The 59,245-nt window shown below is 37.3% G+C and overlaps 6 protein-coding genes across 13 annotated transcripts; 1 reads left to right on the forward strand and 5 right to left on the reverse strand.

The window, feature by feature from the left end:
- Window positions 1-9,080: 9,080 nt before the first annotated feature.
- On the reverse strand, window positions 9,081-12,027 carry LOC103966635 (tetraspanin-6). 3 transcript variants are annotated; one of them, XM_009379818.3, is made up of 3 exons: window positions 11,107-12,027; window positions 10,157-10,491; window positions 9,081-9,403 (listed from the first exon to the last, which is right to left on the reverse strand). In XM_009379818.3, the coding sequence occupies exons 1-2, from the start codon at window positions 11,596-11,598 to the stop codon at window positions 10,171-10,173; spliced, it is 813 nt and encodes a 270-aa protein (XP_009378093.1). In that variant the 5' UTR covers window positions 11,599-12,027; the 3' UTR covers window positions 9,081-9,403; window positions 10,157-10,170. The 3 variants fall into 3 exon arrangements, with proteins under 3 accessions (XP_009378093.1, XP_009378092.1, XP_009378091.1); XM_009379817.3 differs by having other exon boundaries at window positions 10,146-10,491; XM_009379816.3 differs by having other exon boundaries at window positions 10,175-10,491; window positions 11,107-12,025.
- Window positions 12,028-14,545: 2,518 nt separating this feature from the next.
- Window positions 14,546-19,772, reverse strand: LOC103966636 (serine carboxypeptidase-like 27). The gene is made up of 9 exons (XM_009379819.3): window positions 18,707-19,772; window positions 18,523-18,618; window positions 18,257-18,349; window positions 18,081-18,166; window positions 16,988-17,248; window positions 16,600-16,727; window positions 16,424-16,519; window positions 15,850-15,955; window positions 14,546-15,107 (listed from the first exon to the last, which is right to left on the reverse strand). The coding sequence occupies exons 1-9, from the start codon at window positions 19,065-19,067 to the stop codon at window positions 14,967-14,969; spliced, it is 1,368 nt and encodes a 455-aa protein (XP_009378094.2). The 5' UTR covers window positions 19,068-19,772; the 3' UTR covers window positions 14,546-14,966.
- Window positions 19,773-31,144: 11,372 nt separating this feature from the next.
- Window positions 31,145-38,656, forward strand: LOC103966637. 4 transcript variants are annotated; one of them, XM_048590510.1, is made up of 5 exons: window positions 31,145-31,612; window positions 32,072-32,932; window positions 33,487-34,629; window positions 35,411-36,925; window positions 37,010-38,656. In XM_048590510.1, the coding sequence occupies exons 1-5, from the start codon at window positions 31,450-31,452 to the stop codon at window positions 38,329-38,331; spliced, it is 5,004 nt and encodes a 1,667-aa protein (XP_048446467.1). In that variant the 5' UTR covers window positions 31,145-31,449; the 3' UTR covers window positions 38,332-38,656. The 4 variants fall into 4 exon arrangements, with proteins under 4 accessions (XP_048446467.1, XP_048446468.1, XP_048446465.1 ...); XM_048590511.1 differs by having other exon boundaries at window positions 35,411-36,688; window positions 36,788-38,656; XM_048590508.1 differs by having other exon boundaries at window positions 35,411-38,656.
- Window positions 38,657-39,031: 375 nt separating this feature from the next.
- On the reverse strand, window positions 39,032-41,499 carry LOC103966639. The gene is made up of 4 exons (XM_009379825.3): window positions 41,234-41,499; window positions 40,363-40,525; window positions 39,964-40,257; window positions 39,032-39,828 (listed from the first exon to the last, which is right to left on the reverse strand). The coding sequence occupies exons 1-4, from the start codon at window positions 41,482-41,484 to the stop codon at window positions 39,199-39,201; spliced, it is 1,338 nt and encodes a 445-aa protein (XP_009378100.2). The 5' UTR covers window positions 41,485-41,499; the 3' UTR covers window positions 39,032-39,198.
- A 1,540-nt stretch (window positions 41,500-43,039) lies between these two features.
- On the reverse strand, window positions 43,040-44,968 carry LOC103966673 (general transcription factor IIF subunit 2-like). Its single transcript, XM_018652237.2, has 5 exons — window positions 44,851-44,968; window positions 44,194-44,321; window positions 44,011-44,088; window positions 43,695-43,841; window positions 43,040-43,236 (listed from the first exon to the last, which is right to left on the reverse strand). The coding sequence occupies exons 1-5, from the start codon at window positions 44,951-44,953 to the stop codon at window positions 43,117-43,119; spliced, it is 576 nt and encodes a 191-aa protein (XP_018507753.2). The 5' UTR covers window positions 44,954-44,968; the 3' UTR covers window positions 43,040-43,116.
- A 1,582-nt stretch (window positions 44,969-46,550) lies between these two features.
- Window positions 46,551-54,616, reverse strand: LOC103966640 (beta-taxilin). Of its 3 annotated transcripts, none has more exons than XM_009379828.3 (12): window positions 54,463-54,616; window positions 53,528-53,986; window positions 53,310-53,395; window positions 53,018-53,126; window positions 52,487-52,554; window positions 51,678-51,755; window positions 48,753-48,817; window positions 48,328-48,394; window positions 48,034-48,216; window positions 47,324-47,380; window positions 47,097-47,192; window positions 46,551-46,961 (listed from the first exon to the last, which is right to left on the reverse strand). In XM_009379828.3, exons 2-12 carry the CDS (start codon window positions 53,979-53,981, stop codon window positions 46,827-46,829), a joined length of 1,398 nt encoding a protein of 465 aa, XP_009378103.2. In that variant the 5' UTR covers window positions 53,982-53,986; window positions 54,463-54,616; the 3' UTR covers window positions 46,551-46,826. The 3 variants fall into 3 exon arrangements, with proteins under 3 accessions (XP_009378103.2, XP_009378102.2, XP_009378101.2); XM_009379827.3 differs by having other exon boundaries at window positions 53,310-53,398; XM_009379826.3 differs by having other exon boundaries at window positions 53,310-53,398; window positions 54,458-54,604.
- Window positions 54,617-59,245: the final 4,629 nt, after the last annotated feature.

The raw sequence follows: 59,245 nt of genomic DNA on the forward strand, positions 1-59,245 counted from the left end.
TGTACTCAGAATGGGGAAATTTTTTCTGCAGAAGAGCCTTGCGCAAGGACAAAAAGTTCAAGATTTATTCAAAGACTTTGATTGTAGCATTAGGCAGTCTCTGTCATTGTAGAACTTGTCCAAACAACATAAATATAAATCAGCAAACTTTAACTTGGGGATACTTGGCATGCAAATTGGAGTTATATTTGCCGACATAATGGACTTGGTACAAATTATGATTGATTTGACATGACATGTCTTTGACTAATACGACTGATTTTGTATCAATAAAAATGTTTACGTATGTTTTGTTATGAGTATATCATCTATCAATATTAGCAACTACTTATTAACGATATATTGACAATATGATATTTTTCAGAAAATTTGTTATTTTAAATGCATAATATGTCCATATCTTTGGAATTAAAAATTGACCAAATCCCAAACATTCTGGTCAAATGGCTATTAATTGTTCATCATATATTTTATTGTACTTTTCAAATGCGCGGGTTAATCACAAAGAAGATGGACATGTGGTGGGAGAGAGCTTAAGATTATTCCTCTTACAAGTCAAAAAAGTAAGAAGAAGACTGATTGAAACTTGAAAGACTGACTATTAGCCGAACAAAATTCAAGGGATTGTTAACAGTTTTTTTTTTTTTTTTTAACGATGATTTCTAGAAGAACATGACTAATGTTATTTCAGACAAAATTAATCTTGAGGACCAAAAGGGTACCTAGATTGCAGTCAATTGGACTGCAGAAAAAAAATAGAGAAATGTAGAGAATTAAGCGTGGTTCTCATTTTAGCAAGCCGAGCGATATGGATCTTAATTGGATTAATAATCTAATGTACTCAGAATGGGGAAAATGTAAAGAGGCATGGGCCATTTGGTGTGACTGCTCATAATTAATTTTTGAAGAAAATATATGAATATCATGCCCAGAACCTTCGATGTCCTTGAATTTGGCCGTTGGGGTTTGTGGTTGGCTTTGAAGAAAACTAACTTTATGCATGTCGATCAATGTTAAACATATGCATGTATACAAGAAAACCCTAGCAGTAATTGTAGAAAAAGGTATGTAGGCTAAAAAATATATTTGTTATTGATACGTGAATGTGGAAAAAAATGGAAGAGAATGCAAATGGAAGAGAATGCTTTTTTTCTCATTATCTTTCTCTACAAGATTACAAGGATATATATACATGATACAAGTGTGTATGTAGGACAAGGTAGCCGTCCTAGTGTGTAGGTAGGACAAGGTAGGACGGCTGTAGGACGACTTGACGGCTGTAGGACGGCTAGTGTGTAGGTAGGACAAGGTAGGACGGCTGTAGGACAGCTTGACGGCTGTAGGACGGCAAGTGAATAATATTATATACAATTACACAAGGACTCTAACCATATTCCTTATTTGTCTAACACTCCCCCTCAAGTTGGAGAGTGGATGTCAAGAACTCCCAACTTGCGTAACATACCCGAAAACTTTTCTTTCCCAAGAGGTTTGGTAAACAAGTCTGCCAACTGTTGTGCCGTACCCACATGCTTGGTCTCTATTGTGCCATCTACAATCTTATCTCGTATAAAGTGACAATCCATCTCAATGTGACGAGTTCGTTCATGAAAAACAGGATTGGCAGCTATATGTAACGCTGCTTGATTATCACAAAATAAAATGGAAGGACCATCCAAAGGAATGTTCAAATCCTTCAACAAAAAACGAAGCCAAACTATCTCGCAACAAGCACCTGCCATGGCCCTATATTCCGCCTCTGCTGAAGAGAGCGAAACGGTTTTCTGTCGTTTCGTCCGCCAAGAAATCAAAGAACCGCCCAAGAATACACAATACCCAGTAGTCGAAAGGCGAGTGATAGGGCAACCTGCCCAATCAGAATCACAAAACGCAGTTAACTTGGTCTGGTTGTCAGAACGAAATAATAAACCTTGACCTGGAGTAGCCTTCAAATAACGAACAATACGAAGCGCAACATCCATATGAGATATCCTTGGCTCGTGCATAAAACGGCTTAGAACATGCACAGAATAGGTGATATCCGGCCGAGTGATAGTGAGATATATTAACCGACCTACTAATCGTCGATACTTTTCAGGATCCTTGAGAAGTTCTCCTTTATCAGATAATTTTGTGTCATCCATAGGAAAAGCAATGGGTCGTGCTCCCAAAAAACCATAGTCCTTGAGAATCTCTAATGCATACTTGCGTTGAGAAATATAAATCCCTTGTTTGGAACTCAATACCCAAAAAATATTTTAAATCACCAAGGTCTTTTATCCAAAAATGATCACGGAGAAAAGACTTCAAAGAATTAATGGCACTAGCATCATTGCCTGTAATCACAATATCATCCACATAAATGAGCAAAGCTGTGAAAGAAATACCATATTTTTTAGTGAACAATGAATAGTCAGCTTTGGATTGTTGAAAACCGGCAGAAATGATGGCACTAGTGAATTTGGCAAACCATTAGCGAGAAGCCTGCTTAAGACCATAAAGTGACTTGTGAAGGCGACACACAAGATTCTCCCCCTGTCGCCGAAGACCAGGAGGAGGAGACATATAGATTTCTTCATGTAAGTCACCATGTAAGAAAGCATTATTAACATCAAGCTGATGAAGAGACCAAGACTGATTAGCAGCAAGAGCAAGAAGACAACGCACCGTAATCATCTTAGTAGTAGGAGAAAAAGTGTCATGATAATCAATACCTTCAGCCTGAGTGAAGCCTTTAGCAACCAAACGAGCTTTGTAGCGATCAATAGAGCCGTCGGAATTGTGCTTGAGTTTGTACACCCACTTATAACCAATGGGAATTTTGCCAGGGGGCAAGGAAGTTAAAGTCCAAGTACCATTAGCATGTAAAGCTTGAAGCTCCTCAGTCATAGCACGTTTCCAATTGGGGTCAGTGGCAGCCTCGGCAAAGGAGGAAGGCTCCACAGTCCGACTGATAGAGTTAATGTAAGAAAAATGCCTGGGAGAGTAACGGTGATAAGAGAGAAAATTACAAAGTGGATATCGCGTACCTTGTGTAGAACCGGGTTGCGAAGTCGAAGATGGGTGGGATGGCAGAATCACCTGCGAGCAAACGTAGTCTTTTAAATAGGATGGAGGTTTATGGGCACGGGAAGAGGTGCGGGGAAGGGGAGGATTGGTAGGTAGTGGGGGGTAGGTGAAGGAAGATTTGTGAAAAACAAGTTCATTTGAGCAACATCAACAACATGCAATTAACAAGTAAAAGGCGGAATCATGTTTATATGCACTCAAAAACAAAACTTAACCCATGAACTTCAAAGCCTAGTAGATAGGTGAACCAAGACTCAACTCAAAACAAAGTGAGTTGAGAAATCAATACCTTTGTAGATTCCTCTTTGCATAAGCAAAGGCTAATCACCCAAAGAGAGGGCCTTCATTCCTTGCATCTTAGATCCATGGATTTGGATGGATGAAAAGGTTTCTCCAAGTTCCCAAAATTGAGAACCTCTAAGTCTCCACACCAAGGCATTTTGTAGAAGAAATGAGTGACCTTGAGGAAGTAAGATTGCTAGATGTTTTCCTCAAGGGTGGCCGGCCTCTTTGAGAGCAAAGGGAGGTTTGTGTTCTCATCTTTACTCCTAAGAAAACCCTTAGGATGAAATGGCTATAAAGATGTCTTTATACCACCTCACAATGGAGTGGCAAACTTGCAATTAAGCCAAGTTCACTACCCTCCTCTAAATGGCGGGCCATATGGGATTTATTGGGCTATTTGGGCCTTTGTGAATCATTATTCATTAAGTTGTCATACAACTTAAGTCAATGGACTTGACGTTCGAAGCCCATTGGGCCTTAAGGTCCAAAACTATCCCGAGGTCTTTTAACGAACTTATTCATTTGATTAATAATCATATTAATTAATCTTTGCCATAAATAATTAAACCATTTAATTATTCTTACTCATCTCCGTTGAATCTTCAATCTCTACCTTACACGGTGTACGATCCATTAGGTTCCTTTTAGCGAGGCAGTAGGCGATTCAAACTCTTTCAAATCAATTGTGAATTGAAACTTACTTTCAATTCTCCCGTTAGTGATAATACACTTTTAGGGCTTCCACAAACCATGGTTGACGCCTAGCAGCATGTCATGGTTACCCAAGCTAATCAGAAGAGGTGGAGAACCTATTCAGTTTTAGGATTACAAATGCAATACGGTCTTTCTCTAATACAATACTGTTGACCACATTGTTTGGTTTGATAGTTTATTCATGTCTACTATCCAATGTGAGTCTTGTGCTTATATGATTACCTTGAATGTGATTTGGAACACATTCCTAAATCTCATTCATACTTTGGCCAAAGATTCTTAATCATATCATAGAGTATTCTCCCTCAAACAGTTTGAAGGTTAGAGATCCCTTGTTGCGCATTCACTTGCCTCCATGGCTAAGTGGCTTAACCCCAACGATGCCGTGGACACCCTCCTGATGGAGTGACTTTGACATAATCAAAGATTAAGGACCTAACCACAAGACAACTGTGATGCCTCAGGTCAAAAGACTAATTTGCATTATCCCAACCATTAATTCTCATGTGACATGAATATGAGAACTCTTCGTTGATCGTGTTCAGTGAACTCATTCTCTATTGAGCACCTACGTACTTGTCTTGATGTCACACACACCAATGACTCGAGACTAGTCACTCTCCCTGAGAGAAGACATAGCACGTACTGATCTTAACGGACTGTCAATGCCCAATTGACAATCCTATGATCAGGAACGTTTAGGATGTGTCAACGAAAGAATGGTCTCATGAATCTAACTTCTTTAGATCGCATTCTTCCAATCACATATTCCTTGGACTTATCGTTTAAGCATATAACATTTATATGAGACGGCTCAAACAATAATCTTTGCCCTTTACATTTAAACTACATTAGTTTGAAATGTCCGTAAAGTATCATCATATGATTGGTTTTAGGGCACATTTCCAACAGTAGGGATGTCCGTGGGTAAAGGGGCATGGGGAGGAACGGGTAATGGGGCAGCAAGGGAATCTGTGGGAGGCGTGGAAGGGGAGGAAGGTGGAGGAGGGTGAGGCGTCGGGGCAGGAAGGGGTGGGTTATATGTAAAGTCCAGAGGGGGTGGGATAGGTAGGGTAGGCGAAGAGGATGGGATAGGAGGGTGAGAAACGGCATAAGGGAAAGTAGTTTCGTGAAAGATGACGTCTCGACTAGTGAAAATGCGGTGATTGTCGAGATCATAAAGGGTATAGGCCTTTTGTCCACGAGGATAACCGAGAAAAATGCAACGATGAGCCCGAGGGGAAAATTTGGTGGTGGGAGTGACAGAGGTGGCATATGCCAGACAACCAAAGACGCGGAAGTGGTCATAAGATGGGGTTTGCGAAAAGAGAACCTCAAATGGGGATTTATGATGGAGAAGACGGGTAGGGAGACGATTGATGAGATAAGTAGCGGTAAAAACACATTCCCCCCCAAAACTTGATAGGAATATGGGATTGAAAACGAAGGGCACGAGCGGTTTCAAGAAAATGACAATGTTTTCTTTCAACAACGCCATTTTGTTGGGGGGATAAACACAAGAAGTTTGTAAAAGCACCCCATGATCAGAGAAAAAACTACGAAGAGATAAAAATTCACCACCATTGTCAGTACGAATGCATTGGATGGTAGTGCGGAATTGGGTAGTGACATAAGCAAAAAAATCTTTAATTAATTGTTGAGTGTCGGATTTATGTTTCATGAGGAAGACCCACGTAAAGCGAGAAAAATCATCCACAATGGTTAAGAAATAATGAGCACCAGAAAGAGAAGATTGACGATTCGGGCCCCAAATATCACAATGAATTAAAGCAAAAGGGAAAGTTGATGAAATTGAACTCAAAAGAAAAGGTTGACGAGTTTGTTTTGCCAACGGACAAACATCACAAATATGACTAGAATCAAAAGGACAATTAAGAGAGCTAGATGCTAAAGCTTACAAACGAGTGGATGAGGGGTGACCAAGACGCCTATGCCAGAGGGAGGAGGGGATGGTAATGATGTTGCAGAGAGGTTGACGGGTGGGGAGAGAAGAGGTAAGGGCCACAAGGTAATACAGATCGCCACGTCGCTTACCCACACCAATCATCGCCTTCGAAACCAAGTCCTGCAAAACACACCAAGAAGGAAAGAAGGTTATGGAACACGATAATCCATCTGTAAGTTTACCAACCGATAAAAGGTCCACTCGAAAATTAGGGACACATAAAACATCCTTCAAAGTAACTGATGAATTTAAAGGAAGAGTGCCGGTAAAAGTAATGGGAGCGGAAGCACCACTAGGCAAAGAAACAGGCGGCAAATGTGAAGGAGAACGATTAACCAAACATGAGGCGGAAGAAGTAATATGATCCGTAGCACCACTGTCAAGAATTCATTGACCATGACGAGAGGTGACAGGTAACAAACCTTGGGCAAAATCAGTAGTGAGCACGGCATTGGCCTGAGGAGGGGTGGTGGTGTCACGTAGAGCGGCTAGAACACGGGAGTGCTGCTCGGCAGAGAGGTCAGGCATGGCAAGCTGCAAGTCATGCAAAGTGGGCTGGGCCCCGTGCACTTGGTGGGTCGCTGGAGTAGAAAAGGAGGCGGGGGCCTGGGTGCCTTGCAAGTGATGGGCCTGGGTGAAATTATGGGGCCGGGAAGTAGAAAACCGTGGCTGCCGGGGAGGACTGGAATGTGCATGGCTGCGGGAAGAACTGGAAGCAGTGGGGACGGGACGGGCCACGAACAGCCATGGCAGCAGGTTGATCGACAGAGCGGAGGACACCCAGGGAGCGTTGTTTTTCAGCTTGAGACACCGAGGAACAAGCCTGACGAACAGTGGGGAGGGGATTCATTAAAAGAATCTGGTCACGAACAGCAGCAAAGGATTCGTTGAGGCCCATTAAAAATTGCATGAGTTGTTGACGGTCATGCTTGGCGTTGCAAGAGCACGTGCAGCCATCATTATAAGAAGCAAGCTCATCCCAGAGAGCTTTCAGACGAGTAAAATAGGCGGAGATAGAAGAAGAACCTTGAGAAATTGTAGCAAGTTTCCGGTTGAGTTGGAAGATGCGTGGAGCATTACTCTGAGAGAAGCGTTCGCGAAGATCATCCTATACAGCTTGGACAGAGGTGGAAAAAAGCACAGATTCTTGAAGGTCAGGTTCCAAGGAATGCAGAAGCCAAGAGAGAATCATGTCATTGCAACGACGCCAAGCCGCGTGAGCATCAGGGTCGTCGGAGGAAGAAGGTTCTTGGATATCGCCAGTGATGAAACCAAGTTTATTCTTGGCACTCAAGGAAAGCTGCATGCCACGGGCCCAGGATGTGTAGTTATCACCATTCAACTTCTTGGATACAAGGACAAGATTCGGGTGGTCGGAATGATGAAGGGAAAAAACACCATCAGAAGAAGAAGAGTCAGCCATGGGAACGGTAGAGAAAGCTGCCGAAAAAAAATTAGGGCTAGGGTTATAAACCTGCTCTGTATACCATGTAGAAAAAGGTATGTAGACTAAAAAATATATTTGTTATTGATACGTGAATGTGGAAAAAAATGGAAAAGAATGCTTTTTTTCTCATTATCTTCCTCTACAAGATTACAAGGATATATATACATGATACAAGTGTGTAGGTAGGACAAGGTAGGACCGCTGTAGGACAACTTGACGGCTGTAGGACGGCTAGTGTGTAGGTAGGACAAGGTAGGACGGCTGTAGGACGGCTTGACGGTTGTAGGACGGCTAGTGAATAATATTATATACAATTACACAAGGACTCTAACCATATTCCTTATTTGTCTAACAGTAATGCATGGCATGGACCACTAGAGGTGATCACGATCCAGTTCGGCCCGGTTCCACCCTCAAAATGAAACCGAAATCGAAAAATTTCAACGGTTCGGTTCGGTGCAGTTCCACTTAAATTTATTACTAAAACCGTGTGGTTCTGTTCATGACGGTTCCAATTTGGTTCATGCCGGTTTACAGTTCTAACCAAAATTATATATATGTTTTTTCTAATTTTTTAGAGTTTCCACTACTAGATCTACAAGATTTGTGACCAGATGATAGAAAATGTGCATATAAATATAAATCAAAAGATAGAAAGACTCATATCAAGACCAAAGTGTAGATCTTAAACTAAAACTAAAATGTACATAATGCATAATATACTAGAAAAGAATGGAGAAAAATAATGTAATGGGAGAAAAGTGATAAAACAACTAAGGATGGGAAGAGAAGTGAAGAAAAATATTGGGCTTATGCACATGGTCTTCTTGGAAAAATGTCTTATTTATATAAAAATGATAATAAAACAATAATTTATATTAAAAACGCCGGTTCCTCCGATTCTTAATATTTCCAAACCGGTACTAGAACCGTTTGAAATGGTTCGATTCGATTTTTGTTCCGGTTTTGACTTTTTTGGTCAACGCAATTTTTTACGTTTTTTTTTTTTTGTCAAGGTTTGATGCGATTTTCCGGTTTAGCGGTTTTTATGCCCACTCCTATGGACCACCACCTCCTAATGGTTCATACTTATCAGCAAACCTATCACATATGTTATTGCATGAAAATATAAAAATTCCATGGTTGAGTTAACAATTGAGAAGCTATCTATTTGGGAATTCTTGTCCAATATAATTTATATGGATGTTATCTTATTTGGACGTTAATGTCTAGTTTTTCATCTTAATCGTCAAAGTTTTGATATTTTTCCTTTTGTTCGGCCAATTAGCATTCACTTCCTGCATAGATTTTAGAGCTTAACTCTCGGGCTTTAGGTTTTATTTTTCATCATTTCAACCCTGGAAACAATCGGTTACCTAGACCGAACCCATGTTCCTAGTTTCTTCTATATTCTTTTGCAAACTTGTCGCTCCAACATTGAGCTTATGCTCAATAAGCAAGTTGTCCGTTGCATATACCTCAACCCGCTTTAGTAGTTTTTTGGTTTTTTTTTTTTTTTATTTGAAAACTTAGTAGTTTTATGTTTCTGTATAATATAAAAATACTACACCACCATCAAACGGCAGTGAGGAAGGAAAATAAAGGAAATGATATACATTAGCAATGGCATGATATTTTACAAAATAAAGTAGGGAAAGAAAGGCAGAGATAAGAAAAAAGTAAAATCCATCTTTTTACAACAAAAAAAAAAACAAAAACAAAAAAAAAACTAAATTAAAAAAGTCTGTACAAAAACAAAAGAAAATTTGATCAGAGCTCTCCAATTTCGAATGCACTGGAAAAACCACTGAATTGTCCCATCTTTAAGCACACCTAACAATAAGATTTACAATAACCAGTAGAAGATAAGAGTTTCTTTCAACTAATAAAGCTGCTCTCTTCTGTGATGCCAGTTTCTCCACCTGCAAAAGAAAATAAGTAAATTACCAAAAAGCATTGCTTAGCAAGTTAGATCGAAAAAGAGGTAGGATTTGGATCCTCTCCTGAGCTAATAGAGATGATCCTCCTGACCAATTATTATGGACCGTTGGATTTTTATCCAACGGCTACAATCATTATAATTTTAAATGGACCCTTGTTTGTAGCCGTTGGCTAAAAATCCAACGACCCACGATGATTGGTCATGAAGATCCTCTCCATTAGCCTAGGAGAGAATCCAAATCTGAAAGCCTTAAGTGGGTCTGCATATTTAAAGCTAGAAGGGATCTGGAGAGAATCCTCTTCCATCGTGAATCCGAAGAGAATCCCTTTTAATTTTGCAAACACTTACCAAACTCTTACCATGTTTCAGTTACCAAAAACAAAAAACAAAAAAAACAAAAAAAAAAAAAAAAAAAAAACCTCTTACCATGTTTCAGGATTTCACATCTTTTTTACGGTTATTTTTTTGTTTTTATTAGCAACTAAAGTTCCTTTTGGAAAATTTTGATTTTTGCATAATTTTCACATTAATATTTGTAATCTTCAAAAGCATAAAGAAATGCCCAATTGTATGAGTTTGGTGGTAGAGTATTATTAACTCAAGGATTATGATTTCTTGCCAATATTTAGTTTCCTAAATTAATTTAAATCGCATGCTCAAACAAAATTAGCATCATCACTAATTCAAATTCAGGCAAAGCACATAAATTATGTTCACTTAACTATAAACTCACCAATGGGACTAAACTCACCAATGGTAGTCCCATCGGGGGCGGATTTTACTCATCCTGTTATGACCATATGGATAATCCGTTTCAGCTCGTTCTGCGTTGCGGAAAGCACAGCAACCAATTGAATATACTCCAATGAGAACAACCACCACGACAATGGTGAGGACAGAGATCTTGTGCCAGTCCCTCTTGATATCTTCAAGAACTCCAGCTTTGCATGAATCACACTCATAACATAACAAATTGGGCGCATTGTTCCAACGGTAGCAATCTTGGTCTTGAGTCACTGTGGTTGCCATTTCGTAATTACATGAAGTTGGAGGCTTGCAACAACCAGACTGCACAGATGCACCAAAAATATAATTTAAATACTACAAGCTGTAAAAAGACCCAAAACTATTTAACTACTACAAGCTTTAGATCGAAAGAGCTAAGTCTTTACTTTCGAAACTTTTCTATCATCAAAAAGAAAGCTAATTCTATACTTTTTCATTCTTTTTCTAAGAAAACCTATCTTAAACATGAGAAACATATTTCATTAACTTCAAATCTTTATACCAAAAAAAAAAAAAAACTATATGATTTCATATTTTTATATATCTAATTATTCTTCAACCATAAATCCTACCTAAATCAGTGTCACTAATTAATTTTGAATATAAATAAACTATTACTATGAATAAAGGAAACAAGCATTAACAATTTTATTGCTATTGTGAAACAAATAAATAAATAATAAAACATGAACCAAATTTGAAGAAAACAATCTTGCAATTGATGTTAATTATAAATAGGAGGGTATGGAAAAACACAATCCCACACATACAAGAACAAAGAATTTAAATAGCTAGCAATTGTAGATTACTATTTAAACAAATACATACATATATATATATGTGTATGTATATGTATGTATGTATGTATGTATGTATGTACGTACGTACTTATATTACCTGTATTGGAGACATGTCCCTTTGAAGATAATCGGTAGGTGTCCAAGCAACAATCTTAGCACAAGTTTTAGACCCCATGATGCAACTCCTAATCTTACTCCAATAATTAGGATCCTTAATCCTATTCCTCAACCATGGTGAGTAATCCTCAAGGTGGTATTCCTTATAAACCCTACCAGGCACCTCCACTCCAGCACCTTTGCTTGTAACCGCAAACCCAAACACTGTCAAACCGATTAGGGTTGCAATCAGCAGCAGCATCACCGCCAAGTACACCCAGAGTGCCCATACCACATGGAAGCAGGCACCAATGAACCCAGCTAGGGATACCACGAGCACCACAAAACCTACCACCAAAAGTGGAGTTTGGAGGAAAGTTTCACATGTGGTGCTGCTCCTTGACATCCATAGACCTGCAGCGATTATCGGAATTGATGCTAAGAGAGTGACGAGGTTCAAGAACCCTATCACTGTGTTACTGAGCCTGTACATCTCTCTCTCTCTCTCTCTCTTCACAATCTTTTTGTGTGTTCTTCTCGTGTGTTTGTGTAGTAGTACTCTTAGTCTTAGTTTCTTTCACTTTAAATGGGTGGAAATGGCATTGCTTTACTTTGTGTTTGGTGCAGAAAAAAGCTTCAAGAATTCAAAATGCTTATCCCAATTGCTCTTGCTTTCCATAAATATTTATGTATTCATAAACTTTAATTCAAGTAGTGTACATTATATAACTAAATTATTGATACTTGATTAGTCATTGACTAAAGTGTCCTTCTACTGTTCGGTCTAACATGGGCACACTGTTATTCTGTCACGTGTTAATGAATAACATCAGTGCTTAGAGAATTTATACAATCATTATTGACATATGACATCACAGTACGATATACCCGTGTTATTGAAATTGCTCTCCTATGATAGGCTTCTGAGAAACTCATAGCTGAAGAGTCGAGGAGGAATCAGTTCATTATACATTGTCCTAAGGCAAGAAAGGAATATATAATAGCTCGACATGCATTTGGGTAATTACAGAATGTTGTGCAGGAAAGGAGTGAGTTGCTTTTGCTTTTGTGTGGTGCATGGATGGACCCATTTTAAGCTTCTTTTAAAAAGAATGATCGATCACATTGATCTCAAGCAGGATTAGGACATGACTTTGGCACCAAGGAATGGAAATATCAGAATATATATTAATTAATTAGAATAGAAAGGATGGGCATTGCAGCTCCAATTGACACCAGTTTTCTTAATGGAAAAGTTTCCCAATTAACTAAGGGGTGTAGTCAAACTATGATTTGAGAGGATTTTAAAAGACTTTAAAATCTTAGTGTAGTCAATTAAAAGAGTTTAAAGGATTTTAGAATCCATTCAAATCTAGGTGTAGTCAATTAAAGGATTTTAGAATCCTTTAAAATCTAGGTGTAGTCAATTAAAATATTTTAAAGGATTTTAAAATCCATCCAAATCTAAGCTTCTTCAAAAAATTAAGATTTTAGAGGATTTCAATAAGTTGTGGAATTTGTGGGATTTGAGAGACAAAAGTATATATAACCAATACTAAAAAGAATTCAACCTCACCCCCTAGGATTTCAAATCCTTCCACCATAATCCACCATAATCCATTAAAATTCTTTAAAAATCCATATAAATTTTGTAGGAGTCTTTAATCCTCTTAAATCCTATCAAATGTATCACTTTTAAAATCCTTTAAAATCTTAATTTAACTACACCCCCTAAAGTTTCTAATAATCTTTAATTAATTTGGCACTTCAATGATATAATAATGGTGATCCACTTTGGCATGAAGTTTCTAATCCTCAAGTACGTCATGAATAGAATTATAATAACGATATTTTTTATTACAAGTCATATTATAATTATAAGCGACAATAAGTAAAGAATAAAGTGTTTAAATTCAGAACACAACAGATTGAATAGGATGCCACTAGCGGAATTCATCGCCTGCAATAATGATGTTTTATAATGCATGTAGCACCACCAAACATTTTAACTCTGTACACTTTAAAGATATGGTTTTACGTACATGTATAGATTTTCTAGATCAAAGTCACATCCATATGAAACAATAATTGTATTCTTTGTTGATTTCTCTTCCATTTTGCACCCACCAACCAAACCTATATGGAAAGAGAAACAATTTTTTTTTCTCCATCATGAACTTGTATCACGACCATTAACCACAAATGTACATAACACCGCCTGACCTCCCTGGATCCCCGAGGATGTTTTATATGATACGGGTACATTGCTACGGTAAATCTTGCTTGAACTACTTAAATGGTAGTCTTTACGTTTTCCCTTTATCTAGTAGTATGCCGTTCCATGTCATTAATACAGGAACATATGTTAGTTTTTTGTCCAAATTTCCTTGTATTATTGACATGAAACGTAACTGTAACTATATACTCAAGTCATACAAGTTGATCTCACCACAAAGCCTTAGGGGAGCACAGAGGCCCACCTTGAGTCACAAAAACACAAGGCCTTGATGTGGGCTCCAGTTATCTAGCCATTGGTAATGAGCCATAGTTATATAACCCGATTCTTGGAGAGAGCCATTTCCTGGCTGGCCCACCCATGATCCGTACGAACTTTATGTGGCATTACTATTTTTCACACCATAGTTTATACACTTTTTTTTTTTAGGTCAATTTCGTAATATATTATAACGGTCCAAACAGTTTTATCTTTTAGAACATCATTAATAGATTATACTTGCAAAAATTAGACAAATTTAAAACAATTAAGACATTTATTTATAATGAAAGAAATAGATGAATAACATTCTACAAATAAACCCTAAACTCTTAATCCAACATTCATATGGTTTTAAACTACTTTTGGCAGACATAATCTTTACGAGAAGACCCAAAATATAAACGCCTATCGTAAAAATACATGAAGAAGAAACCCCACATTTTTTGTGTGTAAAAATAGTAGTGCCACATATATGTCCCCAATAAGATTTTATATATCACTAACTAAATAGTATACAACTGTATTAATTTCTGCTGCATTAACTTGGAGATGATTTTCTCATATAACTTTTAGCTTCTCACCCACCTCACTTGGCAATTAAAAGAATCATGCTCTGATTTTCAATCTAAGATTTTATTGAAAATTTGGAATGCATATATATTGTGAAATGGAAAGAGATCCTCTCTGGATCTCTTCCACCAAATTGCACGGATCAAGTGATCTAGGTCGTTAAAATTTGATCCAAATGCTAAAATTATTATAACTTTTAAACGTAGTCTTTGTTTTTAGCCATTTAATCAAATTTTAAAGGCCGGGATCATTTGATCCATGAGCTTTGATGGAAGAGATTCGGAGAGGATCTCTGTCATTGTGAAATGATTTGGTAGGTCCATAGTCCAAAGTAAACTTAATTTTCCGAGGGGCCAAACAGGCTGCCATAACATGTTCATGAGATCTTCATTGTATTAAACAAATCCCAAGTTTTGAGAGACGAATACAAGTGTTGACTTTTTCTCTTTTGACTTGTATAACATGACCACAGCGGATTTAACTCATCCATCCAAATTATAATCCACTATTTCTTGGATCCCAAGAAATCAAGCATCTACCCCGCCTTTAACACTGTGCATTGCTTAATCCATATATTTATGTATAGAACAACTCCAATGTTTACTCGTTAACTGTTCGTACTTCTCGATAAACGAGCTATAAAATGGCGCTGCTCGCGGCAAGAATGGAGGGGCACTCGAGAGGAATGCTTCTCTTATTTTGTGTTTTCTAGGTCCCTGTGTATGAACAATTGCTGCAATTCCAGATGTTTGTGTGCTTATTCATGAAGAATATGTGAGTAAGATTGAATGGATCTAACTTGGCATTGCCTTGCTCGCCAAGAATGATCGGAAAAGGATGACAGCTAGGCGGGGTCGGTGGAGGGGAACCTCGTGCCCTGCTCCGGTCACAGTGACAAATGTCAGCCCCTTATATACTTGGCTCCAGCCACCAACCTATATAAGCAAGAGAACGAGAGCTTTTGAGAAGATGAAATATTAGGTTTCCCAATACAAAATCAGTGACCAACCGAAGATTACCAAATTTTCAAGGTTAACATGCTAATTTACCGATCCTTGTGTAACAGTAGAAGCCAACACCATGCGTTTGATAATTTCATTAACACAAAAAGTACAGAGGGGGCCAGAAAACTGAACACCCAAAACCCGCTTAGGGATATATAGATGCTATTGACCCATGCAGAGAAAGCTAATCTCAGTTCCCCGAAGTAGGAGGACATGGTAAACCATCAAGCCAACACCATGTATTTAACATGAAAGTGCATATCCAGCAGATCCTAGGGTTCATACATTTGGGAACTCATCCAACAAATTCCCAGTGCCAAACAAGTAACAACAGAAGATTGCAATGTTTGTGCAGTGCCACAGATAACTGGTACCACATAAGTGAACACCTCAAAACTATCATCTTAACACATTAGAGAAGATAGTTGATGACTATTTACGGTGATTACCACACCAACTTCCATGTTTTGTACCAATGCTATGTCGTATGGATTACATAAATATACTGCAGAATTATTAAGATATATGGTAGGAAAAGGATATATCCAATCAACGAAAGATATCGCATGTAAAAGGCTATCAAGTCTATTGGTTGAAACTAAAATAAAAAACATGAAATTGCAATTTAAGTTTCAGGTTCTATTCTAAACAACACTTCGTCGATAGCACTAACCTTTCCGTTGTTGTTCCATGGGTACCAGTTGGTAATGGTTGGTAGCTTCAGAGCATCTATGGAGTAACGAGTTGCAGTCACAGGAACCACCGAATCAGTGTCTCCACTGGACAAAGAGTTCATTAATAGCCATGTCAGCTACAGGATGCACAGTAAAACCGAGAAAAGAAGAAATGATGGAGGAAATCTGGGATTCTACGCAGAATACACGTTGCAAATTTAACCATTAGCAAGCATAAAACACAAACCCGAAAAAAAACTAAAATAATACTAATAGCTAGCCTCTTTAAACTTTAAACCCTGCGACAACAGCAAGCATAATAACAGTGACCGTCAGGTTCCTTTTGTAGATAAACATGAGAAGTACCGGAATTTTGATTCAGCAAATCATTATATTTGTTTATTCCAGCCTATAAATTTAAAGGAAATGTGCTTCTGGGAAAACTGATTTTCAGTGAGCAAAGTAAATTGTACAAGTTACCATCAAGTTTCCAAACATGCAACAAAACTAGTCCCTTGAATCATATAAATTCAGGGAACTGGGGATCAGGAGTTGGTAAAGTGGCCGGATTACCTGAATACCCATATCCTAAGACCAGCTGCTATGAGCTCCCTGTAAATAGGAAGAATGGACAATGGAGAATCGGCCCAGTAGTTTCCAACAATATCACTGTGGAAAGCACTTAATGTAAGATTTGCTATTAAAAAAATTGTGAGAAAACTGCTGAATATTGAGAAGAAAATACGTACCTGCATGTTTTCCATGGGTAAGAAACTCTAGTTACATTGGCATGGAGTGCCTTTTGAACGTCTGGACGGTTGAAATACACTTCAGAATACCTCTCAGTGCAGGGATCATATGCTCTGGACATCCATGGCTGAGTTTATACAGAGTAAGATTAACAAACAGATCTTCTGAATGATTTAAAGGAAAAGAGGCAATTGAGAAAATTCTAAGACTAAGAGGAGCATATTGATGATGCTAATGTGGTAATGAAACATAAGCAACCAAATTTTAACTACTTTTGCCATCAATGACAAAATTCAGAATCAGAACTTTCATCTTCAAGTAAGTAGAAAATGGTGACTGTCGGGAAAAATCGACAGTAAGGGAGAGAATTTTTAAATCAGAACTTACATAGCGACCCCTCAAATTGCGCTTTAAGGATGCAGTACTATTGCAAGGACGAGTATAAATACTGTATGGATCGATATTTCCCTGCTCCGTTTCTGCTATTTTAAGCGCCCTCATGCATTCCACTGATGGATGCTGAGAGGATCCAAGGTCACAGGTTACACGTAGCACCCGATAGGTAGAATCGGAAATTAAACCATGGCTCCACCAGTATTCAAACGTGCCAATAAAATCATGGTAATCATCAGTCACGGCATTTCCCACCTGGCAAGAAGAAATAAATCAAGAAGATATATACACACATGTAAATAGGTTAGTTATCATAAAATTGGGCACTAAGCATATCTAATGCATGCAAACTAGCCTGGGCAAAGTTGTTATTTAGCCCCAAATGAAAAAAATAAAAAAATCAATTTCTAAGCGGACATAGAATAGGTTAAAATAGCCCAGGGCTCTTCAAGGGACCAATTTAGCCGCGGCTCTTGCCCAAGGCTCTTGAATGGTCAACTTGGGAAGAAATTGAGTAGCCAATGAAAACTAGCCACCTAACACTTTTTAGCCCCTCGCCTCTCACACCATTAGAACAACAAAATTGTGAGAGGGCTAGATTTCATGAATAATGGCATTTTGAGAGGCCAAATAAAGCCGCTAGCACCTAGCCCTTGCCTTTCCACTAGACTTGCTTTAACTCACATTTCAGATTCTGTAAGTTCTCTTAAATAGGGGTATTGTACTAGTGAATAAAATTAAATAAAATATAGGGGCAGAAGAATAGTTTCTTAAGTTTTCATAATAAAATAGAACAAAAATTAAAAACAAACAGAAATAAAATTAAGCTGTAGTTTAAAGTTTATGTCATAAGTTGCTTAAATTGATAGGGTGATCAACACGTAACTTTAAATGTTTACAAAAGTAGTAAAATAATAAATCAAGTACTATTTCGATTGTGAAAAAGGTAAAGAGTATCTTTTTATTAGTATTCTTCAAATAACATGTCAAAGCATTTACGTTGGTTGTACCAAGCACCCTCTAATTTAGGAAAGAGGCAGAATATATATGCACAGAATTGCAATTCAAAAGAATCCTGCTTTCTTACCATGAATCCCTTGAAATTAATAATTGGGTTCTGCTTTCCCTTATTTCTCTCATAAATGATTTGAGACAACTGAGGAACATAATGACCTGAAAATGAAATTTTAAAACAAACTCATCATCATCATCATCATCATATCAAGTACACGTAGAAATCGAGCAAAAATGAATTATAAGCACCTGCATAACTTTCTCCAGCAATGTAGAAATCTCTGTGCTTGTACTGTGGAAACCTTTCAAACCAATTGACTAGAAATGCATATGCATCTTGGGCTATAGATATAAGACAACCAAATACCAAGAAGATTCAGAAATGTTCAAATGAATTGATTTACAAACAGAGAAACATGATTCACACACTCAAGAATTTTCCAAATTCTAGCCTTCCCGATTTAGAAACTATAGATCCAATAACGTTACAAAACAAAACTAAAGTGAGCAACAACCTGTTCTCTGGTCTCCGGCTGTATACAAATCTGAGCTTGTATTCGTATATGAAAAACCGACACCAGCTGGAGATTCAAGGAATAGCAAATTTGCCACTGCCATATATTTGTAAATCAATTAGAACAAACCAAACAAAAAATGACAACTTTGTAGTTAATGTAGAGAATATGCATCTATACATACAATTGTTCCAAGCATAGGGATTCAAGTAAAGGGTCTTTCCATCAGGTCTAATATGAAAAGGTCCAATCTCTTCAGCTGCTCCATAAGCAACAGAAGAGCAACCAGGGCCACCATTGAGCCACAACACTAGAGGTCTAGACTCGGGTTGGCGATTTTCCGGTGATTCAGTCAACCAGTAAAACAATGCCCTACCGGCTTTCCTATTGACAGTCACATAACCGGAGTACTGAGCAAACCCCACACTTGGCTGTCCTGGCAACTGTGTGATTCTATCCCTCACTTGATCTTGATTAGAAGCAAAACAACCTCCCAAGAAAAGAAGCAAAATGCAGAGAAATGCAAATGGAGAGTGACCACCCATGATTTAATCAATTAAGCAAAGACAAATACAAGCAAACAAAGCATAAATTCAATCACTATAAGCAGACAGAATAGATCAAAGTCAAGAGATGCAAATGAAACCCAGAAGCACAAATCCCAAAACACTTATGGGTTTCCAGGGAATTTGCCCACAGCACACTAAACAATAAACCCAGATCCCAATGTTTATCTGGGTCTGCAAAGAATCACCTAAAAGACTTAAAAACAACAACTACAAGACTGAGAGAGACATAGAGTGTTTGGTATTTATAGAGACTTGGGGAGCTCTCAAGCAGATCGCCAATGCCAATGATCGTGATTAGCTGTAATGATGTCTGTTGAAGCTCTGCAAGCCATGCAATTATTTTATGGGTTTAAAAATTCAAACTTTGGAATTTCTTCTCTCTCTCTCTCTCTCTCTTTCTTTCCCATGCGTTTGCTTCACTTAGACATTTTGACCAAACAGGTGGTGTGGGCACATGGGGTTTGCTCTGAATCTTGTTCTAGTCTGCAGGTAACATCTAAAAAGCGGAATCTAGACCCAAAAAGCACAAGAGCTTTTCGAAGTGTATTAATTTAAGCCTGATAAGGAAGGCGGTGGTGGGTATGAGTGTGATTAATATCCTTAAGTACGAGTGATAGCAATGGTGAAATAAGTTCGCAAACAGATAAATAAATAGATAAGCCGGAATAGTAGAGTAGAGTGCGGGTGGCAGTAAATATCTGTGAGCTGCTGGTGTGTCCTGTAGCATGGTGTTGACCCCATGGAATACTCTGTCCAGCGAATGAAGGAATCAAAGTGAGGCGTGCGCTTTGGCGGTATCGCTTGACGTTTTTTGTCAGTCAGTTATTCATTACCCTTACGAATAATGGGCCCTTGGGCTGTCAGCTTGGAGAAAATTTTCAATGCATAAAAATAGGAATCCGGATTCTTGTCGAATTCTCTTTGCGAGAATTCTAGAGATTTACGAATCAAGTATATTCATCGTACATCGTGCGCTTAAAAGTTATTTTAAATATTTTATTTAAAATTAAACTCAAGAGTACCTGATAAAAAACTGATCGCACGATGTACGATAAAAGTACACAATTCACGGATATTTAAGATCCTTACTAAAAGAATCCGAAGAGGATCCTGTTGGTAAAAATAGATAGCCAAATGTTATTATCCGAGTGGAGGAAAGTTTTTTTTTTTTTTTTTTTTTGTACATCAATATTTTGACACTAAAAAATATTTCAATGTATAAAAATAGATAGCCAAATGTTGTTATCCGAGTGGAGGAAAGTTTTTTTTTTTTTTTTTTTGAGTACATCAATATTTTTAGATTTGAGGAAAGTATTTTTAAGTGTTCCTATATTTGGAATGACATATGAAATATTTGTGTTCCGAAGACGCTGGTTAGCTGAAATTCTCATCCATGTTTTTTTTAAATATATTGGAGCTGTATGCTTAAAAAAATGTTAGACATCCAAAACTCATAGTTCATGTGGTTGGTTTTGTATTAGCAGCTCGGGATGCCTTAATACTCGCTAAGACTCGGGGTCTCATAGAGATTTTGATCGATGGAGACTCGAAGATTGTCATTAAACTATTACTACGGAAGTGCACCATCCCTTGGCGTATTCGTGCTATTGTGGAAGACAACAAATGGCTTGCTTCTTCGTTTGACTCTATTATTTGTGAAGGATGCCATCACTTCTATTGGGTATAGTTGTAATAAGTTATATGTTTGGGATGGATGTGTTCCTTAAAAAGCCGCCGTTGATGTATGAGTCTAGAGGTCTTGGGTGTTTTCAGGGTTTCTCCCTCTCTTAATTAATCTTTCATTTCTCAAAAAAAATATGTAAGTGGTGTCAAAAGTAAGATTCCGTAAACACACTGGATTTGTGAGAGTGGGGCTTAGACTTTGAGTGGAGAAGGGATAAGATTGGAGGATTTGTGAGAGTATTAGGTGTTGTTTCAAGTTTCAACAGTTGCGGCGGCGGGATGGTGGATGAATAAGTCAATGCAAAGTGGTAAGAGTTTCCGACCGCAAGCCTCCAGAAAGTGGTATGAAGACTGTAAGTTACGTAGATACTCAAGCAACAGCAAACCCCAAAGTCTAGACAGAGAAAGAAAGAGAAGTAGAAGGGCCTACCATGTGAGAAAAGTAAGAAACAAAGAGAATTCTTGTCTTTGTGGGCATCTTAGGGATCCTCAAACTGTGTCCGTTTATTATACATCGTGCTGTTAAAAATCATTTTAAATACTTTTATTTTAAATTAAATATGAATAGTATATGACGAAAACTGACCGCACAATATACGATGAACTTACACGATTTGAGCATCGCCAAGATCTTTATAAAAATGATCCGGAGAGAATCCTCCTGGAAATAAGAAATATCATAATCAAACTCAAATGTCTACATGGAGAACTGGATTAAAGTAAGACGGAATTAATCAACACGTGATCTTCGTAAAAGATACTTTTAACTACTTGAGTTATAAATCACCTGCATAACAAAAACTAAATTAGGCCTTTGTTACCTAAAATTTTGTAATACTCAAATGTGTTGCGGCCACTATCTTCAATATGTCTTTTCTTTTTGTCTTCCTCTCACCTCCGCACCCGAAGAAGGTTATTTTCCGACCACCAGGCTGACGCCTAATCATGCAATAGAAGGAAAAAAAAAAGAAAAGAAAAAAGAAAGCTATTGTTATCTAATTGGTTGGATGATCATTGATTACTCAAATTTCTCTGTGCAAACCTTTTCCAAGAAAATTTGAAGTTTACCAAACAAAAGAAAGATAAAAACACCAATTAGTGCTCCACAAGAACTCAAACACAAGACCACTTGGCACACAATACTAACACTTTACCACTCACCACTTATACGTTGAATTTTTGTTTTTTGAAAAAAAATGGACCAACTGGTGGTACAACCCTTCCAGAGGCGGGCCTGTACATTGATTGTTATCATCTTTGTTTTTTTTTTTTTTTTTTTTCGTATTTGTAAGTGCTCTACCTAAGATACAAAAAAAATTGGTTGGGGGAAGGATGGGGCCTTCCAATTTTTGGGGGGAAGTGGGAGCCCTTTCCATTTGGGAAGGAGGGAAGGGGGACCTTCCGATTTTTGGGAGGTGGGTGAGGGGGGGGAGGGGAGGGGGACTCGTTGAGGGGCGAGGGGAGGGGAAGGGGGAGGGAGGGGGGGCCCTTCCAATTTGGGCGCCATTGGCGGTCTTACTTTGTGGCTTACATCCTAAGCCGATCATAGCAATCATGGCAAAGGTATGTAATTTTTCTTACATGCCTATATAATACTCATATAATGCATTTCTCTCAATCATAGTTTTGCATTTTTTTCTTTAAAGAAGTCAACACACAATGTTAGTGTGACTTCAAATAAGAAGAGACGGGTGAAAGAGAATGAAATTTGGAGGAGAGAAATCTTAATTTATTTTTAGTATAGTAGAGTGATACTATTTGAGTGTGAAAACAACAATGTAACCTTATGTTTCGTTCTTCCTGTCATCATCCCGCAGTGTTTTTTTAATAGCATTAATCAAATGATTGATTAAAGGTTCCATCTAATTCGACGTAAACTTAAGCAATAATTTATTTATTTATTTTTTATAGTTAAACGTGAGTTAACATTATTGCACTTCTATCAATTGGATCAAGATATCATTTCATTGAATCGAAATAATCAACCTTAATAGATTTCCAAAAATGCTATTGTCACGAACATAACTTATGCTAAGGTTTTAACTTAGAGAAATACTAAAGAGACTCTCTCAAAATTTAAACTCTCCGTCATCTTATGTAAACTCTCTGTCATCTAATGTTTTTAGCATAATATTTTATAATGTTAGCACGAGAATTGACATTAAACAGTGAAGTGGTGTAGAGTCCAATTTTAAGTGTAACATCCTACATCGACCAAGGGAGAGGAGTTGATGTGCTTTATACGTACATGCCCACCTCTTATAGCATGAGGCTTTTTGGGAACTCACTGGCTTCGGGTTCCATCGGAACTCCAAAGTTAAGCGATTTTAAGCTATAACATTTCCAGGATGGGTGACATACTGGGAAGCTCTCGTCTTGCTATAATAAATCACATAAAAAATCAAGAAATAATTCATGTAATTATATATCACCAAGAAATAATTCATGTAATTATATATCACAATAATGCATGCACATGAGTAACCGATGTTAAATAAACATGATATAATGGATCAGAAGAACGTAAAAAATACGGTCGAGGCTTATAATAGTAGTACTTCAAATCACAAGGCTCCATGAATCACGATTGTGTTGAAAACTCTCTTATATAGACTCAATGAGACTAAGTTATTATTGTGATTATAGAGGGCTTCCTTATTCATAGAATGTGAGATACATCTTTGGAAAACATGTGACTATTCATGAAGAGTCAAAAGTTGCAACTCTTCATTTGAGTAGACACATCTTTTGTGATAAAAACCTCACACCTAATGGATTGAGCAGGTGGCCAAGTAGGGACAGTATCGGTGTTGTTGAAGTGGGTCATCAGCCCGTCTACCAGAAATTTAATAACTTGCAACTCCACAACCCACATCGAGAACATTCCGGATATTTCCTCCATTGTTGAATTTATCACCAGGAAACTTAAGCATCTACACAAATAATAAACATATACCATTGGCGAATTGGAATTTTTCGCTTTTCTGATCCAAAGCGGACAATATCATACTCAATATCATACTATGGCAGAACTGAGATTGGAATGTGACATTAAAAGAGTTCCTTTATCATTTTTCTTTAACTTATACTCATTAACAACGTTAAGCTTTTTGGTTCGATCATGCTAAATTTGATTGTAGACATTTATTATCAAAAGCAATTGTACGGACCTTTCGAGCTTAAAATTTAATCTGGTCGACACATTACTTGTTTATGGTCACTCACAAATATCGAGTGACATACCTCGATATGGTTCAATACTTGATTTAACAACAACATTATAATTCTTACTTTGTCAATCATCTGTTTAACACAACAACAATAACAATAAATGGAAAATAACATGAGATAGATCATCTGTTTATAACAGATTCGGCTCAATCTGCATGTGGATAACCCTCAACATCAAGGTGCTTATGTTTTGAAAACATCAAACCTTCACCGCACGGAGGAAAAGAAAAAAAAAAAAGTAAAAATTGGTTCATTTCCTTGATACAAACGATATTAACTAAAAAAAAAAAAAATTAATTTAGAACCAATTGTATGAGATGGGTTTGCAAATTTTGCTTCTTTTTTATATGCATATTAACTTTAGATTGAGCTCCAATTCTGAATTCTTTTTCCCCTAAAAAACTCACTCTTACCAAATTAACTCAGTTTTTTTTACCCAAAATAGTTTTTGAGATTAACATAACTCTTTATTTTAATCCTTAACGATGAAAATCGATATAAATGGTCATTGAGTTTGTCCATCGTAAATCATTTTGGTCATTCTATGAACAATCTGTCAATATTCTTATTAAGTAGAGAAGTTGGTTTGATAAAAATACCCTTTAAATATGATTAATTGGTTGTTCACATGACAAGTTAATGAAAATATTGACGAATTTTTCATAAAAATGGACAAAATAATTGGGTTTGCATTGGCACGTGTTCTGCTTGACGTCTGCATTCCATAGTTTACGGCTTCGACTCTGTCTCGACTCTCCATGCAAAGAGCTCCAAACTCAACTGAGGAAACTGTTTGCAAGGGGACAAAGTTGAGTTTTTAATTCTATATAAATCCTTGTAGTTATACGTATTTACAGTGAGTCCCTTCACAAGTTATTTTCATTACAATTTGATCTGCAGATTAAAACAGCCTTGATTCTTCCAAAAAAAAAAATCAAAACCAAAATGTTTTGGTCGGCAACTTTAGTGTCGATGATTAATTTGTTCGGCCGCCAAATTAACATAATCATATGCAATGAGGTAATTTGCTTGGATAAGATTAGATTAATTAACCACTTGATAAGTTGAAATTATACAATTTTTGTGTGGATTTATTTTAAATCATTTAAAATCAGGGTCTAAATAAAACTAGCCCGACACAAGCCAAACCAATCCAAGTTAATCTCTCTAACTAGTCCACGTTGAGTCAATCTTATGTATCAAGCAAGGCTTTGGAGTATGATACATGTAGTAAGGCCACATAAGAAAGGTGTAATATCACCTTATTCAGTTGTTAATTAATCTCAAGTTTGGTCCAAGCTAGATCGATGTAAAATTACCAATCCAATCCTAACCACTGTATCAAATCCCCCCTTAAGAGTATGATATATAGTATGTAAGATACGTAAATTTGAGCTCTGTATTATATCAAAAGCATAACATCTAAGTAAAACTAATTAACAATTTTTTGGCATGAGATTCACATTGTCATCCATCGTGTAAATAAACTTCAAAGTGAAGTGAAGTGAAGTTTTAATTAATATGAATTCTAGATTTGCCAAAATGATTATTTGGGAAATTGGAATTATGGTCCCAAAGCATTAGATGAAGTGAAGTTTCACGTCAATTTATGAACAGTGGAAATTTGGTGAGCTAACTTAAAGAGATTATACTAGAGAACAATGTAGTAGACTATTATGTCTAATAACATTTCACTTGTATACGTGGAAAATAAAATATTTAAGCAAGTTGTTTGAAATTGCTTTTAAATTGATGAAATTGTTTTTAAAACAAAATATTTGTGGGTTCCAATTCTAAGAGCATTAAAATTACTTTATGTAAGCGTCAGTTATGTGCTTATTTCATAAAACAATAAAATGTTTTTTCAGGATTCACTTGTCACTTTGCTAAAGATTGGTTCTAAAAATATTTTCACCAAAAGCACTTTCAGCCATTTTGAAGGTACCTCCAAACGAGGCATAACATGAATTTAAGAGTTATTATCTTGCTAAGAATATTGTTATATATTATGATGCCATTCTAACTCATGGAACCATGTGTACAAAATACAAAAAATAATGCAAAATTTATTTCGTTTAACAATTTGAAAATGATGTAATTAAGAGTTGTTTGATAACTATCTTGTTACTCTGATAATTCTCTAACATAAAATTAGCATTTCAATAATGGGCTATGGCATATCCCTTTTTATTATTTTTGGTTGATTGCTTAATCTGTTTATAACTATTGACTTGTAATTCATAATTGATTTAGCGATACTTCGTCATGCATTAATGCTGAAAGTTGTCTCAAGTTTAATTAACCGCTCTCCAAAAATGAAAAAGAAAACATTCAATCTCTTCATGGACCCAAAAGTGAAAGTTGCAACATCAAATATGTGTTTGTATGTGTGTATGTATAGGTAAGGTCATGATCTACAGCCTCATGTTGACAAGGTTACCAGGGACGTTCTGTCAAAATTAGGAAGGACACTATTTGGTAGGGCACTTCCAAAAGGGCTCCCATGACTTCTCCATCTCCGATCAAGCAAAAGGACAAACAAGGCCTAGCCAAAACTGGTCTTGACCGATCCCTTTTACTTCTCCTGGAGTTCGCGGGTTTGGTTGCACAGATAGAGCTTGAGTCCACGAGAGAGGTTAAGAAAAACTTGGGAATACGCAGCTTAATTCGAGGAAAAGAAATGAAGAATTGCAGGGTGGAGCTTCCAAATGCCTTTTTTGTCGAGTTCTCAGCAGCCTGACGCTTTTAAAATGATGCCCTCATTTTGTCTAGGTTAATTACATTTTACCTTTTCAGGTTTGTAGTCGATTTCAATTATTTACAACATCTTTAAAATATTTCAATTTCATACATTTACTTATTATTTTATTTTAATTTCATATATTCATTATAAAATCCGTTAAGTGATGACGTGACTGCTAAATTTGTGACACATGATAAAAAAATAATTTTTTATGCATTTAAAATATTATAATAATTTATCTTATTATAAAAAAATAAAAAAAAGAAAGAAAGAAACCCATCTTCTTCCCCGAGCACACCCATCCCACCCTACCCCACCTGCAACCCCCCACCCCACAAACCATCCAAAAACCCATCTCCCACCCCACCCACAGACACATGCACACCGAATTCAAAAATCCGATCCCAAATCAAAACCCCACCCACAAACACCTGCGCACCTGCACACTAGCGTATCGGGAAGCTTCTAGGGCTTCTTCAAGATCGAGCTGCGAGCCTGCGACGCGACTTCACTGCCAATGCAGTCGGCGACGACGAGGCCCGCATGGGTGACATTGCGCATAACGATTTTGCCCTCCCAGGACATGGTGTTCCGGTGCTCGAGGGTGGGTTTTGGGTGTGTGGGGTGGGGTGGGATACTGGGATGGGTGTGCTTGGGGAAGAAGATGGGTTTCTTCTTCTTATTATTATTATTTTAATAGGATAAATTATTATAATATTTTAAATGCATAAAAATTTATTTTTTTTCCACGTGGCACAATTTTGGCAGCAACATTATCACTTAACAGATTTTCTAACAGATGTATGAAATTGAAATGAAATTATAAATAAATGTATGAAATTGAAATGTTTTAAAGATGTTGTAAAGAATTGAAATCGACCCCAAACCTAAGGGGTAAAATGTAATTTACCCTTTTGTTTATTACATGTATATATTTGATTCTTATTGCTAGATGTTTTGATAAGTTATCCCTTGCCTATCTACTTTGAGAATAATCAACTTTTTGAGGCTTGATATTATGCTTAATTAGATAGTCTTGGTGGGTGGTGATTCAATTTTTTGTTTTTTTTTTTTTTTCATTTTATTCGATTATTGTGAGTAATTAACTTGGCAATTTTGTATATCTCATGCACATATGACATCAAGATACTTGCTTTGTAAATATTGGTCTTTTAAGAATGTTGTGAGGCGAAGTTTTGAAGAAAAAAAGGGACAAGTTATTTATTTTCTGGTAGATATCAAGTGAAATTTTCTAGTTCATGTTTTATTACGCAAACTTTTGAAGGGATAAATGGATGAGTTATTTGTTTGCAGGTGAATTGATTCAAGTGAATTTTTTCAAAAAACTTATTCATGCATTGATACTTTTATGGTATTTTACTCGTATTTAAGATGACGTTTTAGGGTTTGACGGTTGAATTTAAGAATAATGTTTATATTAGCAATGTAATTAGTGAACTGTTATTGATACTTGAAATTTTTTATTTTGCATTACTTACAAATGTATTTTTCTTTTTTATATATAAAAAGTTTAGGAGTGCATAATGAAAATTTGTGAGTGGGAATAACGATTTTCTATAATTAATAGAAGCATAAAACAATGAAGTTTTTTTTTTTTTTGGTTTACATCATAAAAAAAGTACACCCTTAACTTTTTTCAATTCATAATTCTAAAACGAACAATACTTGGCTATTCAAAGAATGAGTAAGAGTTCATACTCAAAATTGTTTGTTGTCGATTCATAGAATTCCGTGTATATGATCGGAACCATTCATATTATAAATCACTATATAAAGATCATCTTTGCAAAAAATCAATACTAAGGCCGGTTAGTCATCAAATTGTATAAAAACAGATGAACGGAATTGATAAGAGCATTACAAATTGTCTGTGGATTTGCTACAATAACGAACTAAACGACCTTAATTTTAAATTTATATTTTGCAGAGATGAATTTTACAAAGTGATTCATAATATAAACAGTTATGATTATAAATACAAAACTCTATGATTCGAACACGAATAGTTTTGAGTAGGAGTTCCTACTCATCATTGAGTAGTCAATCATTGATCTTCTAAAACCAATAAAAGAGTAATACAACAATAACGAACATAACATAAATATCCAAACCATTTTATTACTCTCTTGAAGTATAACTCTTCATGGACACTTTGCTGCTTCGCAGTTTAATATCAATATTTGTGCTAACATTATAAAATATTGTGAAAAAAAATGAGACGACACAGAGTCCATCGAGATTTCACTTTTGAAAAAGTATTCTTAGCAGTTATCTTACAATATAGATAAGAATTGTCTTATGTTTTTTTCATTTATATTTGCATAATAATAAGTTGATAAATTTTATTTGGACCCAGTTATCTTATCTCTACACCCACTTTTGAAAAAGTATTCTTAGCAGTTATCTTACAATATAGATAAGAATTGTCTTATGTTTTTTTCACTTATATTTGCATAATAATAAGTTGAGAAATTTTATTTGGACCCAGTTATCCTATCTCTACACCCAACTAAAAAAATTTCTCTACTAAACTTTCAAGTTTGCCCTTAAATAAATTAAGAATAAGAAAATAAAAGAACATAAACATTGGTGTTCTTATCTCTACATCCAATAACTCAAAAAAATAGCACACATCTACACTCCTCCATTATATCCAGCGAAACAAGCCCAAATGACAACAAAATATGCTCATGAGTTTATCAACAAGTAAGCTTGCTAGAAACTTGTGTTGCATGAAACCCTTAGTGGCCCTCATTTATAATTTTAGCAGAAAAAATTTCTTACCAATTCGTTGGACATGAAACAAAATCCTGCAGTATGAGAAAAAAAAACTTCCATGTAAGTGTCTATTTAGAAGAGACAACAATAAGGGTTTCTAGCAAGCTGACTTGTTAGTTTAAATAAGTTATGCAAGCAGTCAACTCCCAAATAATGGTTCAAACAAGCAAACATATCAGCTGAAAACCTACGTTAAAATTATAAATGAGGGCTAATAAGGGTATCTAGCAAGCTGACTCGTTGATGAACTAGAGAGAATATTTTGCTGTTATTTGGGTGAATTTTGCCTGAAATAATGGAGGAGGGCACTGGTGTGCCAGTTTTGGAGTTATGGGTGTAGACACCAATGTTTATTTTATTTTCTTATTCTTATTTATTTAAGAGTAAACTTGGAAATTTGATATATAAAACTTATTAGTTGGATGTAAAGATAAGATAACTGAATCCAAATAAAATTTTCCTAATAAGTTGCATGTGCACACTACCTAATTAAATCTCTTCTTATCAACAAGATATAAATAAATATTTATACAAATTCAAACTTTCAGCAAGATCAAAAAGTCAACTTGACCAATAAATACTCAAAAATATAGGGTTGTATTCAATTAAGAATTTGAGAGATTTTAATGAATTTATAAATTCATAGATTTTTATACAGTTTAACTATATGTAGAGATTCCATGCAAAATTTTGATTCAATTCCCTCAAAATCTCATAGGAGATGTGAAATTTGTGGATGCTTAAAATATATTACAAAATCTCTCAAATTCCCTCAAATTCCTCAACTTCTTTAAATTCAAATTCTAATTGAATACACCTGAAATGTTATAAATTTCTTTAAAATCCTAATTGAATACATCTGAATTTTTAAGAATTTTAATAAACTATTTTAAAATCATGATTGAATATACATTGAATTTCAGAGAATCATTTAAAATCTTAATTGAATATCCTTAAATTCATTAAAATAATTAAAATCTCTTAAAATTCCAATTGAATACATCATAATTAAACACCAAAGTCATCGGAATCAAAACGTGACACGAAACTGTAGTCGTTTGCAATTGTCGTAAGGGTAAATCCGTCATTGAACTCTTGAAAAAAACAGCGGGCAACTACCGCCTTTTTTCCGTAAATAAGGCCCCGAAACCATGGGCACTTTGGGCACGACATGGAGAACACAGTGGGGGCCAAAGTGAAAAAGAAAAAGTTTGATTGATGAAATTAAAAAAGTGAAAAATAATTAAAAAATAAAAATAAATAAACAGTGACACAAGAAAATTAAATTAATAAATCGAGATTTTCTAATTTAAAAGAAATAAATGCTCCGGACGCGAAAGGAGATTGGAATCGAGTTTAATAGGGATTTTGAGATCCGGATGCCAGTCTCTCTCTCTCTCTCTCCCTCAACGCTCTCTTTGTCCCTTATCGGCTCACGGTTCTCACTTGGCGCCCCACAGGAAGATTTTCTCTAACCCAACCTAGAGAGAGAAACAGCAGCAACACAGAGAAAGAGAAAGAGAAAGAGAAAGAGAGAGAGAGAGAGGAAGAAAGCCAGCCAAGACGACGACGGATAAGGTAGCAACAGCAAACCCTAGCGGTGCCCTCGTCTCCCCAAGGCACGGTAAACTACTCCCGGCGATTTGTGCCCTCCTCGATCTGGCTTCGAAACCCTAGGGCGGCAATCAACGGCGGAGGCTCGTGTAGTGTGTGGTGTGCGGAAAGCCCTAGATTCAGTGCGGTAGGGAGGGATTAGGGAGCTGTGAGGTCTGGTTTTTTTGGGGGCGGCGAAAGGCAGAGACTTTGGCGGGCGTGCGGCCGAGGGAGATCTTGGCGGTGGCGTTTGGGGTTTAGAAATTAGGATTGAAAGGTGTGGCTGCCCATGCGATTGGGTTGTTTTTGATGCCGCCAGAACCATTGCCTTGGGATCGGAAAGACTTCTTCAAGGAGAGGAAGCACGAGAGGTCGGAGTCCCTTGGCTCTGTGGCACGATGGAGGGACTCGCCCCATCATGCACCTCGCGACTTCAATCGTTGGCCTTCCGGCGATTTTCGCAGACCGCCAGGTATTTGTATGTTCTTTGTTTTCCACAATCTCCCTTTTGCCTTTGTTTCTTATCTGTATATCCAGTATTAAAATTATTGGCACCGGATGTATGCACACAAAAATTGCATTATTTTGCTGTTCTAGGGTTGTAGAATCACTTTTTTGAGGGGTGGGTTTGTTAGAACAAAAAACAATGATATGGGGCTGGGTTTGTAAAGTACTTGATCTTTAGGAGCATGTGCTTTCCACCAGTAAGCGGTTTGGGGTGTTTTTCTTAAGTTTCAGCACTTTAGATCTGCGAAACTGTGGAGATCTGACATGGGCAATCTATGTTTTTCTTTGATATTTTTGGAAAAATGGTTATTGCCTTTAATTTTTTGCTCTGTTTAAATATGTTTTGCTTGAGTTATGCTTAGTTTGAATACTTTGCTTGACTTAATTATTTATCTTTGCTTTTCCGTTTAAATATTTTCTGAAGGTCATGGTAAGCAGGGTGCTTGGCATGTGTTTTCCGATGATTCTGGTCATGGGTATGGATCGTCTCGGTCTGGTGATAAGATGCTGGAAGATGAGAGCTTCAGGCCGTCATTTTCACGTGGAGACGGAAGGTATGGCAGGAACAGTAGGGATAATAGAGGGCCACCTTACAGCCAGAGGGAAACCAAAGGCCATTCTTGGGATGCCAGAAGTGGGTCTCCAAACATGCCTGGGAGGCCAAATCATAATGAACAGAAGTCGCAGGATGATATGCTGACATACTCATCTCATCAACCTTCCGATTTTGGAAGTACATGGGATCGGATTCAATTGAAAGACCAGCTTGATAGAATGGGTGGTTCCACTGGTTTAGGTGCTGGCCAGAAATGTGAGAGAGAGAACTCATTGGGCTCAATTGATTGGAAGCCTCTTAAATGGACAAGGTCTGGAAGCTTGTCTTCTCGAGTTTCGGGTTTCAGCCATTTAAGTAGCTCAAAAAGCATGGGGCCCGTTGATTCCAATGAAGCAATGGTTAATTCACAGCCAAAAAATGCCACTCCAGTGCAGTCTCCTTCGGGAGAAGCTACTACTGGTGTGACATCTGCTGCACCATCAGAGGAAACAACTTCTAGGAAGAAGCCACGCCTTGGATGGGGTGAGGGATTGGCAAAGTATGAGAAAAAGAAAGTCGAGGTCCCTGATGCTAGCATGAACAATGATGGAGCTGTCTGTTCTGTTGGTAACACTGAACCTGCTCATTCTTTGAGTTCAAGCTTGCCAGATAAAAGCCCTAGAGTCACAATTTTCTTGGATTGTGCATCTCCTGCAACTCCATCCTCCGTTGTTTGCAGTTCTTCTCCAGGTATGTTGTTGCATCTTTACATTCGCATTACATGTTACACTATTTAAATTTCTGACCCGGCATGGAAGTGGATTTTGACAAGATTTGTGTTTTTTAAACTGTATTGTTATGTTGGCATTAATGTTTAGTTATGCATGCAAGTCTTGTACCATTTATTATGAGATTCAAATGAATTAAGCTACTTTTTGGTAGAAAGTTGGGCAGTGAATCCTCTCATAGGAACATTGTAGATGAAGCTTATCATTATTAACCTTTTGGTTTAATGGAATGGGGAGGGCGTGGGAGTAGAAAATTGAAAAGTATAGATTGAAGTACCTTCTCTCTTGAAATAGTTATTAAAAACTTTGATCTCGTGTTGTCATCCATTTCTTGTATTTTGTAAATTCCACATTTTTTTGAAACACTTCACGTATCAGAGAATTATATTACATATTTTTCTGTTGAAATACTGGTTTGACATGGTTATGTGTTCCATAATGTTATGTTTCTCTCCACCTTATCACATGTTCTATGCCCAGAAGTTCTTATGATTATAGTTACCTATGTTGTTACAGGTGTGGAGGAGAAATCATTTTGCAAGGCAGTAAATATTGATAACGATATTAGAAACGTTTGTGGTTCCCCAGGTCATATGTCCCAGAGTCATCATGAGGGATTCTCATTCCAATTGGAAAAGTTGGATAGTAATTCTATAGTTAACTTGGACTCATCACTACTGGAATTGCTTCAGTCTGATGATCCAAGTTCTGTGGATTCTAGTAGTCGGAGGCCTACTGCATTGAACAAGTTGCTCATATGGAAAGGTGAGATTTCAAAAGTACTGGAGGTTACTGAGTCGGAAATTGATTCACTTGAAAACGAACTTAAGGCACTGAACTCTGATTCTGGGGGCAGCTGCCCCCATCCAGCAACTTCTAGTTCTTTGCCTGTGGAGGACAAGGATAAATCTTGCAAAGAACATGTCACAAATTTGATTACTCTGCCTATTGCGTTGCAAATTCATTCTTCTGGGGACACTGATGTGCAGAAAATGTGTGTTGACAACAGGGACCAGGTAGAGTTCTGCGGTATTGTCAACGATGAGGATATTGATAGTCCTGGAACAGCTACATCGAAATTTGTTGAGTCATTACCGTTGGTCTCTTCATCTGATATGATGAATCAAACTGGTTGTTCTGAGGATTGGGATCCAATCCAGACAACCATAGGGGAAGAGACATGCTCAGTGCCCAGCAGATGTACAGAAAAGACAGACCCGTCTACTTGTGGAAATAGTAGCATGCTTTTGGATAAGGAGATAGTTGCACCGGCCTGTGGTGTAGTAGATAAGTTATCTGATTCTATATTTTCGGCCAATAAAGAATTTGCAAGTAGAGCATCTGACATATTTAGTAAGCTGTTACCAAAAGAGCAATATGAGGTTGATCCATCTGGAGTAAGTGTTCCATCATCCTGGAAGAATGATCCATTGATCAAAGAGAAGTTTGCCAAGAGGAAGCAACATCTGAGGTTTATGGAGAGAGTTGTAACCTTAAAATTTAAAGCCTTTCAACACTTGTGGAAGGAAGACATGCATTTGCTTTCCATGCGAAAATGTCGTTCAAAATCTCACAAAAACATTGAGTTGAGCTTGCGAGCAACTAATAATGGGCATCAGAAGCATCGATCTTCAATTCGATCTCGATTTTCTACACCTGGTAAGAAAATTCCATCTGTTCTATCTGTTTGTCTTTCATGGTTTTGGAAGAAAGTGATTGATATTATAAACATGCTGATATTCTCGTATCTGAATAAGAAAAACTAAATAAAACAGTTCTGTGAACTGTTCATGATGGCTAAGGTTGTGACACTGTCCTGGTTTTTTTCCTTAACAGAATCTGGTTTTATGTTTCTGTTGCTTTTTGTGGCATTTGATACTTTTGCAGTCTTTGTTTGGACGTGGTTATGAAATTTTACTTATGCATGAACTTTTTGTATACAGTTTATAGTGAATATAAGGAAGGAGGGGGACAGGAGACGGCCAGGCACATTTAGCATCTTGGAGTGCTAAAATAACAATTCCCTTTGAATTTATACACTTTTTAATTTTATTTTTATGAATTTTTGTCTATCTTATGGTAATCAATATTTGTTTTTCAGTAAGTTTAGCAATTAACTTCTGATGATTGATACACCATTCTTGCCTATGAGGCACTGATGCTGACTCTGGTGCGATGGTTTTCATTGTTTTTGCCTGTGTTAATAGTAGTGATTACTTGGATTTCTTTTGTTAGGTTTTTGGGCTTAGGTCTTCTGTTGATATGCTTATTTGGATTTCTCTTGTTGCATGCTTTACATAACTACTTCTCATAAAGGATGGTTATTTTATAATTTGATCAATGTGAGAAGTCTATTACTGTATATCTTTGAAAACAAATACCTCTACTCTTACGTTTTGGTCAAACATTTTATTCATATGTTTTTAATGATTTTTTTCAGCAGGAAGTCTGAACCTGGTCCCTGCCACAGAGACTATTAATTTCACTAACAAGTTGCTGTCAGATTCCCAAGTCAAGCTGTACCGGAACTCATTGAAGATGCCGGCCTTAATCTTGGACAAAAAGGAGAAGATGGCGACAAGATTTGTTTCTAGTAATGGTTTAGTTGAAGATCCCTGTGCTGTTGAGAATGAAAGGGCTTTGATGAACCCATGGATGCCAGAAGAGAAAGAACTTTTCATCCAAAAGCTAACCATCTATGGGAAGGATTTCAGGAAAATTGCTTCGTTTCTTGATCACAAGACGACTGCTGACTGTGTTGAGTTTTACTACAAAAACCACAAGTCTGATTGCTTTAAGAAAGCAAAGAAGAAACCTGATATGGCTAAACAAGAAAAGTCCTCGGCTAATACCTACTTAATTTCAAATGGGAAAAAGTGGAATCGTGAGATGCATGCTGCTTCCCTTGATATTTTGGGTGCTGCTTCAGCAATTGCAGCTCATGCTGAAAGTAGTACAAGAAATCGACAGACATATTCGAGAAGGTTAATTTTGGGAGGGTACAAGAATACCAATACATCTTATGGTGATGATACCATGGTTGAAAGGCCTTGCAGTTTTGATACTATTGGCAATGAAAGAGAAACAGCTGCTGCTGATGTTTTAGCAGGTATATGTGGCTCGATTTCATCTGAGGCTGTGAGTTCTTGCATCACTAGTTCCATTGATCCTGTTGAGTCTTATCGGGAGTGGAAGTGCCAGAAAGTGGATTCTGTAGTAAGGCGACCTTTGACACCTGATGTAATGCATAATGTGGATGATGAGACTTGCTCAGACGAAAGTTGTGGAGAAATGGATCCTTCTGACTGGACAGACGAGGAGAAGTCTAGCTTTATTCAGGCAGTGTCATCCTATGGAAAGGATTTTGCTATGATCTCGCGATGCATTAGATCAAGGTCTCAGCATCAATGCAAGGTTTTCTTTAGCAAGGCTCGGAAGTGCCTTGGCCTTGATTTAGTGCATCCGCGGCCTGGAAATGGAACATCTGTTGGTGATGATGCTAATGGAGGTGGGAGTGACGCTGAAGATGCCTGTGATCTGGAAACCGGTTCGGGTATTTCCAGTGACAAGTCAGGCTGTAACATGAACGAGGACTTGCCGTCATCTGTCACAAACATGAATGACGATGAAGCAGATCCTGCGGAGAGCATGAAATTGCAAACAAGCCCACTCAGACCAGAGGAAAACAATGCGATGGCAGAAGTAGATCATGGAGATGGTAAGCCTCTCAAATTTCTTGCTTTTGGTGATGACACTGATATCATGGATTCCGGTGCTATGGGAGGTAATGTGACTGAAAACGGAATTTTGGTTGCAGAATCACTAACTGTTGGTGAGGGAATCAACTCTGACACACCTAATCCTGAATGTATGGTTGGGGAAAAATTGGTGGGTCAAAATTCTTTTGATCGATTTGGAAAGGAGTTGGAGGGGGGAGATGAAAGAACCAATAGAGGTAAAAGTGGATGTCACATACCAGTTTCAGTACACGATTTGTGTGGCAATGCTTCTGACCAGGCAACCGATGGTTCTTGTTCAGGTCTTAACCCTGAGTACCTGCATGAAGTTTCTGTTGAGCTGAATTCTGTGCAAAAGCCTTCAGTCATCCCATTGCCACTTGAGAATCCTCTTGCGACTGCAGATACAGCGGGACAAGATTCTGCTGCCATTGAATGCGAGAAATCCCTTGACCAAGATAGGTTGTCATCAACCCCGGATCTGCAGGAGGGTAGAGATCATCAGTGTTCTAAATCTGTTGGTGAGGATGATAGTCGCAAGCACTTGTCAGGTTTTCTGGTATACACAAATGTTGAACCTTCGCAAGTTATCAGAGGCTATCCATTGCAAATAGCAACCAAGAAAGAGACAAACGGGGATATAAGTTGTGGTAATTTATCTGAAGCTAAGCCAGACAGAAATATCAATGGGCATTATATGACACAAAATGGCTTTCTTCAATTTAGGAATTGTAAGCCTTCATGTTCTGAGGTTGATTTTCCTCCTGTGCCCCTAAAGGTAGAACAACCAGGTGACTCTCGAAAAGCCCATTCATGGAGTTCGTCAGATTCAGATAAACCAAGCAGGAATGGTGATGTGAAACTATTTGGTAAGATACTTAGCAACCCATCCAAGTCAACTTCCAGCATCCATGAGAATGAAGAGGGAGCGCATAACCATCAATTAAGCAACAAGGCATCTAACTTAAAGTTCACTGGGCATCACAGTGCTGACGGGAGTTCTCCCCTACTGAAGTTTGATTGTGGTGGTTATTTGGGCCTCGAGAATGTTCCCAGGAGAAGTTATGGCGGGTTTTGGGAAGGGAATAAAGTGCGAACTGGTTTTTCATCTTTTCCTGACTCAGCTATCTTGCTGGCCAAGTACCCTGCAGCATTTAGCAACTTTCCTACATCCTCTTCCCAAATGGAACAGCAGCCACTGCAGGCGGTTGTGAAGACCAGCGATGGGAGTATAAATGGCGTGTCAATTTTTCCTGGCATGGAGATTAATGGTAGCAATGGAGTTGTTGATTATCCGGTGTTTAGCAGGGGTCGGGATGGTGGTGCCAAAGTGCAACCATTTACAGTAGATGTGAAGCAGCAGCGGCAAGACATGTTTGATATTCCAAGACGAAATGGGTTGGATGCAATCACGAGCTTACAGCAGCAAGGGAGGGCGATTGTCGGGATGAATGTCATGGGCAGGGGAGGGATCCTTGTAGGGGGTCCATGCACGGGGGTATCAGATCCCGTGGCTGCCATTAGAATGCACTATGCAAAAACTGAGCAGTACGGGGGGCAGGCGGGGAGCATTGTCGGGGAGGAAGAGTCGTGGAGAGGGGGCAAAGGGGATATAGGCAGGTAGTAGACGGTTGCAGGGGGGGCTGGGCCTGCCCATTGGCGCACCCTCAGTGGCGAATTGTTTATTTGCTGCACCATGTATAATAGTTTTTGGTTGATGTTGGTTCGATGCAGTCAGCGACATAATAGGCAAAAACGGACGGTTTAGAAGTCCCCGTCTATTTCTTTTTCTTTTGTTTTTTGGGTAAAATGCTTTTGTGTTTTTTAATTTATTAGGTGGTTGTAATGTTGCAGCAGAAGCAGGAGCATCTTGTATTTGTTGTATTTTATGGAAAAAAAAAAAAATACAGAAGTTGGGAAGAGGGATGGATGGAGAAATATTTATTCCATGTTCGCGAGCTCTCCATCTCTGATCTGATCTGACGTCTTTGCCTTCAATCACCTTAAATTTGTCGAAAGCACTCCATCGGCAGCATGATTGACATTCGTAATGTTAACGAGCAAGGATCGTTTGAAAGTACATTTAAAATGACTAAAAGCAAGAAATGTTGTCGTCAAAAGCACTCAGTCAAAACTCAAAAAGTACTTAAAAGCGAGCCCTCACTTGGGCATTCAAAGGATGAGAAATGATGAGAGAACCACTAGGTGAGCGTGCAAGTTGTAGCCACAATTGCCGGCCAATGTACATGAAATGAAGAAAATGCCTCGAAACCACAAAATTCTACACAAAACCATAAAACTGGAAGGGAAAGACAAGAAGGAAATATCTTGATGAAAAAATGGTCATCCGCATTATATATTTATTCTTCTCTCAAGTCTTCAGAAAACTTGGACAGTGTTTGGAGTCACAAATGGAACAGAGAATTATACCCTGCATAATACATGGAGACGATGGAACGGATCGATCCGCTGCCATCGAAATACAACGAAATCAGCAGAACACATCTGTGGATGACGAAGGACGCGCCACCTGAAGGCCAACCGAATTCCACTCCTCAATTGCATTGCAGTGACCGGTTTTCACCTGGAGCACCTGTAACTCGCTTGTCGCACCACCAGCGGAGGTTTCAGTCAGAGGTAGTTTTTTAGAAGCCACTGCTTTCAGACGGTACCTTTCTGCTCTGGAGCCAATGACCTGTCCAAGTACTGATGCGGCAATGGTAAACGCCATGGCTGATTTAGGCATCAGCACAGACTTCCGGAGTACGGCTATGAATGGGACAGCTGCATGAACAGCCGCGAACCAAGATAGTGAGAATTTCTGGGTGTGCTCTCTCCATATACCTAAAGGAACATTGGCTGCCATGCCCATTGCTCCAATCACAAGTACTTTTGCAGGAAGGGGTTGCGGGCGGAGGTTCTTTGCAAATGCAGTTCGCGACAGGGCTGCTCGGGCAGCAACTATTGCAGGCGGGCACTTGATTTTCATGCCTGGAGGGGGCTGAAAAGCCTTTGCGACTAGTGGAATGACACCGCTAACAGCACGGTATGACTTTGCGATTGGACAGCTTCCGGATTGCAGCCACTCATTGCTCACTGCCTCGTGATTAGAATTTCCTCCCTGAAACATCAAATTTCAACCATTATTAGAAATTTGTTCAATGACACAAAGTACAAAAAAACCAACAAAATCACAGGCAGTTTCAATTACTCAATACGCTGGGAAATTAGTACTTGGAAGCAACCGTCAATTTACCTTTGAAGTAGAATCCTTCTTCGAGGAATTAGATTTCTTTTGCTGGTTCTTCCATTTCTTATGGAATGCATCGAAACTGAATGGCCCTCCAGCCCCAAAGGATGAGAGACTGATCGTAGCTGCCCTTGCAGCTAATGGATTAAACACAGGTGGAGCTGGTTGACGCTCAACTATGTCAGAATGCACATATGATCCTCTAGAAAGCGGGACAACTCCGTCACTCCCATGGAAAAGGCGAAATGCCATGTTAAAATTGGGACCATCTTCAAAAATTGGACCTTTGGCTCTACGTCCCTGATCAGGAAAAGAAGAAAGCAATGTCAGGAAAATGCCGCAATTTCAATTAAGTCTAGTACTAGGCAACAATAGTAGATTCAAATCGGAAAAAGGATAACTTACGGGCACTGGGAATGCCAAGGATGAGGCGAAGGAAAAATTGGTTGGCTCATTAATGTTTCTCAAAAATGGGCATTTGAGAATGTCTAGCTCAGACGGCACACAATCGTCACTTGGAGCTTTGAAATTGAAAAAGGAATCCATCTCTAATGTCCAAAAAATTAACCTGCGCACAGAGGAACAATGAATAATCAGTAACTCCGCCACAAAACCATGAGCTCACATACACCAAAAATATCAACATGTCTGAAATCAGACATCGATCCTCCCTCTTGCATATAAGAAAATCAAATCCGGGTCGAACCAAACGATTAAGAACCATCGAAAGCATCAGTTGTTGCAAAATAACCCAGTCGAAAATTAAAGATTTTTTGAAGTTCTAAACCAACCTACCGCCAAAAGCCCCAAAACAAATAGATTATACTCAGACACAAGAACTTCAAGAAAGTTGTCATCAAATTATGGTCTTGATTAATTCACAAAAAACCATTAATGTAAATTATAATTCAATCAGCTATTAGACTACTATAATGTTTAAAACCCGTTAACCCAGATCGTTCATGAACTCAAATCCGACACCAAACTCGAAATTCTCAAGATTCAATTCCCCAAGAAAATAAATTGACCCAGAAATCGAGCATCGACATCATCGACACATTACCCAACTCATTTCAAAACCCAGAATCCCAAGAATCCACCAAAACACATCAATCGCAGCACAAATTCAAGCAAGATTACGAATCCAAGAATCATTAAAGCCAAGAAATGCAGAAACTTCAGAGAATTACAATCACGATTCACGAAACCGCAAATTAGAAACCAGAAAATTACACGAAATTACAAGAACCCAAAAGCGAGGAGAGAGAAATCGTACCTTGAGAGAGGTTTTTCGGAGGGGCAAAAATCCGTTGACAGCGAGAATGCTAAAGGAGGAGGAGGAAGAAGAAGAAGACGGAGAGGAAAGGTATCGGTGTGTTTGGTGGAACTGAAAATATTGACTTTCGTTTTGGGTTTTGTAGAGAGAGAAAGGGCTTGAGAGAGAATGAAGACGACGTCGTCTGGTGAGCACACGCTTTGTACTTTCGAGTCTTTGGGATTTAGGAACGTGAATGGGGCCTGCCGCATTTTGGTCCAAGATCTGACGTGGCGGCTTGCTGAACGTTTCCAATTTTTGGGGTGCGGGGCCCACCCCGGTCCAAGTCGCTCTTGGTGTGTGCACCACGTGCTTTTTCGGTTTATGTTTGTTTTTGGTGTGTGCACCCTATTTATTAATTTTTCGTTATTTAAGAACTTATTTTGAAGTACTTTTTAAATATCTAAAATCGTTTTTAGTGAAATGTTTTTGAAGCAAATTCTTAGTAAAATGCAAGTGAATCTTAGGAAAGAATTGACGTCACATAAAATAACTAGTGCTTCTTACAAAAAATATTTTATATGCTTTTAAAATTTACAAATATTATTTTTAAATACGCTTTCAAATAATCTCTCAATTGTCATTTAGTGCTACAATTTAGTGTTATTCCTCTTCACTTGTAAGTGAGAAATCTTAGGTTCAATTCTCGACAAAGACGAATTTGAATCACATTATTGTTAGCTCATTGTGAGACTAGATCCACTCTATCTCCTTAATGTAAATAATATCGTTTGAGAAAAAAAAAAAAAAGAATAAAAAGGGCCCTCAATTATTTTGAAAAATAAGGAAAATGTATAATATATTTTTCTCATGGAAGGGATGATTCATGAGTGGTAGAGTGGGCGTTGGTGGGTAAAGCAATTACTAGGAGATATGTTTCACATTTTTAATTTGGCAAGTCATGTTTCGATTAGTTTTATTTGGAGGTTAAATTATTATTATCGACCACTTAGTAGTACTGGTATTTGAGTTGATAATTTTGATTTTTAAATATATTATTAAAGTAAATTAGTGGTCTCCTTTGTTGTTTATTTTTAGTGAGGAATAATTTCGAGTCAAACTATATATTTCATTGATGGACTGTTACTGCTACGCGCAATAATTTGAGTATTTGTGTTTTCTTTTTATACTAAAAAAATTTATAACTAAAGTTTGAGAATAGAGGTATAAATAGATTAAAATGATAAGCGTTTCTAACCGACAAAAAGAGACGAATTTCTCATAAACGACAAGTGATTTGTAAAAAAATTATTCTTTCAAAATGATGTTTGAAGTGTTATTTGTACTAAAATTGGAGTTTTGAGAAATTTATTTGTCAAGAGTATCAAAACTATTGCTCATTTGGCTAAAAAATTTCATTTATAATTAAAACATCATGTATTGTTATTAATTCAAGCGTTATAATAAACCACATCTTATCGTATGAGTGAAAATTGGAAGACTGATAATCTCATTAATATGATGGCAGGCTTGCTTTAGACCTTTAGTTATGTACACCCCTAAAACCCACGTCATGGCTGACGTAAAATAAAAATAAAAATATTGACTTTGTCACAGATTGTATTATTTGGGCAGTCAGACTTTAGGCCAAGGACCAAAATAAATATCTTCACTAAAATCCCCAATTATTAACCATTTTATACTGAATTTTAGTCAATTTGAGGCTGAGAATGTACACTGCTTTTTTCATATTTTTCGGCTAGCTCGTACCGAAAGCTGAAGAACACATTCGGGTTCTGCTAAAAAGGAAGAGTCAAGTCAGTTGTATAAGAAGAAACAAAACTAGTAATGATCACTTTAGAGAGGTATCTGCCCGAAAAGGGACTAAATCTATATCATACAACCTAATCGGGAGTTTGCTCCTCGACGGATTTCCTGTATTCCGGTTTCAGCTCATACGTCCCTTGATTAGCTCCCCTGTTGTTGTACACACAGATGTCCTTGAGTATGTCTTTCAAAAATTGCTGCCAAAAACAAGTTCAGTGTCAAATCATCGATTCATAAGAACCGTGGATTTTCCTAATGTACCAACATAATGATGATAAAAAACAAGGCTCACAGTTAATCAAGATCATCACCCTCATTGGTGTTACAAGTTCAAAAGAATGGAGTCTTGGGTTTGGTCTGTCTTACCTTTCAGCGTTAATGCCACTCCCATGTATTTCCGGCGATACAAAAATTCTAGACTTCCTGGTATAAGATATCTAACCGTATGACATAATGTAGGATACAGTTTCTTATGTAGCTGCCTTTAAACTATGCTTTTCGCATCAAAATGCGTTGCCTAAATTTCGTGCTATGTAGCAGAAACTTGGAAACGGAAAGATCTTACATTGATTTGGAAACGGAAAGATCATGATAGTACTGTAAACCAGATATAATAAGGCAATCAGAAAGAAAATAAGCAGAAAACATAACATACTTCTGGTTGGTTTGTCTCTTGGATCAGTTGCCTTAACGTGCGGTTTGGTTTCTGTTCAAAGAGATTAAACATAATATCCTCCATTTCTCCGCGGTCCTTCCTTGTTCTTTTCATGTCTGACCCCTTCGTTGGCATTTTCTTTTTCTCCTATATGAAAGACAGGTTCTACTTATGCTCAACACAATGGTGGATAATCAATGGTGAACTTATATTCTGACATACAAATGCGGAGCGGAATGATGTGAGTGCATTAAGGGAAGCAAGGACTAATCTCACTCGAGAAAATAGTGCAGAAAAGGAGGGTAGCTATACGCACGCTGGGTCCAGGAGACATAAAACCGATCATCATCCCAGGCCTGGGTCTCATATGAGCCCCATTGTCATTGTTCATCACCTGAAATTTGAAAAACGGACAAATTAGTGGATATATTACTGGAATAGAGTACTAGATAACCCAAATAGAGCATGAGAAAAAAATATATGAAGTAGTTCGGGGTACCTGGATCTTTCTACTCTTCATAGATTTTTTGGTCCGTTCGCGGCAAAGTTTCCCATAGTTCTCAAGGTTCTCGTTATGGGGTTTCATGTCAAGTTTGTCCAATATGAAGCCCTCCACGGATAAAGTCCCTACGATGATATATAATTTCGACACTCAGTTAAGATCACCACACTGACAGCTAAAGTTAAGAAGTGCTTGTGGCTGTGCCGAAGGAAATATAATCTTCACAATTTTTAACACATTGTTTCTGATTTGAGTATTAATCCCTCAAAAGCATGTATTTCCAATGGAATAACTTGCATACTTCAAACGAAGAAGAAAAAGTTCTGTAAATACGTGATATTAAACTGTTCTTTGAGGATGAATATATTCGAATTTAAGAACCCGAATCCATAAACTCGGGTTTCTTAATGGCCCAAAAACTTGCTTTCCCTCCCAACACAAAACCAGTTTACACAGCAACAATCTGTTGGAAGGACCATTTACCATGTTAGCAGTCAGAAAAAAAAAAAACAACGAGCGGAAAACTCTGCAATGTATCTCTCAGCAGAACAATGTCAAAGCAAAGTGGATATCCAACAAGAACAGCGGCATCATAACATCAAGCCGATTGCATTTCAGTATCGAAAGAGCCACGGGGAAAGAGGGAATGCTTACCTTGTGATGACTCAGCAAACAGAGACATTGGAATGAAGTTTCTAGTCATATCCAAAGCGTAACACTTGGGTAAATTTTCAGATTCCGTGGCCGCCAGTTCCATGGTGAACTGAGTGTCATTTAAACAACTTGGTGAACAAGGAAGGGCAGCAAAACAAGGATGCATGTATGCACAGATGAGTGGCATTATAAACATGAAGACTATAACCCAAAACTTCACAAAAGTAAGCGGAAAATTTTCGATATTCTACTTTAAACTAATCTAAAATGTGGGGGAGGGGAATTCAAACTCGTGTGCATTAGTGCATAGAGGAAGAACATCTGCAAGGAAGGCAACAAACAAGGATGTATATGCGAAGATTAGTGGCATTATAAACATTAAGAACTTAACCAAAAACTGCGCAAAATTAAGTAGCACAATTTTCAATGTCCTACTTTAAAAGTAATCTAAATTGCGGGCTGGGACTTCCAACTAGTGTGCATAGAATAGCTTAAACCTATTGAACCCATAAAATAGCTTAAACCTATTGAACCAACATGGGCCACATCTGACAATCAAATACAGAGAAATCCACACGATCAAAGGCAAGAGAAAAACAAAGATCACGGCCCGAAACGACAATGCATGCACAAAAAAGGAAGAACTCAAAACCCAAAACGCAAAAACGATGACAATTCAATGTGAGTGACCGAAGAACATGTGTGTATAATATATATATATATATATATATATATATGAAGAAGAAGAAGAAGAAGAAAGTACCTCTGTTGTCTTGGTGATAGGGTCCAAACAGAAAACCACCTTGGCCACAGGGGGAGAAGACTGCTGCTGATCAGAAGCGGAGGCGGCGGAGGCAGCTGAGAAATCAGGTTTCAGACAGCGAGAGACCCGCGGGGGAGTTTTCAGGAGCCACAGTGGAATATTTGCTCCCTTGGTCTCCAGCAAACGCCCATTGACGACATTGTTATTGCCTTCTTGTGGTTTTTGGTCTTCCATCTTTTGGCATTGGGTTGTCGCCACGGCCATAGCGTTCATTGTTTATTTGCTCAGAGAGTGAAACAAGAAACGGTTTTTCCTGATCATTCTCCGACAGATGTGCAACGGACAGGGTCATATTTTTATACAAAGATTTGGTGTCGGGGGTTAAAGTGAAAATATCAATTAAATCGTCCAAACTATATTATAATTTATAACACATAGAGTAGTAACACAATGCGACAATTATCTCGGTTCATCCATACTCTTAGCCTCTTAGGACTGCATTACTTATTTGTCCCAATGCTGTCCGTGAACATTCTATAGCTTAGCATGAGTGACAGTGGAATCATGCAGTCTCTAAATCCTACCTTTTCGGTTAGTGTTTAATGAAAAAAAGCACTTGAACGTGTCTTATGGAGGAAAACCTTCTTTGAAAAGCTTTCTACTACGCGTAAGTACTTCTAAACTTTTCAGCCAAACATAACTGGAAGCACTTATGGTTGTATGAAAGCACTTTTGACCATCAAGAAGTCCCTAACATGCCACAAACTAAAATTTGCCGGATGGTTTACCACGAATTCAAATTATTTGTTAATCATGTTTATGGATCATGGACGAGAAAACATCCATCCAGCAAGGGTAGGATATGGAGAGCTTCTACCTTGCAAGAAAATGCATACGGAAAGAGTTGCAACGGAGAAGTATAAATACGAAAACAAAGTAAAAGCACGAATCTTCTGCAATAAACGGGGAGTAAATGAACAAAAACAATTCTCGATTTTGCGAGTTAAACATTGAGAGGATACAATCTAGTGAAGCAAAATAATACAAATATTGCAAAATAAACGAGTATGAATTACACTCATCGCAATATCACACGTCTCTTCTTCCCGTTTCTTGAAAAACAAGTCATAGCAAAGAATAGTACACGGGGTAACATTTGTAATGGTGGTCACCAAAATCTGTTTTTAAGTTACACAGTTGAGTAGAGCGGTGTTCAAGATGGAACAGAATCGGAGTTGTTGCTCCCAGTGGAGTTCTGTTTCCTTTCTGCTTGAAGTGACCTGCACAATGATTCAAGCTTTTCTTTCTGGTTCTTTGTTTTCTCCAGCTGATTCTTCAACCGTTCACGCTGCTCAGACCAACAGAAAATCAGTGTTATACCTCATCTGCACTGTTTCTTAATAAATCATCAGAACGGTTTGATGTTTACTGTTGATTGATGACTAATGCAAAGAAAGAAAAACAAAGTGCAAGCAAACTATACCTCGTCTACGAGTTCTATAAGAGTGACATCTGTTTTCTCACATTTGCTCTTCAAGAATAAGTTTTCCTTCTTGAGTTCCTTGATGGACTTTGCCATCTAGGGTTTTGCACATGTAACAAACAGAAGGGTAGTTTAGTTGAAGACGAATATATAACGTGAGTTATGCTGCACAGGAGAAAGCAGTGAAAGTGTGTCTAAATGAAATGTAATTTGAATGAATATGTCACCTTTTCAATCTCCTGTTTAAATGTCTCAAAAACTTCATTGCTTTTCAACAATGCGTCCTGCACGATAAATATTTATCAGTTACGACCAGGTAGATTTGTACGCTGATAACACAAACATTCAGCACTCGTAAGGTGCTCTGCCATGTATCTTAAGGATCCATTTTGAAAGATGAGTGCTCAAGATTCCCAATTGAGCACAGAAGAGCAGGATGCCTTTCTTCAAAAGTGTCAAATGAACGCATACGTTGGAAGAAAACCCAAAGTCTAAGCACATTTAATGATTTAAACAGTCTAAGGAGACTTGAAAGTTACCACGTTTTTGCCTACATCTCACCTGTTAACTACTTGGACTTATAATTCCAAGTAAATTAAAGACACTAATTGTATCATGTCACGAAATGCACAAGTTAATAATATATCCATCAAAAACCAAGGTAAGGTCTTTTTTTTGTTTCATGATATTGCATAACATACTCTGCGTGCAACAACCAAACGTCTACAAGTGTATACACGTGAGACTCAACCTACTAGCATACCCCATAACTAACACGCCTAGAGCCTACAGTGCAAATGGACCAACATAGTTTTGTACTCTGAGAATTCTGCAGAGAAACATTGACAGCCTCTAACCAAGCAATTACTCATCCGGTTCTGGTGACAAAGTTTCATAATAATGGGTAAAAGCAATGCGTAAGACAGAAGAATATAACCTGAAACTGTTGGAATTTCTCCCCATCAGCCGTCAACTGTAAGCGCAAATTCTTTTCTGTTGATAGTAACTGTGACACCTGTTCAGCATATAATTTCATCTGGGACTGTTCCTGGAGTAATTTCTCTTCATGCTGCTTAGTCTTCAAATCAGCAATTTGAAGCTCCAGTGATTTCTGCTTTAACTGTTCATCCAAAACAAAACCACTACAGAAAAGTTAAGTCCCTACCTAATAAATTAAACAATCATTATAACTGAACTAAAGTCATTCGTACAAGTTACAGCTAAATTTTACCTTCTGTTCATATTGCTGTTCAGAAAGAGCGTGCTGATAAGTAAGCTGCTGGAGCTTAGTTCTTAACCTGAAAATGAATGAATGTTAATTATCTAATTTTAACACAATAAAGATAAATTATAGAAGCCTATATGATGAGTGCAAGCACAAGGACAACCAAAAAGGGAATAAAACAATAGCATAAATCAACCAAGTGAACATAAAAAAGAGATACCGAGTTGTCAAACTTTTGTAACGAATAATACATGACACTACCCTCCTATAAGGAAAAAGTTTAATATATAACACTTAGGATGACATTGATCAAGTTTGGTCTCGTTGAGACACACACATGCTAGGGATCTCCCAAGGTAAGTAAATCCAATTTGCTATGGTATTTTCTGCAAGATATAGCAAGCTTATTTCCGAAGACATCTGGGTCTTACATTTCATTCTCCTTTAGCTGAGAGATACACTCTTCCTTTTGCTCATCCAGTTTAGTGCTCACATCCTATAACCATAGGAATTTAATGTCAGAAAACATGCATTAAAGAAAACAATAATGAACTGAACCAATAATTTTTTCTTTTAAAATAGAAAGGAAGTAGTTCTGAATTCTGATGTTCAGAAAGAATACAAAAATGCTTGTTACTCAACTGAACCCTGATAGGAGCATATTCATGCGACTTAAATGGCTTGTTCTCGTGCATTTACGTTATGTTTCTCTAGTTATTTTAGTCCTTTATGCTTCTTTTGTGTGTTTTCAGGTTCTAAGGGCAAGGTATGCAAAAGGATGCCTTTTGAAGCCTTTTGGAGCAAATTAGAGATTGGAATGGATATCATATGCTTGGAGCCAAGAGGATGGACGAAATTAAAGACTTGAAGTAGGAAAGTTAAATCCTAAAAGACCTCATGTTTAAGCATCATTGAAAACTCCTACGCATTTTAGAACACAAAAACAACATTCCTTGCAACCTTAGGACATTGTCGTGTGTTTCCTTGTGTCTCCGTTCCTTGCCATGCAAGGAAGGGTTTTGTTCCCTATTTTTAAACACTTAAAGCATTCACTTATCATATCATTCACTTAACATATCATTCAATTATCATATCATACATTTATCACTTATCACTTCCATTCACTTATCACTCACCACATATCATTCATTTATCACTTATCAAACCATTCACTTATCATAACATACACTTATCACTTATCACTTATCACTTCCATTCACTTATCACTCACCACATATCATTCATTTATCACTTAACATATCATTCACCATTCACTTATCATAACCATACAAAGTTCACTTATCATACTCATAATTATCTACACATTTCAACCATTTAAACATATGCATTTCAACTCACATGCACACCCACCTCTTTCCAACATCTCACATGCATTTCCACCTTCCTACTTCATCATTTCACCACATTCTCCCTCTTTAATTCCACATGCATTCACTTCATCATTCCACCATTCATTCTTTATTCCACAAACAAGTCACATGCATTTCCACCTTCCTACTTCATCATTTCACCACATTCTCCCTCTTTAACTCATTTCATTATTCATTCACTTTGCATTCATCACTTCCACCCCACATGCACCCTTTATTCTTCATCATTGCAACCATGGCACATTTACACCAACAAAACAACTCCCATGCCATGGCCTACTCATATTCCCATTTCCTTTCCAACATCTCACATGCATTTCCACCTTCCTACTTCATCATTTCACCACATTTTCCCTTTTATTTCCACATGCAATTCTTCATCTCATTCACAACACAACACTCTTCAAAATCATCCATTCTTCCCCCTTTGGCCGTGAGTTTCCCTTCCATTTCTCCTCCATTTCTTCCATTTCCATAAATTCCCCAATCCATTCAACACACCAACAACATCCCTTAAACCTTGTGCTACAACAACGAGGAAGAGAAGAGTGCCTAAACGTTCATACAATTCAAGTTTTGAGTTGTTGGAATGTTTAGGTGTTTCTTTGATTTCAAAGTTTCATTTTAATTCTCTTTGTTTTGTATGTATGGAAGAGAAGAGTGCTTAAACGTTCATACAATTCAAGCTTTGAGTTGTTGGAATGTTTAGGTGTTTCTTTGATTTCAAGGTTATGAGGAACTAAACCCCCTTTAGGTAGGGGGTGATTCGAAACTATGTTTATATTTGCAATATGAATTGATTAACTTTCGTTGGAATTTCATAAGTTGTGGATTCAATTTGTTTAACCGTTTGATTGATAGCTTATTTATGAATGTTTATTAAGAATGCGCGCTTAATTTTCATGCATAAATATGACGCTAGAATATAAGTGAATTTCACCTAATCGTTATGAACTTATATTCACAAGTAGTGGAGGTTGCTTATAAACAATCGTGTTAAACATATTCTTGGCACGAGTTTCATGCTCATCATAGTAACGAATGCCTTGTCAACACTTATAGTTTTCATAATGCTTAATGATCTTTGATTGTATCTTTATTGTGATGTTCACGTAAAGGACTTTTGGAGAATGTTGTGAATTGCGTTGCGCAAACCCATCCAATTCATTAACTTAAGGAAAACTTGACGGTTAATTTAAGCGGACCTAATTAATCCGGAGTGTTGAGTATCATAATTTATCGAAAGACCAACTGAGAATCAATCTTGTATGCAAGTATAACATGTGTGGAGAAGAACCCCTTAGCTAGCCTTCATTCCATTCATTTCCGTCAAATCCATATTTACAATTTGTTTTGTTTCCAAGTTTCCATTTTTAGTTTAAAGTCGTCCAAATCCAATCCCCCTTTACTTTATTGTTCAATTTAGTTAGAAATCAATTTAGTTTGTGTTTTTAAAGCATTTTGAGTCTTTTGGTTTGTCTTAGTGTTTTAACGTTTAGTTTCACATTCTTTGAGTCTAGTTTAGTGTTTTATCTTGTTTTTACGTTTTTGAAGTCAAATCCAAGTGGTTAACAATCCCTCCTAATCCCCGGTCCAGAACGATCCCTACTTACATCCATACTACAATTGTCAAAAAGAGGGTTTAATTTGTGCGCGTATAATTCTCGCATCAAACCCTTATTGCTTTTATGTTCTCTCTTGGGCCTCTACTAGATATAATCACGATACAACAAAGTACAAACCAAGAAATATTGTCTGTTTTTACTTTTCAACATACTCGGAATGTTAAGTTGCAAAATATATGGACTTTGGGTGTTTGTACCTTTAAAATATCTCATGGTTAGTAGAGTATAGTAGTACTTGAAATGTTTAGTAGTATATAATATAGGAAATGTTTGGATTAACAAGTCAACGGTAATTACAATTCAATTCCCTATAGAAGATAAGAAGAAGATGGAATCAAACCTTTATTGCATCTTGGAACTTGACTGATAAATCTAATCTCAAGTTCTGCCCCTCTGTTGACACCCGTTTGCACTCATCCTGTTAAAATTATCAGGAAGCCATCAGTGTTTCTAGGTTGGTGACAGAGTATTGATCAACTTCACAACTTACCATAACAAACTGTAAGATAGTCAAAAAATTAAAGATGGTACTGACACTAAAATTAATGTCGAGAGCAATAGATCACAAGCCAGTAGTGTGAACTTGTCATTTCAAAATGTTGAAGATGATGTGGTAGGCAGTGAACATGACGATAATAGGGGATCTAAATCAGATGAACTGAAAAATTACACTCAACTCGACAAAAGTTTACCCTTCTTTTCTACACCAGATACTTCTCAGTCAAGAACAATACACTAGAGTGCAGAATAATCCAGTGCACCCTTCACATAATAAACTATACCTCAACCTCAAAGCAATGGGACAACAAAAAAAAAACAACAAATACTTTCAGCTCCCTCTTTGCAAATTTTTCTAATTTACTAAAAATAAAAAATCAACGAGAAAAGATGTCATTGAGGGAAACTTGACACTTTGGTTTCAAGCCTACAATGTAGTTAAGTGGGCTTCGTCATGGTATGCAAAACTGGGTACTGTACAAGCCTACAAGGGCTACACCTCTACTTCGAATCATCCTATGGCTATTAATAGAAAGTAGGAATTAAGTTTTCATGGTCAATCAGAACCTAGACAAATTAAAGACTCAGACAAATATGAAGTTTGCAGAACAATTATTTGAAGGATATGCAGTCAGTCAAGAGGAAGCATACCATTAATACTTTGTTCTGGCGTTGTAACTCCCTGCACAAGGACTCAAGCTTATCTCGAACAGAAATGGCTAGAAAGACAAAAAGGATGCAAATATTTAGTTATTAAGATTCTCTACAATGTTGCTCATGATATAATTGTTATTATAAATATGTCACTCCACTAAGACTTCACGAAGGCTATATCTTTCGTTCAGAAAATACTGTTAAATTAAGGTTATCAACATAATCAATTAACTTTTACTATCTAGCTACTAATAATTGGGAATTTCGAAGCCTTGATTCATATCATTCTTCTATTTCATGAAAATTTGTGACACGGGATAGTACATCATAGGTGTAAGAAATCCATTTCTGGATCAACTATTATAGCACCACATACATGCAGTATACTTAAATCCCTACAAAATTTCAATGTTACTAGAAAAAGAAGAGATGATTTCTTCTGCAATAACCCCATATTGGAAGCATACACATCAGTATATGTTATGAAAAGTTTTGGTTGTAAACATTAGCATAGCTATCTCAACATACCTGAATCTCTTTCGGCAAGAGCTTGTTGATACTTCAAGGTGAATTCTATGAATTCCTTTTCTGATTTAAAGGTACGCTTTACACTCTTACGTTTGGTTTCAGTGGATTCCTGAGGAAAAATTTAATCCAACTCGGTAACTGTATTGATGATTCACATATATAACATTTTGAATGAAGATTGCATCATATAAATCTGTCTCAGATAAGAAAACGACACACATGATTTTTGGCATAGGTCAAGCACACAAATTGATACAGTATAAAAAGAGATCTAGTGATATGTAATACTAACTGTTTTTCTGTTTTTCAAAGTTTCAACACTCTCCAATGAAGACGTTTCCTTCAAATTGGTTGGTGACGCATCTGAGCCTCTTTCAGCTGCTGAAAGGCAATGACAGACGGGTGGCAAACAAATATCAAAAACTCACATGAAAAGGACCACTTATAAATATACGTACACATTTTGAGTTAATTTCTTTACGAGGGAAATCACAGGGTCAAGATACTTACGCCTCTCTGAACTTTGACATCTTGCTTCAACTTGTTCCTCCTTTACCTCACCGCCTTCAGATCCCCCAACCGAAGCCTCAGAAACAGAAACAGATGAATCAGGCATGACCAGTGTACCTTCTTCTGTCTGCTCGGCAGGGGCATCTTTGGGAACCTGAACCGATTCTACTGAAACATGAGAACTATCTGTTTCAGACAACGGAACAGGAAACGTTCTCAGTTTCTGAGTCTTCTCTGCCCTATCCTGGCTTGGCTGAAACTCATCTGCAGCCGATTCACCTACAGGTTCCTTTGAACTATCCCTTTCTGTAGAATTATCATTTTCGTTGTTACCCAACGGCTTCTCTTGTTCTAAGGTTGGAGTTGCCGGAGCCAGCGGCTCTGGGGAGCTCACAACAAACCCATCAGGCAAAGAATCAACTTCAGGAAGCTGATTTGCTTCTGGGTTCTCCATTTCACCTACAATGTCACCGTGTGTCAACTCATAGAACCACCGAAATCTATACCACCCCGTCTACGAATTGCAAGAAAAAAACACCATATCTCCATTTGCAGCTAGGTTTACTCATGTTAGCTCTGCTGACATTCAGGAAAACAGCAACACTAGAACCTACTGCCATTCGGTTGCTAAGAAAATTTCAATAGAACCCAAATCAAAGTAAAAGATTCAATCTTTAAGCTGCTGAGTAAAAACACGCCTAAATTATGACAAAAATCTTAACCTTGGGTTAAATTTCAAAACTTTAGTTATCTGGGAAACCAATAAAACAGAAGCCAATTCATTCTTTATACTTTTATCAAGAGAACGAAAAGAATACAAAATTTTCAAACACCCTGACAGTGACATCCATCAATCGGCACCATTTGAGAAATCTGAACCATCACAGACGAGATTTTACAGAGAGCAAAAATGAAACAATGAGAAATTACCTTACCTGGTAGATTATGTGAGAGAGAGAGAGAGAGAGAGAGGACAAAGGAAGTGACCGAACTGCGTTGTCTTCCGCCAAACGGATTGCAACTTGATTGCGGTTTTGTCACTCACCTTCGCTTCGCCTACTTGCGTTCGTGTCCTACAGAGAGAAGGCACTTTTCGGTCACCTAATTTCTTTTTCTTTATATATTTTTTTAAAATTTTTACTAGAATATGGGCACACTGTGTGAGAAATTTTTTCTGTTTTTGTTTTTGAAATATAAGGAGAGAGGAAGAGAGTGATAGAGAATGTGTGAGTAAGATTTTTTTTTTTTTTTTTAAATTAGAAATATGTTAGGATTATATGTAGATGAAGCTTTGAAAAGAAAAAAATAGCAAAAATTTGATTGTGTGAAATTATATTTCTACCCAGATTTCTTATTCATGTTCTGTTTTAATTAGAGGGTTAAACTTGTAATTTCATAGGATTTTTATTGACAATGAGTGTTTTATTAATTAGTAGAGAAGATACTACGAATTAGTAATGTTTCTCTTCATTTGGGGTGTATATTTAATTGGGATTTTAAGAGATTTTAATTTATTTAATGAATCTTGGGATATTCAATCAATATTTTAAAGATAATTTATTAAAATCCTTATAAATCTGAGTGTATTCAATTAGGATTTTAAATAAGTTTATAACATTCCAGATATATTCAATTAGAAATTGATCTTAAAGAATTTGAAAAAAGTTGAGGAATTAGAGAAAATTAGAGAGATTTCATAGTGTATTTTAAGCATCCACAAATCTCACATCTTCCCATGAGATTTTGAGGAAATTGAATCAAAATTTTATATGGAATTTCTACCAATCAATTAAACTCTATAAAAATCCATTAAGATATTTCAAATTCCCAATTGAATACGCAATAACACTACCACTCCTCAAAAGGCTACGAGTTTGTTGTCCCGACTCCTGTGTCTCCTTTGTGCTTAAAAATATCAGCTAAAATCATTCAGTACTACGATCCGATTATATTCTTCTTCACTTATAAGTGAGAGGTCTTAGTTTTGAATCTCGTTGATGGTGAATTCGTTACCAAATTAAATTATCCATTGTGTAGCTTGGCCGAACTCCCCCATTCTTAATGTAAAATATATCATTGTACTATTAAAAAAAAATCTATATATACTAAAACCGGTGGGAGAATCACTGTAGCTTAGTTACGGTGGATTTCTGATTATACCCCCATTTATTTTATGTTCTTTCAATTGTACCCTTTTTGTTTTGCTGTCAAAGGAGTAACAATTTAGGAAAACTGATGAAAATGGCTTGAAAACTTTGAGTTTTAACGATAAAGACAAAATAAATGGTAAAGTGAATAGTATCAGGTTTGACTTTTTAGTGTAAAAATGTGGTTTTTCGTTAAAATGAACAGTATCACGGACTTTTCGTTAAAACTCCCTAACAATTTGGTGACGAGATCTCCGACATAAAAAGTAGATACAGACAATATCACAATTGATAAAGAAACAAATATGGATCCCCTCCTAATAAAAACGAATTTAACAAACAATGGCCTTCCAATATAATAAGTTTTGTCAAATCTTTAAGGCTCTGTTTGGCAGATCGGATAAAGGATCGGATATGATTAATTATACGGACCCAGGTGTTTGGCGTTCACTCGTACTAAATAAGCGCCGGATTAATTTAACTGATCTGCTTATTTAACACAGTATATGTCTGCTTAATAAAACCAACTAAAACGCTCGGATTATTTAGTCGGTTTCACTCTCCTATCTCGCCAACTCGACTCTTTCTCTCGCCTTCTCTCGGCATGGTCATCCTCCCCGTCACCTTCTCTAGCCATCGTCGTCCTCCCCATTGCCTTCTGTCGACATCGTCGTCCTCCCCGTCACCTTCTCTTGCCATCACCGTCCTCCTTGTCGCCTTATGTCGCGCCGCTTTCTCTCGCCATCTCTACTCTCCTAGTCCTCATCGCCTTCCTCATCGTCCTCTCCTTGTGGCCTTCCTCATCACCTCTCACTGTCATCCCCTGCAACTGGGTCTTGCAAAGAAACATGGTGCGACAGAGAGATGATTTCAATTTGGAATTTTTCTGCAACTGGCTATTTGAATTTATTTGGGATTCTTCTGCAGTCGGGGAAGAAGAAGAAGGGAGAGAGAGGGAGGGTGTTTGGGGGGTGCGGAGAGATCTGGGAACAAAAAAATGATTTCACTTTTTTTTTAAAAAAATTATTTTAAGTTTGATTCCTCCTATCCAGTATAATACCAAACACAATATAAATAATATGGTCATTAGTTTGATATTGCACCAAACGTCCGACTAATTTAATCAGTACTATCCGGTGGTTATTTATCCTCTCCGACAGAAATAGTCAGTACAGTCCGAATAGCCAAACGAGGCCTAAGGATAGAATGATCGTGGGAAGTGTAGAATATAAAGGTGCTAAGCCATCTTAGTCTCCAAATTATTTAAAGTGATAAGCAAAACAAAATAAATGTTACCAGAGGTGTTTATGGGTCTCGAGTCAATCAGTGGTATGCCTTAAGCTTTGTGACTGAGAGCTTTGGCATGTGCTCGGGATCTAGATGATAGTTGGTTCAACCTCTCCCATGGTAGGTAAACTTAATTTGGAAGGAAAGCAAATCAATGCTTTTCATTTTTTATTTTTTATTTTTTATTTTTTATTTTTTTTGCAAGAATGCTACTAGATGAATGGCAGATTTATAATGCAAGTGTCATTGAAGTTTTATCTTGAATCTGAACAGGTTTTTGTCAATTGTTATTTTCAAAGGTTGTGACAGTTTGTGTTGGCCTAGCAGAAATTTTAGTGATTATAAAACCGTCATGTGATATTACTATTGTGAATGTTATGCAAGGAATAAAGTTTGTAGAAGGTTGCTAATCCACCTTTGATGCCACCAAAATAATGTATGTAAAAAGTTGCTGATCAAGGATAATAGCTAGCTTGTAATTTTTTTTTAATGTATCCTATTAAATGGATTTGAGAGCTGCGATATTACTTAATTATTTTTTCACATTGCAACCAAGAAGCATGTATATCATGAAAAATAAAAGAAGTTCTAAAGTGATGATCGAAGAATTTAAAAGTACTGATTAGTGTATGTGTGCAAATAAAACTGTAAAGAGGAATAGGAATCCATGATTGAACCCCTAATTTGGTTGTACATGTGTACATAACTTTTTACATATTTTATACGCTTTAAAAACCCGCGGCAATGTGTGGGTACTTATACTAGTATCAACTAAAATCAGTTATAGAGCTAAAATTACGGAAAATTAAAGCTACATATGCTTTTTAGTTACTTCATATTTCATTTGAAGGGGCATAAATATGTTTTTATTTTTTTAAGGGGGCATAAATAATGTGCTTAATATGTTCTCTGCACCTTATGTACCCGTCATTATTCATTTCGTGCACAAAACTTTAGAGGGGGCTGCTTCCTGCAGTGAGCCTTAGTTGCCTTTGTCGATAAATGGGTGTGCATAAATTATTTTTCTACAGCTACTAATTCAGCAGTAAGAAGTGTTCATAGACTAATTTAAACTACTCTTGGAATAATTAGCACAAATTACTTAAAGGTTGTTCTTGAAATTAGCCCTCTAATAACATCTTTCATGAAAGATGCATGTCGTAGTAAATTTCCACAAAACAAAAGAATACATATGCATGAAGATTGCATGGATATTGTTCTTTAACTTGTTTTTGTGGACATGGTATCTAAGTTAGGTTGCCGTACGGTATTATCCTGCTTCCTAATTGGTTATTATCTTCATAATTCATGGCTATAAATAATAAGTGCTTTCGAAGGAAAGGCATGCATGCATACAATAATTACGTACACACAAACGCACAAATGGTTATGGCGATGAGTATGAAGGCGTATTGTGTGATGGTGGCCATGGCGGTTCTTATCGCGTCCACCTTTCCTCCAACTGCCCTTGCCGACCGCAAGAACATTGAAGTAGCCAACATTGATGCCAATTGTAACGCCACTACTGATGCCAAATGTGACGCCGAGATCAACGCCAAATGTGGCGCCAGCGTCGACGACAGATGTGATGCCAACAATGGTAGTGGGGTGGCTATATCAGGTACTAGGAACAACGAGAAGGGCAGAAGTAGTGAGGAATTGATCATGTCAAGGATGATGGACAAGCTAGAATCAAAAGGAAAAACAAAAGGGAAAGAGGGAGTGTCAATGATCAATGGGTGCAGAGGCTCCCCATGCAATTCTGTAGTGGCCCCTTGCCAGCTCGGCTGTGTTTGCGTTCCGATTAACTTCTTGCCTTTTGGCATCTGCAGTGGTCTCTGTTGCTAGCTCAACAGTCTCTACCTATATCATTCACTATATTTCATACACAAATGTACTAATTTGCATGCATGCATTTCCACTAATCATGATTTGTTAGAGAAAATGTAGAATTATGGAGAATAATCCGAAGATTGACTTTGAGGTATGACTTGAATCATTTCCTTAAAGTGTTATTTGTCCTCACTCGAATGAGTTTGCTAAATGGTTTTTGGCAAATCACTTCCAGGATACAACAATGTATGAAATATTTGATTAGCAAAACCGAATTATATTCCCTTAGAAATAACTAGAAAGAAATTGTATGAATATGATGGAGAGAGAAGAGAGTACGGAATGTAGAAATTAATTTCTGAAATTGTGTATGAAATATTATGCCACAATAGGTATTTATAGGCATTAAAGCACCTGTTCATAGAGCTCTTTCATTTTAGTTGAAGATATA

Source organism: the organism of the source record quoted next, unplaced genomic scaffold (genome assembly GCF_019419815.1).
Source record: "Pyrus x bretschneideri cultivar Hongxiangsu unplaced genomic scaffold, Pyrus_bretschneideri_v1 Contig32, whole genome shotgun sequence".
Taxonomy (NCBI): domain Eukaryota; kingdom Viridiplantae; phylum Streptophyta; class Magnoliopsida; order Rosales; family Rosaceae; genus Pyrus; species Pyrus x bretschneideri.

Bases quoted from the DNA above. Each gene is read 5' to 3' on its own strand.
- LOC103966635 (XM_009379816.3), bottom strand. From the start codon at position 11,598: ATGTACAGGCTCAGTAACACAGTGATAGGGTTCTTGAACCTCGTCACT. The intron at 10,492-11,106 runs GTAATATAAGTA...GCATCTGTGCAG, and splicing joins GGGACATGTCTCCAATACAG to TCTGGTTGTTGCAAGCCTCC. The intron at 9,404-10,174 runs GTGAGTTTAGTC...TTTCTTTTGCAG, and splicing joins CCCCGATGGGACTACCATTG to GTGGAGAAACTGGCATCACA.
- LOC103966637 (XM_048590508.1), top strand. From the start codon at position 31,450: ATGCCGCCAGAACCATTGCCTTGGGATCGGAAAGACTTCTTCAAGGAG. The intron at 31,613-32,071 runs GTATTTGTATGT...TATTTTCTGAAG, and splicing joins CGATTTTCGCAGACCGCCAG to GTCATGGTAAGCAGGGTGCT. The intron at 34,630-35,410 runs GTAAGAAAATTC...GATTTTTTTCAG, and splicing joins ATCTCGATTTTCTACACCTG to CAGGAAGTCTGAACCTGGTC.
- LOC103966673 (XM_018652237.2), bottom strand. From the start codon at position 44,953: ATGGAACTGGCGGCCACGGAATCTGAAAATTTACCCAAGTGTTACGCT. The intron at 43,842-44,010 runs GTGCGTATAGCT...TCTTTCATATAG, and splicing joins TTATGTCTCCTGGACCCAGC to GAGAAAAAGAAAATGCCAAC. The intron at 43,237-43,694 runs GTATGTTATGTT...TGTTTTTGGCAG, and splicing joins AAGAGACAAACCAACCAGAA to CAATTTTTGAAAGACATACT.
- LOC103966639 (XM_009379825.3), bottom strand. From the start codon at position 41,484: ATGCGGCAGGCCCCATTCACGTTCCTAAATCCCAAAGACTCGAAAGTA. The intron at 40,258-40,362 runs GTAAGTTATCCT...TTTCCTGATCAG, and splicing joins CCTTGGCATTCCCAGTGCCC to GGACGTAGAGCCAAAGGTCC. The intron at 39,829-39,963 runs GTAAATTGACGG...TTGATGTTTCAG, and splicing joins AGAAGGATTCTACTTCAAAG to GGAGGAAATTCTAATCACGA.
- LOC103966640 (XM_009379827.3), bottom strand. From the start codon at position 53,981: ATGGAGAACCCAGAAGCAAATCAGCTTCCTGAAGTTGATTCTTTGCCT. The intron at 53,399-53,527 runs GTAAGTATCTTG...ATTGCCTTTCAG, and splicing joins ATGTCAAAGTTCAGAGAGGC to CAGCTGAAAGAGGCTCAGAT. The intron at 53,127-53,309 runs GTTAGTATTACA...ATTTTTCCTCAG, and splicing joins CTTTGAAAAACAGAAAAACA to GAATCCACTGAAACCAAACG.
- LOC103966636 (XM_009379819.3), bottom strand. From the start codon at position 19,067: ATGGGTGGTCACTCTCCATTTGCATTTCTCTGCATTTTGCTTCTTTTC. The intron at 16,728-16,987 runs GTAAGTTCTGAT...GTATAAACTCAG, and splicing joins GCAATTTGAGGGGTCGCTAT to CCATGGATGTCCAGAGCATA. The intron at 15,956-16,423 runs GTAATCCGGCCA...CTCTTTGTCCAG, and splicing joins CTTAGGATATGGGTATTCAG to TGGAGACACTGATTCGGTGG.